Source organism: Scyliorhinus torazame, chromosome 2, assembly GCF_047496885.1.
Source record: "Scyliorhinus torazame isolate Kashiwa2021f chromosome 2, sScyTor2.1, whole genome shotgun sequence".
Lineage (NCBI taxonomy): Eukaryota > Metazoa > Chordata > Chondrichthyes > Carcharhiniformes > Scyliorhinidae > Scyliorhinus > Scyliorhinus torazame.
The window spans coordinates 405,349,459-405,421,387 of record NC_092708.1 but is presented as its reverse complement, the minus strand read 5'-3'; positions in this window follow the sequence as shown (position 1 = coordinate 405,421,387).

Here is a 71,929-nt window from a genome sequence, read left to right as displayed (position 1 = left end):
CTCTCTCTCTAACCCAGGGATTACTGGACAGTGATCAGGAGCAGGAACCCTGGCAGATTTCCCCCCTCTCTCTCTCTCTCTCTCCAACCCAGGGACCACTGGACAGTGATCAGGAGCAGGAACACTGGCTGATTTCCCCTCTCTCTAACCCAGGGATCACTGGGCAGTGACCAGGAGCAGGAACCCTGGCTGATTTCCCCTCTCTCTCTAAACCATGGATCACTGGACAGTGATCAGGAGCGGGAGCCCTGGCTGATTTCCCCTCTCGCTCTCTCTCACCCAGGGCTCACTGGACAGTGATCAGGAGCAGGAACCCTGGCTGATTTCCCCTCTCTCTCTAACCCAGGGACCACTGGACAGTGATTAGGAGCAGGAACCCTGGCTGATTTCCCCTCTCTCTCTCTCACCCAGGGATCACTGGACAGTGATCAGGAGCAGGAACCCAGGCTGATTTCCCCTCTCTCTCTCTCTAACCCAGGGATCACTGGACAGTGATCAGGAGCAGGAACCCTGGCTGATTTCCTCTCTCTCTCTCTAACCCAGGGATCACTGGACAGTGATCAGGAGCAGGAACCCTGGCTGGTTTCCCCTCTCTCTCTCTCTCTCTAACCCAGGGATCACTGGACAGTGATCAGGAGCAGGAACCCTGGCTGATTTCCCCTCTCTCTCTAACCCAGGGATCACTGGGCAGTGACCAGGAGCAGGAACCCTGGCTGATTTCCCCTCTCTCTCTAACCCAAGGATCACTGCGCAGTGATCAGGAGCAGGAACCCTGGCTGATTTCCCCTCTCTCTAAGCCAGGGATCACTGGACAGTGATTAGAAGCAGGAACACAGGCTGATTTCCCCTCTCTCTCTAACCCAGAGATCACTGCGCAGCGATCAGGAGCAGGAACCCTGGCTGATTTCCCCTCTCTCTAACCCAGGGCTCACTGGACAGTGATCAGGAGCAGGAACCCTAGCTGATTTCCCCTCTCTCAAACCCAGGGGTCACTGGACAGCGATCAGGAGCAGGAAGCCTGGGTGATTTCCCCTCTCTCTCTAACCCAGGGGTCACTGGGCAGTGATCAGGAGCAGGAACCCTGGCTGATTTCCCCTCTCTCTCTAACCCAGGGATCACTGGACAGTGATCAGGAGCAGGAACCCTGGCTGAGTTCCCCTCTCTCTCTCTAACCCAGGGGTCACTGGACAGTGATCAGGAGCAGGAACCCTGGCTGATTTCCCCTCTCTCTCTATCCCAGGGATCACTGGACAGTGAATAGGAGCAGGAATCCTGGCTGATTTCCCCGCTCTCTCTAACCCAGGGATCACTGGACAGTGATCAGGAGCAGGAACCCTGGCTGATTTCCCCTCTCTCTAATGCAGGGATCACTGGACAGTGATTTGGAGCAGGAACCCTGGCTGATTTCCCCTCTCTCTTTAACCCAGAGATCACTGGACAGTGATCAGGTGCAGGAATCCTGTCTGATTTTCCCTCTCTCTCTAACCCAGGGATCACTGGACAGTGATCAGGAGCAGGAACACTGGCTGATTTCCTCCCTCTATCTAACCGGGGGATCACTGGACAGTGATCAGTGCAGGAACCCTGGCTGATTTCCCCCCTCTCTCTCTAACCCAGAGATCACTGGACAAATATCAGGAGCAGGAACACTGGCTGATTTCCTCTCTCTCTCTAACCCAGTGATCATTGGCAGTGATCAGGAGCAGGAACCCTGGGTGATTTCCCCCCCCTCCCCCCCTCTCTAACCCAGGGATCACTGGACAGTGATCAGAAGCAGGAGCCCTGGCTGATTTCCCCTCTCTCTCTCTAACCCAGGGATCACTGGGCAGTGACCAGGAGCAGGAACCCTGGCTGATTTCCCCTCTCTCTCTAACCCAAGGATCACTGCGCAGTGATCAGGAGCAGGAACCCTGGCTGATTTCCCCTCTCTCTAAGCCAGGGATCACTGGACAGTGATTAGAAGCAGGAACACAGGCTGATTTCCCCTCTCTCTCTAACCCAGAGATCACTGGGCAGCGATCAGGAGCAGGAACCCTGGCTGATTTCCCCTCTCTCTAACCCAGGGCTCACTCGACAGTGATCAGGAGCAGGAACCCTGGCTGATTTCCCCTCTCTCTAACCCAGGGGTCACTGGACAGTGATTAGGAGCAGGAACCCTGGCTGATTTCCCCTCTCTCTCTCTCACACAGGTATCACTGGACAGTGATCAGGAGCAGGAACCCTGGCTGATTTCCCCTCTCTCTCTCTAACCCAGGGATCACTGGGCAGTGATCAGGAGCTGGAACCCTGGCTGATTTCCCCTCTCTCTCTAACCCAGGGATCACTGGACAGTGATCAGGAGTCGGAACCCTGGCTGATTTCCCCTCTCTCTCTCTAACCCAGGGATCACTGGGCAGTGATCAGGAGCAGGAACCCTGGCTGATTTCCTCTCTCTCTCTCTAACCCAGGGATTACTGGACAGTGATCAGGAGCAGGAACCCTGGCAGATTTCCCCCCTCTCTCTCTCTCTCTCTAACCAAGGGACCACTGGACAGCGATCAGGAGCAGGAACACTGGCTGATTTCCCCTCTCTCTCTAACCCAGGGATCACTGGACAGTGACCAGGAGCAGGAACCCTGGCTGATTTCCCCTCTCTCACTAACCCAGGGACCACTGCGCAGTGATCAGGAGCAGGAACACTGGCTGATTTCCCCTCTCTCTAAGCCAGGGATCACTGGACAGCGATTAGAAGCAGGAACACAGGCTGATTTCCTCTCTCTCTCTCTAACCCATGGATCACTGGACAGTGATCAGGAGCAGGAACCCTGGCTGATTTCCCCTCTCTCAAACCCAGGGGTCACTGGGCAGTGATCAGGAGCAGGAACCCTGGCTGATTTCCCCTCTCTCTCTAACCCAGGGATCACTGGACAGTGATCAGGAGCAGGAACCCTGGCTGAGTTCCCCTCTCTCTCTCTAACCCAGGGGTCACTGGACAGTGATCAGGAGGAGGAACCCTGGCTGATTTCCCCTCTCTCTCTATCCCAGGGATCACTGGACAGTGAATAGGAGCAGGAATCCTGGCTGATTTCCCCGCTCTCTCTAACCCAGGGATCACTGGACAGTGATCAGGAGCAGGAACCCTGGCTGATTTCCCCTCTCTCTAATGCAGGGATCACTGGACAGTGATTTGGAGCAGGAACCCTGGCTGATTTCCCCTCTCTCTTTAACCCAGAGATCACTGGACAGTGATCAGGTGCAGGAATCCTGCCTGATTTTCCCTCTCTCTCTAACCCAGGGATCACTGGACAGTGATCAGGAGCAGGAACACTGGCTGATTTCCTCCCTCTATCTAACCGGGGGATCACTGGACAGTGATCAGTGCAGGAACCCTGGCTGATTTCCCCCCTCTCTCTCTAACCCAGAGATCACTGGACAATTTTCAGGAGCAGGAACACTGGCTGATTTCCTCTCTCTCTCTAACCCAGGGATCATTGGCAGTGATCAGGAGCAGGAACCCTGGGTGATTTCGCCCCCCCCCCCCCCCCTCTCTCTAACCCAGGGATCACTGGACAGTGATCAGAAGCAGGAGCCCTGGCTGATTTCCCCTCTCTCTCTCTGACCCAGGGATCACTGGGCAGTGATCAGGAGCAGGAACCCTGGCTGATTTCCTCTCTCTCTCTCTAACCCAGGGATTACTGGACAGTGATCAGGAGCAGGAACCCTGGCAGATTTCCCCCCTCTCTCTCTCTCTCTCTCCAACCCAGGGACCACTGGACAGTGATCAGGAGCAGGAACACTGGCTGATTTCCCCTCTCTCTCTAACCCAGGGATCACTGGGCAGTGACCAGGAGCAGGAACCCTGGCTGATTTCCCCTCTCTCTCTAACCCATGGATCACTGGACAGTGATCAGGAGCGGGAGCCCTGGCTGATTTCCCCTCTCGCTCTCTCTCACCCAGGGCTCACTGGACAGTGATCAGGAGCAGGAACCCTGGCTGATTTCCCCTCTCTCTCTAACCCAGGGACCACTGGACAGTGATTAGGAGCAGGAACCCTGGCTGATTTCCCCTCTCTCTCTCTCACCCAGGGATCACTGGACAGTGATCAGGAGCAGGAACCCAGGCTGATTTCCCCTCTCTCTCTCTAACCCAGGGATCACTGGACAGTGATCAGGAGCAGGAACCCTGGCTGATTTCCTCTCTCTCTCTCTAACCCAGGGATCACTGGACAGTGATCAGGAGCAGGAACCCTGGCTGGTTTCCCCTCTCTCTCTCTCTCTCTAACCCAGGGATCACTGGACAGTGATCAGGAGCAGGAACCCTGGCTGATTTCCCCTCTCTCTCTAACCCAGGGATCACTGGGCAGTGATCAGGAGCAGGAACCCTGGCTGATTTCCTCTCTCTCTCTCTAACCCAGGGATTACTGGACAGTGATCAGGAGCAGGAACCCTGGCAGATTTCCCCCCTCTCTCTCTCTCTCTCTCCAACCCAGGGACCACTGGACAGTGATCAGGAGCAGGAACACTGGCTGATTTCCCCTCTCTCTCTAACCCAGGGATCACTGGGCAGTGACCAGGAGCAGGAACCCTGGCTGATTTCCCCTCTCTCTCTAACCCATGGATCACTGGACAGTGATCAGGAGCGGGAGCCCTGGCTGATTTCCCCTCTCGCTCTCTCTCACCCAGGGCTCACTGGACAGTGATCAGGAGCAGGAACCCTGGCTGATTTCCCCTCTCTCTCTAACCCAGGGACCACTGGACAGTGATTAGGAGCAGGAACCCTGGCTGATTTCCCCTCTCTCTCTCTCACCCAGGGATCACTGGACAGTGATCAGGAGCAGGAACCCAGGCTGATTTCCCCTCTCTCTCTCTAACCCAGGGATCACTGGACAGTGATCAGGAGCAGGAACCCTGGCTGATTTCCTCTCTCTCTCTCTAACCCAGGGATCACTGGACAGTGATCAGGAGCAGGAACCCTGGCTGGTTTCCCCTCTCTCTCTCTCTCTCTAACCCAGGGATCACTGGACAGTGATCAGGAGCAGGAACCCTGGCTGATTTCCCCTCTCTCTCTAACCCAGGGATCACTGGGCAGTGACCAGGAGCAGGAACCCTGGCTGATTTCCCCTCTCTCTCTAACCCAAGGATCACTGCGCAGTGATCAGGAGCAGGAACCCTGGCTGATTTCCCCTCTCTCTAAGCCAGGGATCACTGGACAGTGATTAGAAGCAGGAACACAGGCTGATTTCCCCTCTCTCTCTAACCCAGAGATCACTGCGCAGCGATCAGGAGCAGGAACCCTGGCTGATTTCCCCTCTCTCTAACCCAGGGCTCACTGGACAGTGATCAGGAGCAGGAACCCTAGCTGATTTCCCCTCTCTCAAACCCAGGGGTCACTGGACAGCGATCAGGAGCAGGAAGCCTGGGTGATTTCCCCTCTCTCTCTAACCCAGGGGTCACTGGGCAGTGATCAGGAGCAGGAACCCTGGCTGATTTCCCCTCTCTCTCTAACCCAGGGATCACTGGACAGTGATCAGGAGCAGGAACCCTGGCTGAGTTCCCCTCTCTCTCTCTAACCCAGGGGTCACTGGACAGTGATCAGGAGCAGGAACCCTGGCTGATTTCCCCTCTCTCTCTATCCCAGGGATCACTGGACAGTGAATAGGAGCAGGAATCCTGGCTGATTTCCCCGCTCTCTCTAACCCAGGGATCACTGGACAGTGATCAGGAGCAGGAACCCTGGCTGATTTCCCCTCTCTCTAATGCAGGGATCACTGGACAGTGATTTGGAGCAGGAACCCTGGCTGATTTCCCCTCTCTCTTTAACCCAGAGATCACTGGACAGTGATCAGGTGCAGGAATCCTGTCTGATTTTCCCTCTCTCTCTAACCCAGGGATCACTGGACAGTGATCAGGAGCAGGAACACTGGCTGATTTCCTCCCTCTATCTAACCGGGGGATCACTGGACAGTGATCAGTGCAGGAACCCTGGCTGATTTCCCCCCTCTCTCTCTAACCCAGAGATCACTGGACAAATATCAGGAGCAGGAACACTGGCTGATTTCCTCTCTCTCTCTAACCCAGGGATCATTGGCAGTGATCAGGAGCAGGAACCCTGGGTGATTCCCCCCGCCCCCCCCCCCCTCTCTAACCCAGGGATCACTGGACAGTGATCAGAAGCAGGAGCCCTGGCTGATTTCCCCTCTCTCTCTCTAACCCAGGGATCACTGGGCAGTGACCAGGAGCAGGAACCCTGGCTGATTTCCCCTCTCTCTCTAACCCAAGGATCACTGCGCAGTGATCAGGAGCAGGAACCCTGGCTGATTTCCCCTCTCTCTAAGCCAGGGATCACTGGACAGTGATTAGAAGCAGGAACACAGGCTGATTTCCCCTCTCTCTCTAACCCAGAGATCACTGGGCAGCGATCAGGAGCAGGAACCCTGGCTGATTTCCCCTCTCTCTAACCCAGGGCTCACTCGACAGTGATCAGGAGCAGGAACCCTGGCTGATTTCCCCTCTCTCTAACCCAGGGGTCACTGGACAGTGATTAGGAGCAGGAACCCTGGCTGATTTCCCCTCTCTCTCTCTCACACAGGTATCACTGGACAGTGATCAGGAGCAGGAACCCTGGCTGATTTCCCCTCTCTCTCTCTAACCCAGGGATCACTGGGCAGTGATCAGGAGCTGGAACCCTGGCTGATTTCCCCTCTCTCTCTAACCCAGGGATCACTGGACAGTGATCAGGAGTCGGAACCCTGGCTGATTTCCCCTCTCTCTCTCTAACCCAGGGATCACTGGGCAGTGATCAGGAGCAGGAACCCTGGCTGATTTCCTCTCTCTCTCTCTAACCCAGGGATTACTGGACAGTGATCAGGAGCAGGAACCCTGGCAGATTTCCCCCCTCTCTCTCTCTCTCTCTAACCCAGGGACAACTGGACAGCGATCAGGAGCAGGAACACTGGCTGATTTCCCCTCTCTCTCTAACCCAGGGATCACTGGACAGTGACCAGGAGCAGGAACCCTGGCTGATTTCCCCTCTCTCACTAACCCAGGGACCACTGCGCAGTGATCAGGAGCAGGAACACTGGCTGATTTCCCCTCTCTCTAAGCCAGGGATCACTGGACAGCGATTAGAAGCAGGAACACAGGCTGATTTCCTCTCTCTCTCTCTAACCCAGGGATCACTGGACAGTGATCAGGAGCAGGAACCCTGGCTGATTTCCCCTCTCTCAAACCCAGGGGTCACTGGACAGCGATCAGGAGCAGGAAGCCTGGGTGATTTCCCCTCTCTCTCTAACCCAGGGGTCACTGGGCAGTGATCAGGAGCAGGAACCCTGGCTGATTTCCCCTCTCTCTCTAACCCAGGGATCACTGGACAGTGATCAGGAGCAGGAACCCTGGCTGAGTTCCCCTCTCTCTCTCTAACCCAGGGGTCACTGGACAGTGATCAGGAGGAGGAACCCTGGCTGATTTCCCCTCTCTCTCTATCCCAGGGATCACTGGACAGTGAATAGGAGCAGGAATCCTGGCTGATTTCCCCGCTCTCTCTAACCCAGGGATCACTGGACAGTGATCAGGAGCAGGAACCCTGGCTGATTTCCCCTCTCTCTTTAACCCAGAGATCACTGGACAGTGATCAGGTGCAGGAATCCTGTCTGATTTTCCCTCTCTCTCTAACCCAGGGATCACTGGACAGTGATCAGGAGCAGGAACACTGGCTGATTTCCTCCCTCTATCTAACCGGGGGATCACTGGACAGTGATCAGTGCAGGAACCCTGGCTGATTTCCCCCCTCTCTCTCTAACCCAGAGATCACTGGACAATTTTCAGGAGCAGGAACACTGGCTGATTTCCTCTCTCTCTCTAACCCAGGGATCATTGGCAGTGATCAGGAGCAGGAACCCTGGGTGATTTCGCCCCCCGCCCCCCCCCCCCCCCCTCTCTAACCCAGGGGTCACTGGACAGTGATCAGGAGCAGGAACCCTGGCTGATTTCCCCTCTCTCACTAACCCAGGGACCACTGCGCAGTGATCAGGAGCAGGAACCCTGGCTGATTTCCCCCCTCTCTCTCTAACCCAGGGATCACTGGACATTGATCAGGAGCAGGGACCCTGGCTGATTTCCCCTCTCTCTCTCTCTAACCCAGGGCTCACTGGGCAGTGATCAGGAGCAGGGACCCTGTCTGATTTTCCCTCGCTCTCTCTAACCCAGGGATCACTGGACAGTGATCAGGTGCAGGAATCCTGTCTGATTTTCCCTCTCTCTCTAACCCAGGGATCACTGGACAGTGATCAGGAGCAGGAACCCTGGCTGATTTCCTCCCTCTATCTAACCGGGGATCACTGGACAGTGATCAGGTGCAGGAACCCTGGCTGATTTCCCCGCTCTCTCTAACCCAGGGATCACTGGACAGTGATCAGGTGCAGGAATCCTGGCTGATTTCCTCTCTCTCTCTAACCCAGGGATCATTGGCAGTGATCAGAAGCAGGAGCCCTGGCTGATTTCCCCTCTCTCTCTCTGACCCAGGGATCACTGGACAGTGATCAGGAGCAGGAACCCTGGCTGATTTCCCCTCCTTCTCTAACCCAGGGATCACTGGGCAGTGATCAGGAGCAGGAACCCTGGATGATTTCCCCTCTCTCTCTAACACAGAGATCACTGGACACTGATCAGGAGCAGGAACCCTGGCTGATTTCCCCTCTCTCTCTCTAACCCAGGGATCACTGGACATTGATCAGGAGCAGGGACCCTGGCTGATTTCCCCTCTCTCTCTCTCTAACCTAGGGCTCACTGGGCAGTGATCAGGAGCAGGGACCCTGTCTGATTTTCCCTCGCTCTCTCTAACCCAGGGATCACTGGGCAGTGATCAGAAACCCTGGCTGATTTCCTCGCTCTCTCTAACCCAGGGATCACTGGGCAGTGATCAGGAGCAGGAACCCTGGCTGATTTCCCCTCTCTCTCTAACCCAGGGATCACTGGACAGTGATCAGGGGTAGGAACCCTGGCTGATTTTCCCTCTCTCTCTCTAACCCAGGGATCACTGGGCAGTGATCAGGAGCAGGAACCCTGGCTGATTTCCTCTCTCTCTCTCTAACCCAGGGATTACTGGACAGTGATCAGGAGCAGGAACCCTGGCAGATTTCCCCCCTCTCTCTCTCTCTCTCCAACCCAGGGACCACTGGACAGTGATCAGGAGCAGGAACACTGGCTGATTTCCCTTCTCTCTCTAACCCAGGGATCACTGGGCAGTGACCAGGAGCAGGAACCCTGGCTGATTTCCCCTCTCTCTCTAACCCATGGATCACTGGACAGTGATCAGGAGCGGGAGCCCTGGCTGATTTCCCCTCTCGCTCTCTCTCACCCAGGGCTCACTGGACAGTGATCAGGAGCAGGAACCCTGGCTGATTTCCCCTCTCTCTCTAACCCAGGGACCACTGGACAGTGATTAGGAGCAGGAACCCTGGCTGATTTCCCCTCTCTCTCTCTCACCCAGGGATCACTGGACAGTGATCAGGAGCAGGAACCCAGGCTGATTTCCCCTCTCTCTCTCTAACCCAGGGATCACTGGACAGTGATCAGGAGCAGGAACCCTGGCTGATTTCCTCTCTCTCTCTCTAACCCGGGGATCACTGGACAGTGATCAGGAGCAGGAACCCTGGCTGGTTTCCCCTCTCTCTCTCTCTCTCTAACCCAGGGATCACTGGACAGTGATCAGGAGCAGGAACCCTGGCTGATTTCCCCTCTCTCTCTAACCCAGGGATCACTGGGCAGTGACCAGGAGCAGGAACCCTGGCTGATTTCCCCTCTCTCTTTAACCCAAGGATCACTGCGCAGTGTTCAGGAGCAGGAACCCTGGCTGATTTCCCCTCTCTCTAAGCCAGGGATCACTGGACAGTGATTAGAAGCAGGAACACAGGCTGATTTCCCCTCTCTCTCTAACCCAGGGATCACTGGGCAGCGATCAGGAGCAGGAACCCTGGCTGATTTCCCCTCTCTCTAACCCAGGGCTCACTGGTCAGTGATCAGGAGCAGGAACCCTGGCTGATTTCCCCTCTCTCTAACCCAGGGGTCACTGGACAGTGATTAGGAGCAGGAACCCTGGCTGATTTCCCCTCTCTCTCTCTCACACAGGTATCACTGGACAGTGATCAGGAGCAGGAACCCTGGCTGATTTCCCCTCTCTCTCTCTAACCCAGGGATCACTGGGCAGTGATCAGGAGCAGGAACCCTGGCTGATTTCCCCTCTCTCTCTAACCCAGGGATCACTGGACAGTGATCAGGAGTCGGAACCCTGGCTGATTTCCCCTCTCTCTCTCTAACCCAGGGATCACTGGGCAGTGATCAGGAGCAGGAACCCTGGCTGATTTCCTCTCTCTCTCTCTAACCCAGGGATTACTGGACAGTGATCAGGAGCAGGAACCCTGGCAGATTTCCCCCCTCTCTCTCTCTCTCTCTAACCCAGGGACCACTGGACAGCGATCAGGAGCAGGAACACTGGCTGATTTCCCCTCTCTCTCTAACCCAGGGATCACTGGACAGTGACCAGGAGCAGGAACCCTGGCTGATTTCCCCTCTCTCACTAACCCAGGCACCACTGCGCAGTGATCAGGAGCAGGAACACTGGCTGATTTCCCCTCTCTCTAAGCCAGGGATCACTGGACAGCGATTAGAAGCAGGAACACAGGCTGATTTCCTCTCTCTCTCTCTAACCCAGGGATCACTGGACAGTGATCAGGAGCAGGAACCCTGGCTGATTTCCCCTCTCTCAAACCCAGGGGTCACTGGACAGCGATCAGGAGCAGGAAGCCTGGGTGATTTCCCCTCTCTCTCTAACCCAGGGGTCACTGGGCAGTGATCAGGAGCAGGAACCCTGGCTGATTTCCCCTCTCTCTCTAACCCAGGGATCACTGGACAGTGATCAGGAGCAGGAACCCTGGCTGAGTTCCCCTCTCTCTCTCTAACCCAGGGGTCACTGGACAGTGATCAGGAGCAGGAACCCTGGCTGATTTCCCCTCTCTCTCTATCCCAGGGATCACTGGACAGTGAATAGGAGCAGGAATCCTGGCTGATTTCCCCGCTCTCTCTAACCCAGGGATCACTGGACAGTGATCAGGAGCAGGAACCCTGGCTGATTTCCCCTCTCTCTAATGCAGGGATCACTGGACAGTGATTTGGAGCAGGAACCCTGGCTGATTTCCCCTCTCTCTTTAACCCAGAGATCACTGGACAGTGATCAGGTGCAGGAATCCTGTCTGATTTTCCCTCTCTCTCTAACCCAGGGATCACTGGACAGTGATCAGGAGCAGGAACACTGGCTGATTTCCTCCCTCTATCTAACCGGGGGATCACTGGACAGTGATCAGTGCAGGAACCCTGGCTGATTTCCCCCCTCTCTCTCTAACCCAGAGATCACTGGACAAATATCAGGAGCAGGAACACTGGCTGATTTCCTCTCTCTCTCTAACCCAGGGATCATTGGCAGTGATCAGGAGCAGGAACCCTGGGTGATTTCCCCCCCCCCCCCCTCTCTAACCCAGGGATCACTGGACAGTGATCAGAAGCAGGAGCCCTGGCTGATTTCCCCTCTCTCTCTCTAACCCAGGGATCACTGGGCAGTGACCAGGAGCAGGAACCCTGGCTGATTTCCCCTCTCTCTCTAACCCAAGGATCACTGCGCAGTGATCAGGAGCAGGAACCCTGGCTGATTTCCCCTCTCTCTAAGCCAGGGATCACTGGACAGTGATTAGAAGCAGGAACACAGGCTGATTTCCCCTCTCTCTCTAACCCAGAGATCACTGGGCAGCGATCAGGAGCAGGAACCCTGGCTGATTTCCCCTCTCTCTAACCCAGGGCTCACTGGACAGTGATCAGGAGCAGGAACCCTGGCTGATTTCCCCTCTCTCTAACCCAGGGGTCACTGGACAGTGATTAGGAGCAGGAACCCTGGCTGATTTCCCCTCTCTCTCTCTCACACAGGTATCACTGGACAGTGATCAGGAGCAGGAACCCTGGCTGATTTCCCCTCTCTCTCTCTAACCCAGGGATCACTGGGCAGTGATCAGGAGCTGGAACCCTGGCTGATTTCCCCTCTCTCTCTAACCCAGGGATCACTGGACAGTGACCAGGAGTCGGAACCCTGGCTGATTTCCCCTCTCTCTCTCTAACCCAGGGATCACTGGGCAGTGATCAGGAGCAGGAACCCTGGCTGATTTCCTCTCTCTCTCTCTAACCCAGGGATTACTGGACAGTGATCAGGAGCAGGAACCCTGGCAGATTTCCCCCCTCTCTCTCTCTCTCTCTAACCCAGGGACCACTGGACAGCGATCAGGAGCAGGAACACTGGCTGATTTCCCCTCTCTCTCTAACCCAGGGATCACTGGACAGTGACCAGGAGCAGGAACCCTGGCTGATTTCCCCTCTCTCACTAACCCAGGGACCACTGCGCAGTGATCAGGAGCAGGAACACTGGCTGATTTCCCCTCTCTCTAAGCCAGGGATCACTGGACAGCGATTAGAAGCAGGAACACAGGCTGATTTCCTCTCTCTCTCTCTAACCCAGGGATCACTGGACAGTGATCAGGAGCAGGAACCCTGGCTGATTTCCCCTCTCTCAAACCCAGGGGTCACTGGACAGCGATCAGGAGCAGGAAGCCTGGGTGATTTCCACTCTCTCTCTAACCCAGGGGTCACTGGGCAGTGATCAGGAGCAGGAACCCTGGCTGATTTCCCCTCTCTCTCTAACCCAGGGATCACTGGACAGTGATCAGGAGCAGGAACCCTGGCTGAGTTCCCCTCTCTCTCTCTAACCCAGGGGTCGCTGGACAGTGATCAGGAGCAGGAACCCTGGCTGATTTCCCCTCTCTCTCTATCCCAGGGATCACTGGACAGTGAATAGGAGCAGGAATCCTGGCTGATTTCCCCGCTCTCTCTAACCCAGGGATCACTGGACAGTGATCAGGAGCAGGAACCCTGGCTGATTTCCCCTCTCTCTAATGCAGGGATCACTGGACAGTGATTTGGAGCAGGAACCCTGGCTGATTTCCCCTCTCTCTTTAACCCAGAGATCACTGGACAGTGATCAGGTGCAGGAATCCTGTCTGATTTTCCCTCTCTCTCTAACCCAGGGATCACTGGACAGTGATCAGGAGCAGGAACACTGGCTGATTTCCTCTCTCTCTCTCTAACCCAGGGATCACTGGGCAGTGATCAGGAGCAGGGACCCTGGCTGATTTCCTCTCTCTCTCTCTAACCCAGGGATTACTGGACAGTGATCAGGAGCAGGAACCCTGGCAGATTTCCCCCCTCTCTCTCTCTCTCTCTAACCCAGGGACCACTGGACAGTGATCAGGAGCAGGAACACTGGCTGATTTCCCCTCTCTCTCTAACCAAGGGATCACTGGGCAGTGACCAGGAGCAGGAACCCTGGCTGATTTCCCCTCTCTCTCTAACCCATGGATCACTGGACAGTGATCAGGAGCGGGTGTCCTGGCTGATTTCCCCTCTCGCTCTCTCTAACCCAGGGCTCACTGGACAGTGATCAGGAGCAGGAACCCTGGCTGATTTCCCCTCTCTCTCTAACCCAGGGAACAATGGACAGTGATTAGGAGCAGGAACCCTGGCTGATTTCCCCTCTCTCTCTCTCACCCAGGGATCACTGGACAAAGATCAGGAGCAGGAACCCAGGCTGATTTCCCCTCTCTCTCTCTAACCCAGGGATCACTGGACAGTGATCAGGAGCAGGAACCCTGGCTGATTTCCTCTCTCTCTCTCTAACCCAGGGATCACTGGACAGTGATCAGGAGCAGGAACCCTGGCTGGTTTCCCCTCTCTCTCTCTCTCTCTAACCCAGGGATCACTGGACAGTGATCAGGAGCAGGAACCCTGGCTGATTTCCCCTCTCTCTCTAACCCAGGGATCACTGGGCAGTGATCAGGAGCAGGAACCCTGGCTGATTTCCCCTCTCTCTAAGCCAGGGATCACTGGACAGTGATTAGAAGCAGGAACACAGGCTGATTTCCCCTCTCTCTCTAACCCAGAGATCACTGGGCAGCGATCAGGAGCAGGAACCCTGGCTGATTTCCCCTCTCTCTAACCCAGGGCTCACTGGACAGTGATCAGGAGCAGGAACCCTGGCTGATTTCCCCTCTCTCTAACCCAGGGGTCACTGGACAGTGATTAGGAGCAGGAACCCTGGCTGATTTCCCCTCTCTCTCTCTCACCCAGGGATCACTGGGCAGTGATCAGGAGCAGGAACCCTGGCTGATTTCCCCTCTCTCTCTAACCCAGGGATCACTGGACAGTGATCAGGGGTCGGAACCCTGGCTGATTTCCCCTCTCTCTCTCTAACCCAGGGATCACTGGGCAGTGATCAGGAGCAGGAACCCTGGCTGATTTCCTCTCTCTCTCTCTAACCCAGGGATTACTGGACAGTGATCAGGAGCAGGAACCCTGGCAGATTTCCCCCCTCTCTCTCTAACCCAGGGACCACTGGACAGCGATCAGGAGCAGGAACACTGGCTGATTTCCCGTCTCTCTCTAACCCATGGATCACTGGGCAGTGACCAGGAGCAGGAACCCTGGCTGATTTCCCCTCTCTCACTAACCCAGGGACCACTGCGCAGTGATCAGGGGCAGGAACCCTGGCTGATTTCCCCTCTCTCTAAGCCAGGGATCACTGGACAGCGATTAGAAGCAGGAACACAGGCTGATTTCCTCTCTCTCTCTCTAACCCAGGGATCACTGGACAGTGATCAGGAGCAGGAACCCTGGCTGATTTCCCCTCTCTCAAACCCAGGGGTCACTGGACAGCGATCAGGAGCAGGAAGCCAGGGTGATTTCCCCTCTCTCTCTAACCCGGGGGTCACTGGGCAGTGATCAGGAGCAGGAACCCTGGCTGATTTCCCCTCTCTCTCTCTAACCCAGGGGTCACTGGACAGTGATCAGGAGCAGGAACCCTGGCTGATTTCCCCTCTCTCTCTATCTCAGGGATCACTGGACAGTGAATAGGAGCAGGAATCCTGGCTGATTTCCCCGCTCTCTCTAACCCAGGGATCACTGGACAGTGATCAGGAGCAGGAACCCTGGCTGATTTCCCCTCTCTCTAATGCAGGGATCACTGGACAGTGATTTGGAGCAGGAACCCTGGCTGATTTCCCCTCTCTCTTTAACCCAGAGATCACTGGACAGTGATCAGGTGCAGGAATCCTGTCTGATTTTCCCTCTCTCTCTATCCCAGGGATCACTGGACAGTGATCAGGAGCAGGAACACTGGCTGAGTTCCTCCCTCTATCTAACCGGGGGATCACTGGACAGTGATCAGGTGCAGGAACCCTGGCTGATTTCCCCCCTCTCTCTCTAACCCAGAGATCACTGGACAAATATCAGGAGCAGGAACCCTGGCTGATTTCCTCTCTCTCTCTAACCCAGGGATCATTGGCAGTGATCAGGAGCAGGAACCCTGGCTGATTCCCCCCCCCTCTCTAACCCAGGGATCACTGGACAGTGATCAGAAGCAGGAGCCCTGGCTGATTTCCCCTCTCTCTCTCTGACCCAGGGATCACTGGACAGTGATCAGGAGCAGGAGCCCTGGCTGATTTCCCCTCCTTCTCTAACCCAGGGATCACTGGGCAGTGATCAGGAGCAGGAACCCTGGATGATTTCCCCTCTCTCTCTAACCCAGAGATCACTGGACACTGATCAGGAGCAGGAACCCTGGCTGATTTCCCCTCTCTCTCTCTAACCCAGGGATCACTGGACATTGATCAGGAGCAGGGGACCTGGCTGATTTCCCCTCTCTCTCTCTCTAACCCAGGGCTCACTGGGCAGTGATCAGGAGCAGGGACCCTGTCTGATTTTCCCTCGCTCTCTCTAACCCAGGGATCACTGGGCAGTGATCAGAAACCCTGGCTGATTTCCTCGCTCTCTCTAACCCAGTGATCACTGGGCAGTGATCAGGAGCAGGAACACTGGCTGATTTCCCCTCTCTCTCTAAACCAGGGATGACTGGACAGTGATCAGGGGTAGGAACCCTGGCTGATTTCCCCTCTCTCTCTCTAACCCAGGGATCACTGGGCAGTGATCAGGAGCAGGAACCCTGGCTGATTTCCTCTCTCTCTCTCTAACCCAGGGATTACTGGACAGTGATCAGGAGCAGGAACCCTGGCAGATTTCCCCCCCCTCTCTCTCTCTCTCTCTAACCCAGGGACCACTGGACAGTGATCAGGAGCAGGAACACTGGCTGATTTCCCCTCTCTCTCTAACCCAGGGATCACTGGGCAGTGATCAGGAGCAGGAACCCTGGCTGATTTCCCCTCTCTCTCTAACCCAGGGATCACTGCGCAGTGATCAGGAGCAGGAACCCTGGCTGATTTCCCCTCTCTCTAAGCCAGGGATCACTGGACAGTGATTAGAAGCAGGAACACAGGCTGATTTCCCCTCTCTCTCTAACCCAGAGATCACTGGGCAGCGATCAGGAGCAGGAACCCTGGCTGATTTCCCCTCTCTCTAACCCAGGGCTCACTGGACAGTGATCAGGAGCAGGAACCCTGGCTGATTTCCCCTCTCTCTAACCCAGGGGTCACTGGACAGTGATTAGGAGCAGGAACCCTGGCTGATTTCCCCTCTCTCTCTCTCACCCAGGGATCACTGGACAGTGATCAGGAGCAGGAACCCTGGCTGATTTCCCCTCTCTCTCTCTAACCCAGGGATCACTGGGCAGTGATCAGGAGCAGGAACCCTGGCTGATTTCCCCTCTCTCTCTCTCTCTCTCTAACCCAGGGACCACTGGACAGCGATCAGGAGCAGGAACACTGGCTGATTTCCCCTCTCTCTCTAGCCCAGGGATCACTGGGCAGTGACCAGGAGCAGGAACCCTGGCTGATTTCCCCTCTCTCTAAGCCAGGGATCACTCGACAGCGATTAGAAGCAGGAACACAGGCTGATTTCCTCTCTCTCTCTCTAACCCAGGGATCACTGGACAGTGATCAGGAGCAGGATCCCTGGCTGATTTCCCCTCTCTCAAACCCAGGGGTCACTGGACAGCGATCAGGAGCAGGAAGCCTGGGTGATTTCCCCTCTCTCTCTAACCCAGGGGTCACTGGGAAGTGATCAGGAGCAGGAACCCTGGCTGATTTCCCCTCTCTCTCTCTAACCCAGGGGTCACTGGACAGTGATCAGGAGCAGGAACCCTGGCTGATTTCCCCTCTCTCTCTATCCCAGGGATCACTGGACAGTGAATAGGAGCAGGAATCCTGGCTGATTTCCCCGCTCTCTCTAACCCAGGGATCACTGGACAGTGATCAGGAGCAGGAACCCTGGCTGATTTCCTCCCTCTATCTAACCGGGGGATCACTGGACAGTGATCAGGAGCAGGAACCCTGGCTGATTTCCCCTCTCTCAAACCCAGGGGTCACTGGACAGCGATCAGGAGCAGAAAGCCTGGGTGATTTCCCCTCTCTCTCTAACCCAGGGGTCACTGGGCAGTGATCAGGAGCAGGAACCCTGGCTGATTTCCCCTCTCTCTCTCTAACCCAGGGGTCACTGGACAGTGATCAGGAGCAGGAACCCTGGCTGATTTCCCCTCTCTCTCTATCCCAGGGATCACTGGACAGTGAATAGGAGCAGGAATCCTGGCTGATTTCCCCGCTCTCTCTAACCCAGGGATCACTGGACAGTGATCAGGAGCAGGAACCCTGGCTGATTTCCCCTCTCTCTAATGCAGGGATCACTGGACAGTGATTTGGAGCAGGAACCCTGGCTGATTTCCCCTCTCTCTTTAACCCAGAGATCACTGGACAGTGATCAGGTGCAGGAATCCTGTCTGATTTTCCCTCTCTCTCTAACCCAGGGATCACTGGACAGTGATCAGGAGCAGGAACCCTGGCTGATTTCCTCCCTCTATCTAACCGGGGGATCACTGGACAGTGATCAGGTGCAGGAACCCTGGCTGATTTCCCCCCTCACTCTCTAACCCAGAGATCACTGGACAAATATCAGGAGCAGGAACCCTGGCTGATTTCCTCTCTCTCTCTAACCCAGGGATCACTGGACAGTGATCAGGAGCAGGAACCCTGGCTGATTTCCCCCCCCTCTCTGACCCAGGGATCACTGGACAGTGATCAGAAGCAGGAGCCCTGGCTGATTTCCCCTCTCTCTCTCTGACCCAGGGATCACTGGACAGTGATCAGGAGCAGGAACCCTGGCTGATTTCCCCTCTCTCTCTAACCCAGGGATCACTGCGCAGTGATCAGGAGCAGGAACCCTGGATGATTTCCCCTCTCTCTCTAACCCAGAGATCACTGGACACTGATCAGGAGCAGGAACCCTGGCTGATTTCCCCTCTCTCTCTAAACAGGGATCACTGGACAGTGATCAGGGGTAGGAACCCTGGCTGATTTCCCCTCTCTCTCTCTAACCCAGGGATCACTGGGCAGTGATCAGGAGCAGGAACCCTGGCTGATTTCCCCTCTCTCTCTAACCCAGGGATCACTGCGCAGTGATCAGGAGCAGGAACCCTGGCTGATTTCCCCTCTCTCTAAGCCAGGGATCACTGGACAGTGATTAGAAGCAGGAACACAGGCTGATTTCCCCTCTCTCTCTAACCCAGAGATCACTGGGCAGCGCTCAGGAGCAGGAACCCTGGCTGATTTTCCCTCTCTCTAACCCAGGGCTCACTGGACAGTGATCAGGAGCAGGAACCCTGGCTGATTTCCCCTCTCTCTAACCCAGGGGTCACTGGACAGTGATTAGGAGCAGGAACCCTGGCTGATTTCCCCTCTCTCTCTCTCACCCAGGGATCACTGGACAGTGATCAGGAGCAGGAACCCTGGCTGATTTCCCCCCTCTCTCTCTCTAACCCAGGGATCACTGGACAGTGATCAGGAGCAGGAACCCTGGCTGATTTCCCCTCTCTCTAACCCAGGGGTCACTGGACAGTGATTAGGAGCAGGAACCCTGGCTGATTTCCCCTCTCTCTCTCTCACCCAGGGATCACTGGACAGTGATCAGGAGCAGGAACGCTGGCTGATTTCCCCCCTCTCTCTCTCTAACCCAGGGATCACTGGACAGTGATCAGGAGCAGGAACCCTGGCTGATTTCCCCTCTCTCTCTCTAACCCAGGGATCACTGGGGAGTGATCAGGAGCAGGAACCCTGGCTGATTTCCCCTCTCTCTCTCTCTAACCCAGGGACCACTGGACAGCGATCAGGAGCAGGAACACTGGCTGATTTCCCCTCTCTCTCTAACCCAGGGATCACTGGGCAGTGACCAGGAGCAGGAACCCTGGCTGATTTCCCCTCTCTCACTAACCCAGGGACCACTGCGCAGTGATCAGGAGCAGGAACCCTGGCTGATTTCCCCTCTCTCTAAGCCAGGGATCACTCGACAGCGATTAGAAGCAGGAACACAGGCTGATTTCCTCTCTCTCTCTCTAACCCAGGGATCACTGGACAGTGATCAGGAGCAGGAACCCTGGCTGATTTCCCCTCTCTCAAAGCCAGGGGTCACTGGACAGCGATCAGGAGCAGGAAGCCTGGGTGATTTCCCCTCTCTCTCTAACCCAGGGGTCACTGGGAAATGATCAGGAGCAGGAACCCTGGCTGATTTCCCCTCTCTCTCTCTAACCCAGGGCTCACTGGGAAGTGATCAGGAGCAGGAACCCTGGCTGATTTCCCCTCTCTCTCTCTAACCCAGGGGTCACTGGACAGTGATCAGGAGCAGGAAACCTGGCTGATTTCCCCGCTCTCTCTAACCCAGGGATCACTGGACAGTGATCAGGAGCAGGAACACTGGCTGATTTCCCCTCTCTCTAATGCAGGGATCACTGGACAGTGATTTGGAGCAGGAACCCTGGCTGATTTCCCCTCTCTCTTTAACCCAGAGAACACTGGACAGTGATCAGGTGCAGGAATCCTGTCTGATTTTCCCTCTCTCTCTAACCCAGGGATCACTGGACAGTGATCAGGAGCAGGAACCCTGGCTGATTTCCTCCCTCTATCTAACCGGGGGATCACTGGACAGTGATCAGGTGCAGGAACCCTGGCTGATTTCCCCCCTCTCTCTCTAACCCAGAGATCACTGGACAAATATCAGGAGCAGGAACCCTGGCTGATTTCCTCTCTCTCTCTAACCCAGGGATCATTGGCAGTGATCAGGAGCAGGAACCCTGGCTGATTTCCCCCCCCCCTCTCTGACCCAGGGATCACTGGACAGTGATCAGGAGCAGGAACCCTGGCTGATTTCCCCCCCTCCTCTCTGACCCAGGGGTCACTGGGCAGTGATCAGAAGCAGGAGCCCTGGCTGATTTCCCCTCTCTCTCTCTGACCCAGGGATCACTGGACAGTGATCAGGAGCAGGAGCCCTGGCTGATTTCCCCTCCTTCTCTAACCCAGGGATCACTGGGCAGTGATCAGGAGCAGGAACCCTGGATGATTTCCCCTCTCTCTCTAACCCAGAGATCACTGGACACTGATCAGGAGCAGGAACCCTGGCTGATTTCCCCTCTCTCTCTCTCTAACCCAGGGATCACTGGACATTGATCAGGAGCAGGAACCCTGGCTGATTTCCCCCCCCCCTCTCTGACCCAGGGATCACTGGACAGTGATCAGGAGCAGGAACCCTGGCTGATTTCCCCTCTCTCTCTAACCCAGGGATCACTGGACAGTGATCAGGAGCAGGAACACTGGCTGATTTCCTCCCTCTATCTAACCGGGGGATCACTGGACAGTGATCAGTGCAGGAACCCTGGCTGATTTCCCCCCTCTCTCTCTAACCCAGAGATCACTGGACAATTTTCAGGAGCAGGAACACTGGCTGATTTCCTCTCTCTCTCTAACCCAGGGATCATTGGCAGTGATCAGGAGCAGGAACCCTGGGTGATTTCGCCCCCCGCCCCCCCCCCCCCCCCGCCCCCTCTCTAACCCAGGGATCACTGGACAGTGATCAGAAGCAGGAGCCCTGGCTGATTTCCCCTCTCTCTCTCTGACCCAGGGATCACTGGACAGTGATCAGGAGCAGGAGCCCTGGGTGATTTCCCCTCCTTCTCTAACCCAGGGATCACTGGGCAGTGATCAGGAGCAGGAACCCTGGCTGATTTCCCCTCTCTCACTAACCCAGGGACCACTGCGCAGTGATCAGGAGCAGGAACCCTGGCTGATTTCCCCCCTCTCTCTCTAACCCAGGGATCACTGGACATTGATCAGGAGCAGGGACCCTGGCTGATTTCCCCTCTCTCTCTCTCTAACCCAGGGCTCACTGGGCAGTGATCAGGAGCAGGGACCCTGTCTGATTTTCCCTCGCTCTCTCTAACCCAGGGATCACTGGACAGTGATCAGGTGCAGGAATCCTGTCTGATTTTCCCTCTCTCTCTAACCCAGGGATCACTGGACAGTGATCAGGAGCAGGAACCCTGGCTGATTTCCTCCCTCTATCTAACCGGGGATCACTGGACAGTGATCAGGTGCAGGAACCCTGGCTGATTTCCCCGCTCTCTCTAACCCAGGGATCACTGGACAGTGATCAGGTGCAGGAATCCTGGCTGATTTCCTCTCTCTCTCTAACCCAGGGATCATTGGCAGTGATCAGAAGCAGGAGCCCTGGCTGATTTCCCCTCTCTCTCTCTGACCCAGGGATCACTGGACAGTGATCAGGAGCAGGAGCCCTGGCTGATTTCCCCTCCTTCTCTAACCCAGGGATCACTGGGCAGTGATCAGGAGCAGGAACCCTGGATGATTTCCCCTCTCTCTCTAACACAGAGATCACTGGACACTGATCAGGAGCAGGAACCCTGGCTGATTTCCACTCTCTCTCTCTAACCCAGGGATCACTGGACATTGATCAGGAGCAGGGACCCTGGCTGATTTCCCCTCTCTCTCTCTCTAACCTAGGGCTCACTGGGCAGTGATCAGGAGCAGGGACCCTGTCTGATTTTCCCTCGCTCTCTCTAACCCAGGGATCACTGGGCAGTGATCAGAAACCCTGGCTGATTTCCTCGCTCTCTCTAACCCAGGGATCACTGGGCAGTGATCAGGAGCAGGAACCCTGGCTGATTTCCCCTCTCTCTCTAACCCAGGGATCACTGGACAGTGATCAGGGGTAGGAACCCTGGCTGATTTTCCCTCTCTCTCTCTAACCCAGGGATCACTGGGCAGTGATCAGGAGCAGGAACCCTGGCTGATTTCCTCTCTCTCTCTCTAACCCAGGGATTACTGGACAGTGATCAGGAGCAGGAACCCTGGCAGATTTCCCCCCTCTCTCTCTCTCTCTCTCCAACCCAGGGACCACTGGACAGTGATCAGGAGCAGGAACACTGGCTGATTTCCCTTCTCTCTCTAACCCAGGGATCACTGGGCAGTGACCAGGAGCAGGAACCCTGGCTGATTTCCCCTCTCTCTAACCCAGGGCTCACTGGACAGTGATCAGGAGCAGGAACCCTGGCTGATTTCCCCTCTCTCTAACCCAGGGGTCACTGGACAGTGATTAGGAGCAGGAACCCTGGCTGATTTCCCCTCTCTCTCTAACCCAGGGATCACTGGACAGTGATCAGGAGTCGGAACCCTGGCTGATTTCCCCTCTCTCTCTCTAACCCAGGGATCACTGGGCAGTGATCAGGAGCAGGAACCCTGGCTGATTTCCTCTCTCTCTCTCTAACCCAGGGATTACTGGACAGTGATCAGGAGCAGGAACCCTGGCAGATTTCCCCTCTCTCTCTAACCCAGGGATCACTGGACAGTGATCAGGAGTCGGAACCCTGGCTGATTTCCCCTCTCTCTCTCTAACCCAGGGATCACTGGGCAGTGATCAGGAGCAGGAACCCTGGCTGATTTCCTCTCTCTCTCTCTAACCCAGGGATTACTGGACAGTGATCAGGAGCAGGAACCCTGGCAGATTTCCCCCCTCTCTCTCTCTCTCTCTAACCCAGGGACCACTGGACAGCGATCAGGAGCAGGAACACTGGCTGATTTCCCCTCTCTCTCTAACCCAGGGATCACTGGACAGTGACCAGGAGCAGGAACCCTGGCTGATTTCCCCTCTCTCACTAACCCAGGGACCACTGCGCAGTGATCAGGAGCAGGAACACTGGCTGATTTCCCCTCTCTCTAAGCCAGGGATCACTGGACAGCGATTAGAAGCAGGAACACAGGCTGATTTCCTCTCTCTCTCTCTAACCCAGGGATCACTGGACAGTGATCAGGAGCAGGAACCCTGGCTGATTTCCCCTCTCTCAAACCCAGGGGTCACTGGACAGCGATCAGGAGCAGGAAGCCTGGGTGATTTCCCCTCTCTCTCTAACCCAGGGGTCACTGGGCAGTGATCAGGAGCAGGAACCCTGGCTGATTTCCCCTCTCTCTCTAACCCAGGGATCACTGGACAGTGATCAGGAGCAGGAACCCTGGCTGAGTTCCCCTCTCTCTCTCTAACCCAGGGGTCACTGGACAGTGATCAGGAGCAGGAACCCTGGCTGATTTCCCCTCTCTCTCTATCCCAGGGATCACTGGACAGTGAATAGGAGCAGGAATCCTGGCAGATTTCCCCGCTCTCTCTAACCCAGGGATCACTGGACAGTGATCAGGAGCAGGAACCCTGGCTGATTTCCCCTCTCTCTAATGCAGGGATCACTGGACAGTGATTTGGAGCAGGAACCCTGGCTGATTTCCCCTCTCTCTTTAACCCAGAGATCACTGGACAGTGATCAGGTGCAGGAATCCTGTCTGATTTTCCTTCTCTCTCTAACCCAGGGATCACTGGACAGTGATCAGGAGCAGGAACACTGGCTGATTTCCTCCCTCTATCTAACCGGGGGATCACTGGACAGTGATCAGTGCAGGAACCCTGGCTGATTTCCCCCCTCTCTCTCTAACCCAGAGATCACTGGACAAATATCAGGAGCAGGAACACTGGCTGATTTCCTCTCTCTCTCTAACCCAGGGATCATTGGCAGTGATCAGGAGCAGGAACCCTGGGTGATTTCCCCCCCCCCCCCCCTCTCTAACCCAGGGATCACTGGACAGTGATCAGAAGCAGGAGCCCTGGCTGATTTCCCCTCTCTCTCTCTAACCCAGGGATCACTGGGCAGTGACCAGGAGCAGGAACCCTGGCTGATTTCCCCTCTCTCTCTAACCCAAGGATCACTGCGCAGTGATCAGGAGCAGGAACCCTGGCTGATTTCCCCTCTCTCTAAGCCAGGGATCACTGGACAGTGATTAGAAGCAGGAACACAGGCTGATTTCCCCTCTCTCTCTAACCCAGAGATCACTGGGCAGCGATCAGGAGCAGGAACCCTGGCTGATTTCCCCTCTCTCTAACCCAGGGCTCACTGGACAGTGATCAGGAGCAGGAACCCTGGCTGATTTCCCCTCTCTCTAACCCAGGGGTCACTAGACAGTGATTAGGAGCAGGAACCCTGGCTGATTTCCCCTCTCTCTCTAACCCAGGGATCACTGGGCAGTGACCAGGAGCAGGAACCCTGGCTGATTTCCCCTCTCTCACTAACCCAGGGACCACTGCGCAGTGATCAGGAGCAGGAACCCTGGCTGATTTCCCCTCTCTCTAAGCCAGGGATCACTCGACAGCGATTAGAAGCAGGAACACAGGCTGATTTCCTCTCTCTCTCTCTAACCCAGGGATCACTGGACAGTGATCAGGAGCAGGAACCCTGGCTGATTTCCCCTCTCTCAAAGCCAGGGGTCACTGGACAGCGATCAGGAGCAGGAAGCCTGGGTGATTTCCCCTCTCTCTCTAACCCAGGGGTCACTGGGAAGTGATCAGGAGCAGGAACCCTGGCTGATTTCCCCTCTCTCTCTCTAACCCAGGGGTCACTGGGAAGTGATCAGGAGCAGGAACCCTGGCTGATTTCCCCTCTCTCTCTCTAACCCAGGGGTCACTGGACAGTGATCAGGAGCAGGAAACCTGGCTGATTTCCCCGCTCTCTCTAACCCAGGGATCACTGGACAGTGATCAGGAGCAGGAACACTGGCTGATTTCCCCTCTCTCTAATGCAGGGATCACTGGACAGTGATTTGGAGCAGGAACCCTGGCTGATTTCCCCCCTCTCTCTCTAACCCAGGGATCACTGGACATTGATCAGGAGCAGGGACCCTGGCTGATTTCCCCTCTCTCTCTCTCTAACCCAGGGCTCACTGGGCAGTGATCAGGAGCAGGGACCCTGTCTGATTTTCCCTCGCTCTCTCTAACCCAGGGATCACTGGACAGTGATCAGGTGCAGGAATCCTGTCTGATTTTCCCTCTCTCTCTAACCCAGGGATCACTGGACAGTGATCAGGAGCAGGAACCCTGGCTGATTTCCTCCCTCTATCTAACCGGGGATCACTGGACAGTGATTAGGTGCAGGAACCCTGGCTGATTTCCCCGCTCTCTCTAACCCAGGGATCACTGGACAGTGATCAGGTGCAGGAATCCTGGCTGATTTCCTCTCTCTCTCTAACCCAGGGATCATTGGCAGTGATCAGAAGCAGGAGCCCTGGCTGATTTCCCCTCTCTCTCTCTGACCCAGGGATCACTGGACAGTGATCAGGAGCAGGAGCCCTGGCTGATTTCCCCTCCTTCTCTAACCCAGGGATCACTGGGCAGTGATCAGGAGCAGGAACCCTGGATGATTTCCCCTCTCTCTCTAACACAGAGATCACTGGACACTGATCAGGAGCAGGAACCCTGGCTGATTTCCACTCTCTCTCTCTAACCCAGGGATCACTGGACATTGATCAGGAGCAGGGACCCTGGCTGATTTCCCCTCTCTCTCTCTCTAACCTAGGGCTCACTGGGCAGTGATCAGGAGCAGGGACCCTGTCTGATTTTCCCTCGCTCTCTCTAACCCAGGGATCACTGGGCAGTGATCAGAAACCCTGGCTGATTTCCTCGCTCTCTCTAACCCAGGGATCACTGGGCAGTGATCAGGAGCAGGAACCCTGGCTGATTTCCCCTCTCTCTCTAACCCAGGGATCACTGGACAGTGATCAGGGGTAGGAACCCTGGCTGATTTTCCCTCTCTCTCTCTAACCCAGGGATCACTGGGCAGTGATCAGGAGCAGGAACCCTGGCTGATTTCCTCTCTCTCTCTCTAACCCAGGGATTACTGGACAGTGATCAGGAGCAGGAACCCTGGCAGATTTCCCCCCTCTCTCTCTCTCTCTCCAACCCAGGGACCACTGGACAGTGATCAGGAGCAGGAACACTGGCTGATTTCCCTTCTCTCTCTAACCCAGGGATCACTGGGCAGTGACCAGGAGCAGGAACCCTGGCTGATTTCCCCTCTCTCTCTAACCCATGGATCACTGGACAGTGATCAGGAGCGGGAGCCCTGGCTGATTTCCCCTCTCGCTCTCTCTCACCCAGGGCTCACTGGACAGTGATCAGGAGCAGGAACCCTGGCTGATTTCCCCTCTCTCTCTAACCCAGGGACCACTGGACAGTGATTAGGAGCAGGAACCCTGGCTGATTTCCCCTCTCTCTCTCTAACCCAGGGATCACTGGACAGTGATCAGGAGCAGGAACCCTGGCTGATTTCCTCTCTCTCTCTAAAACCCAGGGATCACTGGACAGTGATCAGGAGCAGGAACCCTGGCTGGTTTCCCCTCTCTCTCTCTCTCTCTAACCCAGGGATCACTGGACAGTGATCAGGAGCAGGAACCCTGGCTGATTTCCCCTCTCTCTCTAACCCAGGGTTCACTGGGCAGTGACCAGGAGCAGGAACCCTGGCTGATTTCCCCTCTCTCTCTAACCCAAGGATCACTGCGCAGTGATCAGGAGCAGGAACCCTGGCTGATTTCCCCTCTCTCTAAGCCAGGGATCACTGGACAGTGATTAGAAGCAGGAACACAGGCTGATTTCCCCTCTCTCTCTAACCCAGAGATCACTGGGCAGCGATCAGGAGCAGGAACCCTGGCTGATTTCCCCTCTCTCTAACCCAGGGCTCACTGGACAGTGATCAGGAGCAGGAACCCTGGCTGATTTCCCCTCTCTCTAACCCAGGGGTCACTGGACAGTGATTAGGAGCAGGAACCCTGGCTGATTTCCCCTCTCTCTCTCTCACACAGGTATCACTGGACAGTGATCAGGAGCAGGAACCCTGGCTGATTTCCCCTCTCTCTCTCTAACCCAGGGATCACTGGGCAGTGATCAGGAGCAGGAACCCTGGCTGATTTCCCCTCTCTCTCTAACCCAGGGATCACTGGACAGTGATCAGGAGTCGGAACCCTGGCTGATTTCCCCTCTCTCTCTCTAACCCAGGGATCACTGGGCAGTGATCAGGAGCAGGAACCCTGGCTGATTTCCTCTCTCTCTCTCTAACCCAGGGATTACTGGACAGTGATCAGGAGCAGGAACCCTGGCAGATTTCCCCCCTCTCTCTCTCTCTCTCTAACCCAGGGACCACTGGACAGCGATCAGGAGCAGGAACACTGGCTAATTTCCCCTCTCTCTCTAACCCAGGGATCACTGGACAGTGACCAGGAGCAGGAACCCTGGCTGATTTCCCCTCTCTCACTAACCCAGGGACCACTGCGCAGTGATCAGGAGCAGGAACACTGGCTGATTTCCCCTCTCTCTAAGCCAGGGATCACTGGACAGCGATTAGAAGCAGGAACACAGGCTGATTTCCTCTCTCTCTCTCTAACCCAGGGATCACTGGACAGTGATCAGGAGCAGGAACCCTGGCTGATTTCCCCTCTCTCAAACCCAGGGGTCACTGGACAGCGATCAGGAGCAGGAAGCCTGGGTGATTTCCCCTCTCTCTCTAACCCAGGGGTCACTGGGCAGTGATCAGGAGCAGGAACCCTGGCTGATTTCCCCTCTCTCTCTAACCCAGGGATCACTGGACAGTGATCAGGAGCAGGAACCCTGGCTGAGTTCCCCTCTCTCTCTCTAACCCAGGGGTCACTGGACAGTGATCAGGAGCAGGAACCCTGGCTGATTTCCCCTCTCTCTCTATCCCAGGGATCACTGGACAGTGAATAGGAGCAGGAATCCTGGCTGATTTCCCCGCTCTCTCTAACCCAGGGATCACTGGACAGTGATCAGGAGCAGGAACCCTGGCTGATTTCCCCTCTCTCTAATGCAGGGATCACTGGACAGTGATTTGGAGCAGGAACCCTGGCTGATTTCCCCTCTCTCTTTAACCCAGAGATCACTGGACAGTGATCAGGTGCAGGAATCCTGTCTGATTTTCCTTCTCTCTCTAACCCAGGGATCACTGGACAGTGATCAGGAGCAGGAACACTGGCTGATTTCCTCCCTCTATCTAACCGGGGGATCACTGGACAGTGATCAGTGCAGGAACCCTGGCTGATTTCCCCCCTCTCTCTCTAACCCAGAGATCACTGGACAAATATCAGGAGCAGGAACACTGGCTGATTTCCTCTCTCTCTCTAACCCAGGGATCATTGGCAGTGATCAGGAGCAGGAACCCTGGGTGATTTCCCCCCCCCCCCCCCTCTCTAACCCAGGGATCACTGGACAGTGATCAGAAGCAGGAGCCCTGGCTGATTTCCCCTCTCTCTCTCTAACCCAGGGATCACTGGGCAGTGACCAGGAGCAGGAACCCTGGCTGATTTCTCCTCTCTCTCTAACCCAAGGATCACTGCGCAGTGATCAGGAGCAGGAACCCTGGCTGATTTCCCCTCTCTCTAAGCCAGGGATCACTGGACAGTGATTAGAAGCAGGAACACAGGCTGATTTCCCCTCTCTCTCTAACCCAGAGATCACTGGGCAGCGATCAGGAGCAGGAACCCTGGCTGATTTCCCCTCTCTCTAACCCAGGGCTCACTGGACAGTGATCAGGAGCAGGAACCCTGGCTGATTTCCCCTCTCTCTAACCCAGGGGTCACTAGACAGTGATTAGGAGCAGGAACCCTGGCTGATTTCCCCTCTCTCTCTAACCCAGGGATCACTGGGCAGTGACCAGGAGCAGGAACCCTGGCTGATTTCCCCTCTCTCACTAACCCAGGGACCACTGCGCAGTGATCAGGAACAGGAACCCTGGCTGATTTCCCCTCTCTCTAAGCCAGGGATCACTCGACAGCGATTAGAAGCAGGAACACAGGCTGATTTCCTCTCTCTCTCTCTAACCCAGGGATCACTGGACAGTGATCAGGAGCAGGAACCCTGGCTGATTTCCCCTCTCTCAAAGCCAGGGGTCACTGGACAGCGATCAGGAGCAGGAAGCCTGGGTGATTTCCCCTCTCTCTCTAACCCAGGGGTCACTGGGAAGTGATCAGGAGCAGGAACCCTGGCTGATTTCCCCTCTCTCTCTCTAACCCAGGGGTCACTGGGAAGTGATCAGGAGCAGGAACCCTGGCTGATTTCCCCTCTCTCTCTCTAACCCAGGGGTCACTGGACAGTGATCAGGAGCAGGAAACCTGGCTGATTTCCCCGCTCTCTCTAACCCAGGGATCACTGGACAGTGATCAGGAGCAGGAACACTGGCTGATTTCCCCTCTCTCTAATGCAGGGATCACTGGACAGTGATTTGGAGCAGGAACCCTGGCTGATTTCCCCTCTCTCTTTAACCCAGAGAACACTGGACAGTGATCAGGTGCAGGAATCCTGTCTGATTTTCCCTCTCTCTCTAACCCAGGGATCACTGGACAGTGATCAGGAGCAGGAACCCTGGCTGATTTCCTCCCTCTATCTAACCGGGGGATCACTGGACAGTGATCAGGTGCAGGAACCCTGGCTGATTTCCCCCCTCTCTCTCTAACCCAGAGATCACTGGACAAATATCAGGAGCAGGAACCCTGGCTGATTTCCTCTCTCTCTCTAACCCAGGGATCATTGGCAGTGATCAGGAGCAGGAACCCTGGCTGATTTCCCCCCCCCCTCTCTGACCCAGGGATCACTGGACAGTGATCAGGAGCAGGAACCCTGGCTGATTTCCCCCCCTCCTCTCTGACCCAGGGGTCACTGGGCAGTGATCAGAAGCAGGAGCCCTGGCTGATTTCCCCTCTCTCTCTCTGACCCAGGGATCACTGGACAGTGATCAGGAGCAGGAGCCCTGGCTGATTTCCCCTCCTTCTCTAACCCAGGGATCACTGGGCAGTGATCAGGAGCAGGAACCCTGGATGATTTCCCCTCTCTCTCTAACCCAGAGATCACTGGACACTGATCAGGAGCAGGAACCCTGGCTGATTTCCCCTCTCTCTCTCTCTAACCCAGGGATCACTGGACATTGATCAGGAGCAGGAACCCTGGCTGATTTCCCCCCCCCCTCTCTGACCCAGGGATCACTGGACAGTGATCAGGAGCAGGAACCCTGGCTGATTTCCCCTCTCTCTTTAACCCAGAGATCACTGGACAGTGATCAGGTGCAGGAATCCTGTCTGATTTTCCCTCTCTCTCTAACCCAGGGATCACTGGACAGTGATCAGGAGCAGGAACACTGGCTGATTTCCTCCCTCTATCTAACCGGGGGATCACTGGACAGTGATCAGTGCAGGAACCCTGGCTGATTTCCCCCCTCTCTCTCTAACCCAGAGATCACTGGACAATTTTCAGGAGCAGGAACACTGGCTGATTTCCTCTCTCTCTCTAACCCAGGGATCATTGGCAGTGATCAGGAGCAGGAACCCTGGGTGATTTCGCCCCCCGCCCCCCCCCCCCCCCGCCCCCTCTCTAACCCAGGGATCACTGGACAGTGATCAGAAGCAGGAGCCCTGGCTGATTTCCCCTCTCTCTCTCTGACCCAGGCATCACTGGACAGTGATCAGGAGCAGGAGCCCTGGGTGATTTCCCCTCCTTCTCTAACCCAGGGATCACTGGGCAGTGATCAGGAGCAGGAACCCTGGCTGATTTCCCCTCTCTCACTAACCCAGGGACCACTGCGCAGTGATCAGGAGCAGGAACCCTGGCTGATTTCCCCCCTCTCTCTCTAACCCAGGGATCACTGGACATTGATCAGGAGCAGGGACCCTGGCTGATTTCCCCTCTCTCTCTCTCTAACCCAGGGCTCACTGGGCAGTGATCAGGAGCAGGGACCCTGTCTGATTTTCCCTCGCTCTCTCTAACCCAGGGATCACTGGACAGTGATCAGGTGCAGGAATCCTGTCTGATTTTCCCTCTCTCTCTAACCCAGGGATCACTGGACAGTGATCAGGAGCAGGAACCCTGGCTGATTTCCTCCCTCTATCTAACCGGGGATCACTGGACAGTGATCAGGTGCAGGAACCCTGGCTGATTTCCCCGCTCTCTCTAACCCAGGGATCACTGGACAGTGATCAGGTGCAGGAATCCTGGCTGATTTCCTCTCTCTCTCTAACCCAGGGATCATTGGCAGTGATCAGAAGCAGGAGCCCTGGCTGATTTCCCCTCTCTCTCTCTGACCCAGGGATCACTGGACAGTGATCAGGAGCAGGAGCCCTGGCTGATTTCCCCTCCTTCTCTAACCCAGGGATCACTGGGCAGTGATCAGGAGCAGGAACCCTGGATGATTTCCCCTCTCTCTCTAACACAGAGATCACTGGACACTGATCAGGAGCAGGAACCCTGGCTGATTTCCACTCTCTCTCTCTAACCCAGGGATCACTGGACATTGATCAGGAGCAGGGACCCTGGCTGATTTCCCCTCTCTCTCTCTCTAACCTAGGGCTCACTGGGCAGTGATCAGGAGCAGGGACCCTGTCTGATTTTCCCTCGCTCTCTCTAACCCAGGGATCACTGGGCAGTGATCAGAAACCCTGGCTGATTTCCTCGCTCTCTCTAACCCAGGGATCACTGGGCAGTGATCAGGAGCAGGAACCCTGGCTGATTTCCCCTCTCTCTCTAACCCAGGGATCACTGGACAGTGATCAGGGGTAGGAACCCTGGCTGATTTTCCCTCTCTCTCTCTAACCCAGGGATCACTGGGCAGTGATCAGGAGCAGGAACCCTGGCTGATTTCCTCTCTCTCTCTCTAACCCAGGGATTACTGGACAGTGATCAGGAGCAGGAACCCTGGCAGATTTCCCCCCTCTCTCTCTCTCTCTCCAACCCAGGGACCACTGGACAGTGATCAGGAGCAGGAACACTGGCTGATTTCCCTTCTCTCTCTAACCCAGGGATCACTGGGCAGTGACCAGGAGCAGGAACCCTGGCTGATTTCCCCTCTCTCTCTAACCCATGGATCACTGGACAGTGATCAGGAGCGGGAGCCCTGGCTGATTTCCCCTCTCGCTCTCTCTCACCCAGGGCTCACTGGACAGTGATCAGGAGCAGGAACCCTGGCTGATTTCCCCTCTCTCTCTAACCCAGGGACCACTGGACAGTGATTAGGAGCAGGAACCCTGGCTGATTTCCCCTCTCTCTCTCTAACCCAGGGATCACTGGACAGTGATCAGGAGCAGGAACCCTGGCTGATTTCCTCTCTCTCTCTAAAACCCAGGGATCACTGGACAGTGATCAGGAGCAGGAACCCTGGCTGGTTTCCCCTCTCTCTCTCTCTCTCTAACCCAGGGATCACTGGACAGTGATCAGGAGCAGGAACCCTGGCTGATTTCCCCTCTCTCTCTAACCCAGGGATCACTGGGCAGTGACCAGGAGCAGGAACCCTGGCTGATTTCCCCTCTCTCTCTAACCCAAGGATCACTGCGCAGTGATCAGGAGCAGGAACCCTGGCTGATTTCCCCTCTCTCTAAGCCAGGGATCACTGGACAGTGATTAGAAGCAGGAACACAGGCTGATTTCCCCTCTCTCTCTAACCCAGAGATCACTGGGCAGCGATCAGGAGCAGGAACCTTGGCTGATTTCCCCTCTCTCTAACCCAGGGCTCACTGGACAGTGATCAGGAGCAGGAACCCTGGCTGATTTCCCCTCTCTCTAACCCAGGGGTCACTGGACAGTGATTAGGAGCAGGAACCCTGGCTGATTTCCCCTCTCTCTCTCTCACACAGGTATCACTGGACAGTGATCAGGAGCAGGAACCCTGGCTGATTTCCCCTCTCTCTCTCTAACCCAGGGATCACTGGGCAGTGATCAGGAGCAGGAACCCTGGCTGATTTCCCCTCTCTCTCTAACCCAGGGATCACTGGACAGTGATCAGGAGTCGGAACCCTGGCTGATTTCCCCTCTCTCTCTCTAACCCAGGGATCACTGGGCAGTGATCAGGAGCAGGAACCCTGGCTGATTTCCTCTCTCTCTCTCTAACCCAGGGATTACTGGACAGTGATCAGGAGCAGGAACCCTGGCAGATTTCCCCCCTCTCTCTCTCTCTCTCTAACCCAGGGACCACTGGACAGCGATCAGGAGCAGGAACACTGGCTGATTTCCCCTCTCTCTCTAACCCAGGGATCACTGGACAGTGACCAGGAGCAGGAACCCTGGCTGATTTCCCCTCTCTCACTAACCCAGGGACCACTGCGCAGTGATCAGGAGCAGGAACACTGGCTGATTTCCCCTCTCTCTAAGCCAGGGATCACTGGACAGCGATTAGAAGCAGGAACACAGGCTGATTTCCTCTCTCTCTCTCTAACCCAGGGATCACTGGACAGTGATCAGGAGCAGGAACCCTGGCTGATTTCCCCTCTCTCAAACCCAGGGGTCACTGGACAGCGATCAGGAGCAGGAAGCCTGGGTGATTTCCCCTCTCTCTCTAACCCAGGGGTCACTGGGCAGTGATCAGGAGCAGGAACCCTGGCTGATTTCCCCTCTCTCTCTAACCCAGGGATCACTCGACAGTGATCAGGAGCAGGAACCCTGGCTGAGTTCCCCTCTCTCTCTCTAACCCAGGGGTCACTGGACAGTGATCAGGAGCAGGAACCCTGGCTGATTTCCCCTCTCTCTCTATCCCAGGGATCACTGGACAGTGAATAGGAGCAGGAATCCTGGCTGATTTCCCCGCTCTCTCTAACCCAGGGATCACTGGACAGTGATCAGGAGCAGGAACCCTGGCTGATTTCCCCTCTCTCTAATGCAGGGATCACTGGACAGTGATTTGGAGCAGGAACCCTGGCTGATTTCCCCTCTCTCTTTAACCCAGAGATCACTGGACAGTGATCAGGTGCAGGAATCCTGTCTGATTTTCCTTCTCTCTCTAACCCAGGGATCACTGGACAGTGATCAGGAGCAGGAACACTGGCTGATTTCCTCCCTCTATCTAACCGGGGGATCACTGGACAGTGATCAGTGCAGGAACCCTGGCTGATTTCCCCCCTCTCTCTCTAACCCAGAGATCACTGGACAAATATCAGGAGCAGGAACACTGGCTGATTTCCTCTCTCTCTCTAACCCAGGGATCATTGGCAGTGATCAGGAGCAGGAACCCTGGGTGATTTCCCCCCCCCCCCCCCTCTCTAACCCAGGGATCACTGGACAGTGATCAGAAGCAGGAGCCCTGGCTGATTTCCCCTCTCTCTCTCTAACCCAGGGATCACTGGGCAGTGACCAGGAGCAGGAACCCTGGCTGATTTCCCCTCTCTCTCTAACCCAAGGATCACTGCGCAGTGATCAGGAGCAGGAACCCTGGCTGATTTCCCCTCTCTCTAAGCCAGGGATCACTGGACAGTGATTAGAAGCAGGAACACAGGCTGATTTCCCCTCTCTCTCTAACCCAGAGATCACTGGGCAGCGATCAGGAGCAGGAACCCTGGCTGATTTCCCCTCTCTCTAACCCAGGGCTCACTGGACAGTGATCAGGAGCAGGAACCCTGGCTGATTTCCCCTCTCTCTAATGCAGGGATCACTGGACAGTGATTTGGAGCAGGAACCCTGGCTGATTTCCCCTCTCTCTTTAACCCAGAGAACACTGGACAGTGATCAGGTGCAGGAATCCTGTCTGATTTTCCCTCTCTCTCTAACCCAGGGATCACTGGACAGTGATCAGGAGCAGGAACCCTGGCTGATTTCCTCCCTCTATCTAACCGGGGGATCACTGGACAGTGATCAGGTGCAGGAACCCTGGCTGATTTCCCCCCTCTCTCTCTAACCCAGAGATCACTGGACAAATATCAGGAGCAGGAACCCTGGCTGATTTCCTCTCTCTCTCTAACCCAGGGATCATTGGCAGTGATCAGGAGCAGGAACCCTGGCTGATTTCCCCCCCCCCTCTCTGACCCAGGGATCACTGGACAGTGATCAGGAGCAGGAACCCTGGCTGATTTCCCCCCCTCCTCTCTGACCCAGGGGTCACTGGGCAGTGATCAGAAGCAGGAGCCCTGGCTGATTTCCCCTCTCTCTCTCTGACCCAGGGATCACTGGACAGTGATCAGGAGCAGGAGCCCTGGCTGATTTCCCCTCCTTCTCTAACCCAGGGATCACTGGGCAGTGATCAGGAGCAGGAACCCTGGATGATTTCCCCTCTCTCTCTAACCCAGAGATCACTGGACACTGATCAGGAGCAGGAACCCTGGCTGATTTCCCCTCTCTCTCTCTCTAACCCAGGGATCACTGGACATTGATCAGGAGCAGGAACCCTGGCTGATTTCCCCCCCCCCTCTCTGACCCAGGGATCACTGGACAGTGATCAGGAGCAGGAACCCTGGCTGATTTCCCCTCTCTCTTTAACCCAGAGATCACTGGACAGTGATCAGGTGCAGGAATCCTGTCTGATTTTCCCTCTCTCTCTAACCCAGGGATCACTGGACAGTGATCAGGAGCAGGAACACTGGCTGATTTCCTCCCTCTATCTAACCGGGGGATCACTGGACAGTGATCAGTGCAGGAACCCTGGCTGATTTCCCCCCTCTCTCTCTAACCCAGAGATCACTGGACAATTTTCAGGAGCAGGAACACTGGCTGATTTCCTCTCTCTCTCTAACCCAGGGATCATTGGCAGTGATCAGGAGCAGGAACCCTGGGTGATTTCGCCCCCCGCCCCCCCCCCCCCCCCCGCCCCCTCTCTAACCCAGGGATCACTGGACAGTGATCAGAAGCAGGAGCCCTGGCTGATTTCCCCTCTCTCTCTCTGACCCAGGGATCACTGGACAGTGATCAGGAGCAGGAGCCCTGGGTGATTTCCCCTCCTTCTCTAACCCAGGGATCACTGGGCAGTGATCAGGAGCAGGAACCCTGGCTGATTTCCCCTCTCTCACTAACCCAGGGACCACTGCGCAGTGATCAGGAGCAGGAACCCTGGCTGATTTCCCCCCTCTCTCTCTAACCCAGGGATCACTGGACATTGATCAGGAGCAGGGACCCTGGCTGATTTCCCCTCTCTCTCTCTCTAACCCAGGGCTCACTGGACAGTGATCAGGTGCAGGAACCCTGGCTGATTTCCCCGCTCTCTCTAACCCAGGGATCACTGGACAGTGATCAGGTGCAGGAATCCTGGCTGATTTCCTCTCTCTCTCTAACCCAGGGATCATTGGCAGTGATCAGAAGCAGGAGCCCTGGCTGATTTCCCCTCTCTCTCTCTGACCCAGGGATCACTGGACAGTGATCAGGAGCAGGAGCCCTGGCTGATTTCCCCTCCTTCTCTAACCCAGGGATCACTGGGCAGTGATCAGGAGCAGGAACCCTGGATGATTTCCCCTCTCTCTCTAACACAGAGATCACTGGACACTGATCAGGAGCAGGAACCCTGGCTGATTTCCACTCTCTCTCTCTAACCCAGGGATCACTGGACATTGATCAGGAGCAGGGACCCTGGCTGATTTCCCCTCTCTCTCTCTCTAACCTAGGGCTCACTGGGCAGTGATCAGGAGCAGGGACCCTGTCTGATTTTCCCTCGCTCTCTCTAACCCAGGGATCACTGGGCAGTGATCAGAAACCCTGGCTGATTTCCTCGCTCTCTCTAACCCAGGGATCACTGGGCAGTGATCAGGAGCAGGAACCCTGGCTGATTTCCCCTCTCTCTCTAACCCAGGGATCACTGGACAGTGATCAGGGGTAGGAACCCTGGCTGATTTTCCCTCTCTCTCTCTAACCCAGGGATCACTGGGCAGTGATCAGGAGCAGGAACCCTGGCTGATTTCCTCTCTCTCTCTCTAACCCAGGGATTACTGGACAGTGATCAGGAGCAGGAACCCTGGCAGATTTCCCCCCTCTCTCTCTCTCTCTCCAACCCAGGGACCACTGGACAGTGATCAGGAGCAGGAACACTGGCTGATTTCCCTTCTCTCTCTAACCCAGGGATCACTGGGCAGTGACCAGGAGCAGGAACCCTGGCTGATTTCCCCTCTCTCTCTAACCCATGGATCACTGGACAGTGATCAGGAGCGGGAGCCCTGGCTGATTTCCCCTCTCGCTCTCTCTCACCCAGGGCTCACTGGACAGTGATCAGGAGCAGGAACCCTGGCTGATTTCCCCTCTCTCTCTAACCCAGGGACCACTGGACAGTGATTAGGAGCAGGAACCCTGGCTGATTTCCCCTCTCTCTCTCTAACCCAGGGATCACTGGACAGTGATCAGGAGCAGGAACCCTGGCTGATTTCCTCTCTCTCTCTAAAACCCAGGGATCACTGGACAGTGATCAGGAGCAGGAACCCTGGCTGGTTTCCCCTCTCTCTCTCTCTCTCTAACCCAGGGATCACTGGACAGTGATCAGGAGCAGGAACCCTGGCTGATTTCCCCTCTCTCTCTAACCCAGGGATCACTGGGCAGTGACCAGGAGCAGGAACCCTGGCTGATTTCCCCTCTCTCTCTAACCCAAGGATCACTGCGCAGTGATCAGGAGCAGGAACCCTGGCTGATTTCCCCTCTCTCTAAGCCAGGGATCACTGGACAGTGATTAGAAGCAGGAACACAGGCTGATTTCCCCTCTCTCTCTAACCCAGAGATCACTGGGCAGCGATCAGGAGCAGGAACCTTGGCTGATTTCCCCTCTCTCTAACCCAGGGCTCACTGGACAGTGATCAGGAGCAGGAACCCTGGCTGATTTCCCCTCTCTCTAACCCAGGGGTCACTGGACAGTGATTAGGAGCAGGAACCCTGGCTGATTTCCCCTCTCTCTCTCTCACACAGGTATCACTGGACAGTGATCAGGAGCAGGAACCCTGGCTGATTTCCCCTCTCTCTCTCTAACCCAGGGATCACTGGGCAGTGATCAGGAGCAGGAACCCTGGCTGATTTCCCCTCTCTCTCTAACCCAGGGATCACTGGACAGTGATCAGGAGTCGGAACCCTGGCTGATTTCCCCTCTCTCTCTCTAACCCAGGGATCACTGGGCAGTGATCAGGAGCAGGAACCCTGGCTGATTTCCTCTCTCTCTCTCTAACCCAGGGATTACTGGACAGTGATCAGGAGCAGGAACCCTGGCAGATTTCCCCCCTCTCTCTCTCTCTCTCTAACCCAGGGACCACTGGACAGCGATCAGGAGCAGGAACACTGGCTGATTTCCCCTCTCTCTCTAACCCAGGGATCACTGGACAGTGACCAGGAGCAGGAACCCTGGCTGATTTCCCCTCTCTCACTAACCCAGGGACCACTGCGCAGTGATCAGGAGCAGGAACACTGGCTGATTTCCCCTCTCTCTAAGCCAGGGATCACTGGACAGCGATTAGAAGCAGGAACACAGGCTGATTTCCTCTCTCTCTCTCTAACCCAGGGATCACTGGACAGTGATCAGGAGCAGGAACCCTGGCTGATTTCCCCTCTCTCAAACCCAGGGGTCACTGGACAGCGATCAGGAGCAGGAAGCCTGGGTGATTTCCCCTCTCTCTCTAACCCAGGGGTCACTGGGCAGTGATCAGGAGCAGGAACCCTGGCTGATTTCCCCTCTCTCTCTAACCCAGGGATCACTCGACAGTGATCAGGAGCAGGAACCCTGGCTGAGTTCCCCTCTCTCTCTCTAACCCAGGGGTCACTGGACAGTGATCAGGAGCAGGAACCCTGGCTGATTTCCCCTCTCTCTCTATCCCAGGGATCACTGGACAGTGAATAGGAGCAGGAATCCTGGCTGATTTCCCCGCTCTCTCTAACCCAGGGATCACTGGACAGTGATCAGGAGCAGGAACCCTGGCTGATTTCCCCTCTCTCTAATGCAGGGATCACTGGACAGTGATTTGGAGCAGGAACCCTGGCTGATTTCCCCTCTCTCTTTAACCCAGAGATCACTGGACAGTGATCAGGTGCAGGAATCCTGTCTGATTTTCCTTCTCTCTCTAACCCAGGGATCACTGGACAGTGATCAGGAGCAGGAACACTGGCTGATTTCCTCCCTCTATCTAACCGGGGGATCACTGGACAGTGATCAGTGCAGGAACCCTGGCTGATTTCCCCCCTCTCTCTCTAACCCAGAGATCACTGGACAAATATCAGGAGCAGGAACACTGGCTGATTTCCTCTCTCTCTCTAACCCAGGGATCATTGGCAGTGATCAGGAGCAGGAACCCTGGGTGATTTCCCCCCCCCCCCCCCCTCTCTAACCCAGGGATCACTGGACAGTGATCAGAAGCAGGAGCCCTGGCTGATTTCCCCTCTCTCTCTCTAACCCAGGGATCACTGGGCAGTGACCAGGAGCAGGAACCCTGGCTGATTTCCCCTCTCTCTCTAACCCAAGGATCACTGCGCAGTGATCAGGAGCAGGAACCCTGGCTGATTTCCCCTCTCTCTAAGCCAGGGATCACTGGACAGTGATTAGAAGCAGGAACACAGGCTGATTTCCCCTCTCTCTCTAACCCAGAGATCACTGGGCAGCGATCAGGAGCAGGAACCCTGGCTGATTTCCCCTCTCTCTAACCCAGGGCTCACTGGACAGTGATCAGGAGCAGGAACCCTGGCTGATTTCCCCTCTCTCTAATGCAGGGATCACTGGACAGTGATTTGGAGCAGGAACCCTGGCTGATTTCCCCTCTCTCTTTAACCCAGAGAACACTGGACAGTGATCAGGTGCAGGAATCCTGTCTGATTTTCCCTCTCTCTCTAACCCAGGGATCACTGGACAGTGATCAGGAGCAGGAACCCTGGCTGATTTCCTCCCTCTATCTAACCGGGGGATCACTGGACAGTGATCAGGTGCAGGAACCCTGGCTGATTTCCCCCCTCTCTCTCTAACCCAGAGATCACTGGACAAATATCAGGAGCAGGAACCCTGGCTGATTTCCTCTCTCTCTCTAACCCAGGGATCATTGGCAGTGATCAGGAGCAGGAACCCTGGCTGATTTCCCCCCCCCCCTCTCTGACCCAGGGATCACTGGACAGTGATCAGGAGCAGGAACCCTGGCTGATTTCCCCCCCTCCTCTCTGACCCAGGGGTCACTGGGCAGTGATCAGAAGCAGGAGCCCTGGCTGATTTCCCCTCTCTCTCTCTGACCCAGGGATCACTGGACAGTGATCAGGAGCAGGAGCCCTGGCTGATTTCCCCTCCTTCTCTAACCCAGGGATCACTGGGCAGTGATCAGGAGCAGGAACCCTGGATGATTTCCCCTCTCTCTCTAACCCAGAGATCACTGGACACTGATCAGGAGCAGGAACCCTGGCTGATTTCCCCTCTCTCTCTCTCTAACCCAGGGATCACTGGACATTGATCAGGAGCAGGAACCCTGGCTGATTTCCCCCCCCCCCTCTCTGACCCAGGGATCACTGGACAGTGATCAGGAGCAGGAACCCTGGCTGATTTCCCCTCTCTCTTTAACCCAGAGATCACTGGACAGTGATCAGGTGCAGGAATCCTGTCTGATTTTCCCTCTCTCTCTAACCCAGGGATCACTGGACAGTGATCAGGAGCAGGAACACTGGCTGATTTCCTCCCTCTATCTAACCGGGGGATCACTGGACAGTGATCAGTGCAGGAACCCTGGCTGATTTCCCCCCTCTCTCTCTAACCCAGAGATCACTGGACAATTTTCAGGAGCAGGAACACTGGCTGATTTCCTCTCTCTCTCTAACCCAGGGATCATTGGCAGTGATCAGGAGCAGGAACCCTGGGTGATTTCGCCCCCCGCCCCCCCCCCCCCCCGCCCCCTCTCTAACCCAGGGATCACTGGACAGTGATCAGAAGCAGGAGCCCTGGCTGATTTCCCCTCTCTCTCTGACCCAGGGATCACTGGACAGTGATCAGGAGCAGGAGCCCTGGGTGATTTCCCCTCCTTCTCTAACCCAGGGATCACTGGGCAGTGATCAGGAGCAGGAACCCTGGCTGATTTCCCCTCTCTCACTAACCCAGGGACCACTGCGCAGTGATCAGGAGCAGGAACCCTGGCTGATTTCCCCCCTCTCTCTCTAACCCAGGGATCACTGGACATTGATCAGGAGCAGGGACCCTGGCTGATTTCCCCTCTCTCTCTCTCTAACCCAGGGCTCACTGGGCAGTGATCAGGAGCAGGGACCCTGTCTGATTTTCCCTCGCTCTCTCTAACCCAGGGATCACTGGACAGTGATCAGGTGCAGGAATCCTGTCTGATTTTCCCTCTCTCTCTAACCCAGGGATCACTGGACAGTGATCAGGAGCAGGAACCCTGGCTGATTTCCTCCCTCTATCTAACCGGGGATCACTGGACAGTGATCAGGTGCAGGAACCCTGGCTGATTTCCCCGCTCTCTCTAACCCAGGGATCACTGGACAGTGATCAGGTGCAGGAATCCTGGCTGATTTCCTCTCTCTCTCTAACCCAGGGATCATTGGCAGTGATCAGAAGCAGGAGCCCTGGCTGATTTCCCCTCTCTCTCTCTGACCCAGGGATCACTGGACAGTGATCAGGAGCAGGAGCCCTGGCTGATTTCCCCTCCTTCTCTAACCCAGGGATCACTGGGCAGTGATCAGGAGCAGGAACCCTGGATGATTTCCCCTCTCTCTCTAACACAGAGATCACTGGACACTGATCAGGAGCAGGAACCCTGGCTGATTTCCACTCTCTCTCTCTAACCCAGGGATCACTGGACATTGATCAGGAGCAGGGACCCTGGCTGATTTCCCCTCTCTCTCTCTCTAACCTAGGGCTCACTGGGCAGTGATCAGGAGCAGGGACCCTGTCTGATTTTCCCTCGCTCTCTCTAACCCAGGGATCACTGGGCAGTGATCAGAAACCCTGGCTGATTTCCTCGCTCTCTCTAACCCAGGGATCACTGGGCAGTGATCAGGAGCAGGAACCCTGGCTGATTTCCCCTCTCTCTCTAACCCAGGGATCACTGGACAGTGATCAGGGGTAGGAACCCTGGCTGATTTTCCCTCTCTCTCTCTAACCCAGGGATCACTGGGCAGTGATCAGGAGCAGGAACCCTGGCTGATTTCCTCTCTCTCTCTCTAACCCAGGGATTACTGGACAGTGATCAGGAGCAGGAACCCTGGCAGATTTCCCCCCTCTCTCTCTCTCTCTCCAACCCAGGGACCACTGGACAGTGATCAGGAGCAGGAACACTGGCTGATTTCCCTTCTCTCTCTAACCCAGGGATCACTGGGCAGTGACCAGGAGCAGGAACCCTGGCTGATTTCCCCTCTCTCTCTAACCCATGGATCACTGGACAGTGATCAGGAGCGGGAGCCCTGGCTGATTTCCCCTCTCGCTCTCTCTCACCCAGGGCTCACTGGACAGTGATCAGGAGCAGGAACCCTGGCTGATTTCCCCTCTCTCTCTAACCCAGGGACCACTGGACAGTGATTAGGAGCAGGAACCCTGGCTGATTTCCCCTCTCTCTCTCTAACCCAGGGATCATTGGCAGTGATCAGGAGCAGGAACCCTGGGTGATTTCGCCCCCCGCCCCCCCCCCCCCCCCGCCCCCTCTCTAACCCAGGGATCACTGGACAGTGATCAGAAGCAGGAGCCCTGGCTGATTTCCCCTCTCTCTCTCTGACCCAGGGATCACTGGACAGTGATCAGGAGCAGGAGCCCTGGGTGATTTCCCCTCCTTCTCTAACCCAGGGATCACTGGGCAGTGATCAGGAGCAGGAACCCTGGCTGATTTCCCCTCTCTCACTAACCCAGGGACCACTGCGCAGTGATCAGGAGCAGGAACCCTGGCTGATTTCCCCCCTCTCTCTCTAACCCAGGGATCACTGGACATTGATCAGGAGCAGGGACCCTGGCTGATTTCCCCTCTCTCTCTCTCTAACCCAGGGCTCACTGGGCAGTGATCAGGAGCAGGGACCCTGTCTGATTTTCCCTCGCTCTCTCTAACCCAGGGATCACTGGACAGTGATCAGGTGCAGGAATCCTGTCTGATTTTCCCTCTCTCTCTAACCCAGGGATCACTGGACAGTGATCAGGAGCAGGAACCCTGGCTGATTTCCTCCCTCTATCTAACCGGGGATCACTGGACAGTGATCAGGTGCAGGAACCCTGGCTGATTTCCCCGCTCTCTCTAACCCAGGGATCACTGGACAGTGATCAGGTGCAGGAATCCTGGCTGATTTCCTCTCTCTCTCTAACCCAGGGATCATTGGCAGTGATCAGAAGCAGGAGCCCTGGCTGATTTCCCCTCTCTCTCTCTGACCCAGGGATCACTGGACAGTGATCAGGAGCAGGAGCCCTGGCTGATTTCCCCTCCTTCTCTAACCCAGGGATCACTGGGCAGTGATCAGGAGCAGGAACCCTGGATGATTTCCCCTCTCTCTCTAACACAGAGATCACTGGACACTGATCAGGAGCAGGAACCCTGGCTGATTTCCACTCTCTCTCTCTAACCCAGGGATCACTGGACATTGATCAGGAGCAGGGACCCTGGCTGATTTCCCCTCTCTCTCTCTCTAACCTAGGGCTCACTGGGCAGTGATCAGGAGCAGGGACCCTGTCTGATTTTCCCTCGCTCTCTCTCACCCAGGGATCACTGGGCAGTGATCAGAAACCCTGGCTGATTTCCTCGCTCTCTCTAACCCAGGGATCACTGGGCAGTGATCAGGAGCAGGAACCCTGGCTGATTTCCCCTCTCTCTCTAACCCAGGGATCACTGGACAGTGATCAGGGGTAGGAACCCTGGCTGATTTTCCCTCTCTCTCTCTAACCCAGGGATCACTGGGCAGTGATCAGGAGCAGGAACCCTGGCTGATTTCCTCTCTCTCTCTCTAACCCAGGGATTACTGGACAGTGATCAGGAGCAGGAACCCTGGCAGATTTCCCCCCTCTCTCTCTCTCTCTCCAACCCAGGGACCACTGGACAGTGATCAGGAGCAGGAACACTGGCTGATTTCCCTTCTCTCTCTAACCCAGGGATCACTGGGCAGTGACCAGGAGCAGGAACCCTGGCTGATTTCCCCTCTCTCTCTAACCCATGGATCACTGGACAGTGATCAGGAGCGGGAGCCCTGGCTGATTTCCCCTCTCGCTCTCTCTCACCCAGGGCTCACTGGACAGTGATCAGGAGCAGGAACCCTGGCTGATTTCCCCTCTCTCTCTAACCCAGGGACCACTGGACAGTGATTAGGAGCAGGAACCCTGGCTGATTTCCCCTCTCTCTCTCTAACCCAGGGATCACTGGACAGTGATCAGGAGCAGGAACCCTGGCTGATTTCCTCTCTCTCTCCAAAACCCAGGGATCACTGGACAGTGATCAGGAGCAGGAACCCTGGCTGGTTTCCCCTCTCTCTCTCTCTCTCTAACCCAGGGATCACTGGACAGTGATCAGGAGCAGGAACCCTGGCTGATTTCCCCTCTCTCTCTAACCCAGGGATCACTGGGCAGTGACCAGGAGCAGGAACCCTGGCTGATTTCCCCTCTCTCTCTAACCCAAGGATCACTGCGCAGTGATCAGGAGCAGGAACCCTGGCTGATTTCCCCTCTCTCTAAGCCAGGGATCACTGGACAGTGATTAGAAGCAGGAACACAGGCTGATTTCCCCTCTCTCTCTAACCCAGAGATCACTGGGCAGCGATCAGGAGCAGGAACCTTGGCTGATTTCCCCTCTCTCTAACCCAGGGCTCACTGGACAGTGATCAGGAGCAGGAACCCTGGCTGATTTCCCCTCTCTCTAACCCAGGGGTCACTGGACAGTGATTAGGAGCAGGAACCCTGGCTGATTTCCCCTCTCTCTCTCTCACACAGGTATCACTGGACAGTGATCAGGAGCAGGAACCCTGGCTGATTTCCCCTCTCTCTCTCTAACCCAGGGATCACTGGGCAGTGATCAGGAGCAGGAACCCTGGCTGATTTCCCCTCTCTCTCTAACCCAGGGATCACTGGACAGTGATCAGGAGTCGGAACCCTGGCTGATTTCCCCTCTCTCTCTCTAACCCAGGGATCACTGGGCAGTGATCAGGAGCAGGAACCCTGGCTGATTTCCTCTCTCTCTCTCTAACCCAGGGATTACTGGACAGTGATCAGGAGCAGGAACCCTGGCAGATTTCCCCCCTCTCTCTCTCTCTCTCTAACCCAGGGACCACTGGACAGCGATCAGGAGCAGGAACACTGGCTGATTTCCCCTCTCTCTCTAACCCAGGGATCACTGGACAGTGACCAGGAGCAGGAACCCTGGCTGATTTCCCCTCTCTCACTAACCCAGGGACCACTGCGCAGTGATCAGGAGCAGGAACACTGGCTGATTTCCCCTCTCTCTAAGCCAGGGATCACTGGACAGCGATTAGAAGCAGGAACACTGGCTGATTTCCTCTCTCTCTCTCTAACCCAGGGATCACTGGACAGTGATCAGGAGCAGGAACCCTGGCTGATTTCCCCTCTCTCAAACCCAGGGGTCACTGGACAGCGATCAGGAGCAGGAAGCCTGGGTGATTTCCCCTCTCTCTCTAACCCAGGGGTCACTGGGCAGTGATCAGGAGCAGGAACCCTGGCTGATTTCCCCTCTCTCTCTAACCCAGGGATCACTGGACAGTGATCAGGAGCAGGAACCCTGGCTGAGTTCCCCTCTCTCTCTCTAACCCAGGGGTCACTGGACAGTGATCAGGAGCAGGAACCCTGGCTGATTTCCCCTCTCTCTCTATCCCAGTGATCACTGGACAGTGAATAGGAGCAGGAATCCTGGCTGATTTCCCCGCTCTCTCTAACCCAGGGATCACTGGACAGTGATCAGGAGCAGGAACCCTGGCTGATTTCCCCTCTCTCTAATGCAGGGATCACTGGACAGTGATTTGGAGCAGGAACCCTGGCTGATTTCCCCTCTCTCTTTAACCCAGAGATCACTGGACAGTGATCAGGTGCAGGAATCCTGTCTGATTTTCCTTCTCTCTCTAACCCAGGGATCACTGGACAGTGATCAGGAGCAGGAACACTGGCTGATTTCCTCCCTCTATCTAACCGGGGGATCACTGGACAGTGATCAGTGCAGGAACCCTGGCTGATTTCCCCCCTCTCTCTCTAACCCAGAGATCACTGGACAAATATCAGGAGCAGGAACACTGGCTGATTTCCTCTCTCTCTCTAACCCAGGGATCATTGGCAGTGATCAGGAGCAGGAACCCTGGGTGATTTCCCCCCCCCCCCCCCTCTCTAACCCAGGGATCACTGGACAGTGATCAGAAGCAGGAGCCCTGGCTGATTTCCCCTCTCTCTCTCTAACCCAGGGATCACTGGGCAGTGACCAGGAGCAGGAACCCTGTCTGATTTCCCCTCTCTCTCTAACCCAAGGATCACTGCGCAGTGATCAGGAGCAGGAACCCTGGCTGATTTCCCCTCTCTCTAAGCCAGGGATCACTGGACAGTGATTAGAAGCAGGAACACAGGCTGATTTCCCCTCTCTCTCTAACCCAGAGATCACTGGGCAGCGATCAGGAGCAGGAACCCTGGCTGATTTCCCCTCTCTCTAACCCAGGGCTCACTGGACAGTGATCAGGAGCAGGAACCCTGGCTGATTTCCCCTCTCTCTAACCCAGGGGTCACTAGACAGTGATTAGGAGCAGGAACCCTGGCTGATTTCCCCTCTCTCTCTAACCCAGGGATCACTGGGCAGTGACCAGGAGCAGGAACCCTGGCTGATTTCCCCTCTCTCACTAACCCAGGGACCACTGCGCAGTGATCAGGAGCAGGAACCCTGGCTGATTTCCCCTCTCTCTAAGCCAGGGATCACTCGACAGCGATTAGAAGCAGGAACACAGGCTGATTTCCTCTCTCTCTCTCTAACCCAGGGATCACTGGACAGTGATCAGGAGCGGGAGCCCTGGCTGATTTCCCCTCTCGCTCTCTCTCACCCAGGGCTCACTGGACAGTGATCAGGAGCAGGAACCCTGGCTGATTTCCCCTCTCTCTCTAACCCAGGGACCACTGGACAGTGATTAGGAGCAGGAACCCTGGCTGATTTCCCCTCTCTCTCTCTAACCCAGGGATCATTGGCAGTGATCAGGAGCAGGAACCCTGGGTGATTTCGCCCCCCGCCCCCCCCCCCCCCCGCCCCCTCTCTAACCCAGGGATCACTGGACAGTGATCAGAAGCAGGAGCCCTGGCTGATTTCCCCTCTCTCTCTCTGACCCAGGGATCACTGGACAGTGATCAGGAGCAGGAGCCCTGGGTGATTTCCCCTCCTTCTCTAACCCAGGGATCACTGGGCAGTGATCAGGAGCAGGAACCCTGGCTGATTTCCCCTCTCTCACTAACCCAGGGACCACTGCGCAGTGATCAGGAGCAGGAACCCTGGCTGATTTCCCCCCTCTCTCTCTAACCCAGGGATCACTGGACATTGATCAGGAGCAGGGACCCTGGCTGATTTCCCCTCTCTCTCTCTCTAACCCAGGGCTCACTGGGCAGTGATCAGGAGCAGGGACCCTGTCTGATTTTCCCTCGCTCTCTCTAACCCAGGGATCACTGGACAGTGATCAGGTGCAGGAATCCTGTCTGATTTTCCCTCTCTCTCTAACCCAGGGATCACTGGACAGTGATCAGGAGCAGGAACCCTGGCTGATTTCCTCCCTCTATCTAACCGGGGATCACTGGACAGTGATCAGGTGCAGGAACCCTGGCTGATTTCCCCGCTCTCTCTAACCCAGGGATCACTGGACAGTGATCAGGTGCAGGAATCCTGGCTGATTTCCTCTCTCTCTCTAACCCAGGGATCATTGGCAGTGATCAGAAGCAGGAGCCCTGGCTGATTTCCCCTCTCTCTCTCTGACCCAGGGATCACTGGACAGTGATCAGGAGCAGGAGCCCTGGCTGATTTCCCCTCCTTCTCTAACCCAGGGATCACTGGGCAGTGATCAGGAGCAGGAACCCTGGATGATTTCCCCTCTCTCTCTAACACAGAGATCACTGGACACTGATCAGGAGCAGGAACCCTGGCTGATTTCCACTCTCTCTCTCTAACCCAGGGATCACTGGACATTGATCAGGAGCAGGGACCCTGGCTGATTTCCCCTCTCTCTCTCTCTAACCTAGGGCTCACTGGGCAGTGATCAGGAGCAGGGACCCTGTCTGATTTTCCCTCGCTCTCTCTCACCCAGGGATCACTGGGCAGTGATCAGAAACCCTGGCTGATTTCCTCGCTCTCTCTAACCCAGGGATCACTGGGCAGTGATCAGGAGCAGGAACCCTGGCTGATTTCCCCTCTCTCTCTAACCCAGGGATCACTGGACAGTGATCAGGGGTAGGAACCCTGGCTGATTTTCCCTCTCTCTCTCTAACCCAGGGATCACTGGGCAGTGATCAGGAGCAGGAACCCTGGCTGATTTCCTCTCTCTCTCTCTAACCCAGGGATTACTGGACAGTGATCAGGAGCAGGAACCCTGGCAGATTTCCCCCCTCTCTCTCTCTCTCTCCAACCCAGGGACCACTGGACAGTGATCAGGAGCAGGAACACTGGCTGATTTCCCTTCTCTCTCTAACCCAGGGATCACTGGGCAGTGACCAGGAGCAGGAACCCTGGCTGATTTCCCCTCTCTCTCTAACCCATGGATCACTGGACAGTGATCAGGAGCGGGAGCCCTGGCTGATTTCCCCTCTCGCTCTCTCTCACCCAGGGCTCACTGGACAGTGATCAGGAGCAGGAACCCTGGCTGATTTCCCCTCTCTCTCTAACCCAGGGACCACTGGACAGTGATTAGGAGCAGGAACCCTGGCTGATTTCCCCTCTCTCTCTCTAACCCAGGGATCACTGGACAGTGATCAGGAGCAGGAACCCTGGCTGATTTCCTCTCTCTCTCCAAAACCCAGGGATCACTGGACAGTGATCAGGAGCAGGAACCCTGGCTGGTTTCCCCTCTCTCTCTCTCTCTCTAACCCAGGGATCACTGGACAGTGATCAGGAGCAGGAACCCTGGCTGATTTCCCCTCTCTCTCTAACCCAGGGATCACTGGGCAGTGACCAGGAGCAGGAACCCTGGCTGATTTCCCCTCTCTCTCTAACCCAAGGATCACTGCGCAGTGATCAGGAGCAGGAACCCTGGCTGATTTCCCCTCTCTCTAAGCCAGGGATCACTGGACAGTGATTAGAAGCAGGAACACAGGCTGATTTCCCCTCTCTCTCTAACCCAGAGATCACTGGGCAGCGATCAGGAGCAGGAACCTTGGCTGATTTCCCCTCTCTCTAACCCAGGGCTCACTGGACAGTGATCAGGAGCAGGAACCCTGGCTGATTTCCCCTCTCTCTAACCCAGGGGTCACTGGACAGTGATTAGGAGCAGGAACCCTGGCTGATTTCCCCTCTCTCTCTCTCACACAGGTATCACTGGACAGTGATCAGGAGCAGGAACCCTGGCTGATTTCCCCTCTCTCTCTCTAACCCAGGGATCACTGGGCAGTGATCAGGAGCAGGAACCCTGGCTGATTTCCCCTCTCTCTCTAACCCAGGGATCACTGGACAGTGATCAGGAGTCGGAACCCTGGCTGATTTCCCCTCTCTCTCTCTAACCCAGGGATCACTGGGCAGTGATCAGGAGCAGGAACCCTGGCTGATTTCCTCTCTCTCTCTCTAACCCAGGGATTACTGGACAGTGATCAGGAGCAGGAACCCTGGCAGATTTCCCCCCTCTCTCTCTCTCTCTCTAACCCAGGGACCACTGGACAGCGATCAGGAGCAGGAACACTGGCTGATTTCCCCTCTCTCTCTAACCCAGGGATCACTGGACAGTGACCAGGAGCAGGAACCCTGGCTGATTTCCCCTCTCTCACTAACCCAGGGACCACTGCGCAGTGATCAGGAGCAGGAACACTGGCTGATTTCCCCTCTCTCTAAGCCAGGGATCACTGGACAGCGATTAGAAGCAGGAACACTGGCTGATTTCCTCTCTCTCTCTCTAACCCAGGGATCACTGGACAGTGATCAGGAGCAGGAACCCTGGCTGATTTCCCCTCTCTCAAACCCAGGGGTCACTGGACAGCGATCAGGAGCAGGAAGCCTGGGTGATTTCCCCTCTCTCTCTAACCCAGGGGTCACTGGGCAGTGATCAGGAGCAGGAACCCTGGCTGATTTCCCCTCTCTCTCTAACCCAGGGATCACTGGACAGTGATCAGGAGCAGGAACCCTGGCTGAGTTCCCCTCTCTCTCTCTAACCCAGGGGTCACTGGACAGTGATCAGGAGCAGGAACCCTGGCTGATTTCCCCTCTCTCTCTATCCCAGTGATCACTGGACAGTGAATAGGAGCAGGAATCCTGGCTGATTTCCCCGCTCTCTCTAACCCAGGGATCACTGGACAGTGATCAGGAGCAGGAACCCTGGCTGATTTCCCCTCTCTCTAATGCAGGGATCACTGGACAGTGATTTGGAGCAGGAACCCTGGCTGATTTCCCCTCTCTCTTTAACCCAGAGATCACTGGACAGTGATCAGGTGCAGGAATCCTGTCTGATTTTCCTTCTCTCTCTAACCCAGGGATCACTGGACAGTGATCAGGAGCAGGAACACTGGCTGATTTCCTCCCTCTATCTAACCGGGGGATCACTGGACAGTGATCAGTGCAGGAACCCTGGCTGATTTCCCCCCTCTCTCTCTAACCCAGAGATCACTGGACAAATATCAGGAGCAGGAACACTGGCTGATTTCCTCTCTCTCTCTAACCCAGGGATCATTGGCAGTGATCAGGAGCAGGAACCCTGGGTGATTTCCCCCCCCCCCCCCTCTCTAACCCAGGGATCACTGGACAGTGATCAGAAGCAGGAGCCCTGGCTGATTTCCCCTCTCTCTCTCTAACCCAGGGATCACTGGGCAGTGACCAGGAGCAGGAACCCTGTCTGATTTCCCCTCTCTCTCTAACCCAAGGATCACTGCGCAGTGATCAGGAGCAGGAACCCTGGCTGATTTCCCCTCTCTCTAAGCCAGGGATCACTGGACAGTGATTAGAAGCAGGAACACAGGCTGATTTCCCCTCTCTCTCTAACCCAGAGATCACTGGGCAGCGATCAGGAGCAGGAACCCTGGCTGATTTCCCCTCTCTCTAACCCAGGGCTCACTGGACAGTGATCAGGAGCAGGAACCCTGGCTGATTTCCCCTCTCTCTAACCCAGGGGTCACTAGACAGTGATTAGGAGCAGGAACCCTGGCTGATTTCCCCTCTCTCTCTAACCCAGGGATCACTGGGCAGTGACCAGGAGCAGGAACCCTGGCTGATTTCCCCTCTCTCACTAACCCAGGGACCACTGCGCAGTGATCAGGAGCAGGAACCCTGGCTGATTTCCCCTCTCTCTAAGCCAGGGATCACTCGACAGCGATTAGAAGCAGGAACACAGGCTGATTTCCTCTCTCTCTCTCTAACCCAGGGATCACTGGACAGTGATCAGGAGCAGGAACCCTGGCTGATTTCCCCTCTCTCAAAGCCAGGGGTCACTGGACAGCGATCAGGAGCAGGAAGCCTGGGTGATTTCCCCTCTCTCTCTAACCCAGGGGTCACTGGGAAGTGATCAGGAGCAGGAACCCTGGCTGATTTCCCCTCTCTCTCTCTAACCCAGGGGTCACTGGGAAGTGATCAGGAGCAGGAACCCTGGCTGATTTCCCCTCTCTCTCTCTAACCCAGGGGTCACTGGACAGTGATCAGGAGCAGGAAACCTGGCTGATTTCCCCGCTCTCTCTAACCCAGGGATCACTGGACAGTGATCAGGAGCAGGAACACTGGCTGATTTCCCCTCTCTCTAATGCAGGGATCACTGGACAGTGATTTGGAGCAGGAACCCTGGCTGATTTCCCCTCTCTCTTTAACCCAGAGAACACTGGACAGTGATCAGGTGCAGGAATCCTGTCTGATTTTCCCTCTCTCTCTAACCCAGGGATCACTGGACAGTGATTAGGAGCAGGAACCCTGGCTGATTTCCCCTCTCTCTCTCTCACACAGGTATCACTGGACAGTGATCAGGAGCAGGAACCCTGGCTGATTTCCCCTCTCTCTCTCTAACCCAGGGATCACTGGGCAGTGATCAGGAGCTGGAACCCTGGCTGATTTCCCCTCTCTCTCTAACCCAGGGATCACTGGACAGTGACCAGGAGTCGGAACCCTGGATGATTTCCCCTCTCTCTCTCTAACCCAGGGATCACTGGGCAGTGATCAGGAGCAGGAACCCTGGCTGATTTCCTCTCTCTCTCTCTAACCCAGGGATTACTGGACAGTGATCAGGAGCAGGAACCCTGGCAGATTTCCCCCCTCTCTCTCTCTCTCTCTAACCCAGGGACCACTGGACAGCGATCAGGAGCAGGAACACTGGCTGATTTCCCCTCTCTCTCTAACCCAGGGATCACTGGACAGTGACCAGGAGCAGGAACCCTGGCTGATTTCCCCTCTCTCACTAACCCAGGGACCACTGCGCAGTGATCAGGAGCAGGAACACTGGCTGATTTCCCCTCTCTCTAAGCCAGGGATCACTGGACAGCGATTAGAAGCAGGAACACAGGCTGATTTCCTCTCTCTCTCTCTAACCCAGGGATCACTGGACAGTGATCAGGAGCAGGAACCCTGGCTGATTTCCCCTCTCTCAAACCCAGGGGTCACTGGACAGCGATCAGGAGCAGGAAGCCTGGGTGATTTCCCCTCCTTCTCTAACCCAGGGATCACTGGGCAGTGATCAGGAGCAGGAACCCTGGCTGATTTCCCCTCTCTCTCTCTGACCCAGGGATCACTGGACAGTGATCAGGAGCAGGAGCCCTGGGTGATTTCCCCTCCTTCTCTAACCCAGGGATCACTGGGCAGTGATCAGGAGCAGGAACCCTGGCTGATTTCCCCTCTCTCACTAACCCAGGGACCACTGCGCAGTGATCAGGAGCAGGAACCCTGGCTGATTTCCCCCCTCTCTCTCTAACCCAGGGATCACTGGACATTGATCAGGAGCAGGGACCCTGGCTGATTTCCCCTCTCTCTCTCTCTAACCCAGGGCTCACTGGGCAGTGATCAGGAGCAGGGACCCTGTCTGATTTTCCCTCGCTCTCTCTAACCCAGGGATCACTGGACAGTGATCAGGTGCAGGAATCCTGTCTGATTTTCCCTCTCTCTCTAACCCAGGGATCACTGGACAGTGATCAGGAGCAGGAACCCTGGCTGATTTCCTCCCTCTATCTAACCGGGGATCACTGGACAGTGATCAGGTGCAGGAACCCTGGCTGATTTCCCCGCTCTCTCTAACCCAGGGATCACTGGACAGTGATCAGGTGCAGGAATCCTGGCTGATTTCCTCTCTCTCTCTAACCCAGGGATCATTGGCAATGATCAGAAGCAGGAGCCCTGGCTGATTTCCCCTCTCTCTCTCTGACCCAGGGATCACTGGACAGTGATCAGGAGCAGGAGCCCTGGCTGATTTCCCCTCCTTCTCTAACCCAGGGATCACTGGGCAGTGATCAGGAGCAGGAACCCTGGATGATTTCCCCTCTCTCTCTAACACAGAGATCACTGGACACTGATCAGGAGCAGGAACCCTGGCTGATTTCCACTCTCTCTCTCTAACCCAGGGATCACTGGACATTGATCAGGAGCAGGGACCCTGGCTGATTTCCCCTCTCTCTCTCTCTAACCTAGGGCTCACTGGGCAGTGATCAGGAGCAGGGACCCTGTCTGATTTTCCCTCGCTCTCTCTAACCCAGGGATCACTGGGCAGTGATCAGAAACCCTGGCTGATTTCCTCGCTCTCTCTAACCCAGGGATCACTGGGCAGTGATCAGGAGCAGGAACCCTGGCTGATTTCCCCTCTCTCTCTAACCCAGGGATCACTGGACAGTGATCAGGGGTAGGAACCCTGGCTGATTTTCCCTCTCTCTCTCTAACCCAGGGATCACTGGGCAGTGATCAGGAGCAGGAACCCTGGCTGATTTCCTCTCTCTCTCTCTAACCCAGGGATTACTGGACAGTGATCAGGAGCAGGAACCCTGGCAGATTTCCCCCCTCTCTCTCTCTCTCTCCAACCCAGGGACCACTGGACAGTGATCAGGAGCAGGAACACTGGCTGATTTCCCTTCTCTCTCTAACCCAGGGATCACTGGGCAGTGACCAGGAGCAGGAACCCTGGCTGATTTCCCCTCTCTCTCTAACCCATGGATCACTGGACAGTGATCAGGAGCGGGAGCCCTGGCTGATTTCCCCTCTCGCTCTCTCTCACCCAGGGCTCACTGGACAGTGATCAGGAGCAGGAACCCTGGCTGATTTCCCCTCTCTCTCTAACCCAGGGACCACTGGACAGTGATTAGGAGCAGGAACCCTGGCTGATTTCCCCTCTCTCTCTCTAACCCAGGGATCACTGGACAGTGATCAGGAGCAGGAACCCTGGCTGATTTCCTCTCTCTCTCTAAAACCCAGGGATCACTGGACAGTGATCAGGAGCAGGAACCCTGGCTGGTTTCCCCTCTCTCTCTCTCTCTCTAACCCAGGGATCACTGGACAGTGATCAGGAGCAGGAACCCTGGCTGATTTCCCCTCTCTCTCTAACCCAGGGATCACTGGGCAGTGACCAGGAGCAGGAACCCTGGCTGATTTCCCCTCTCTCTCTAACCCAAGGATCACTGCGCAGTGATCAGGAGCAGGAACCCTGGCTGATTTCCCCTCTCTCTAAGCCAGGGATCACTGGACAGTGATTAGAAGCAGGAACACAGGCTGATTTCCCCTCTCTCTCTAACCCAGAGATCACTGGGCAGCGATCAGGAGCAGGAACCCTGGCTGATTTCCCCTCTCTCTAACCCAGGGCTCACTGGACAGTGATCAGGAGCAGGAACCCTGGCTGATTTCCCCTCTCTCTAACCCAGGGGTCACTGGACAGTGATTAGGAGCAGGAACCCTGGCTGATTTCCCCTCTCTCTCTCTCACACAGGTATCACTGGACAGTGATCAGGAGCAGGAACCCTGGCTGATTTCCCCTCTCTCTCTCTAACCCAGGGATCACTGGGCAGTGATCAGGAGCAGGAACCCTGGCTGATTTCCCCTCTCTCTCTAACCCAGGGATCACTGGACAGTGATCAGGAGTCGGAACCCTGGCTGATTTCCCCTCTCTCTCTCTAACCCAGGGATCACTGGGCAGTGATCAGGAGCAGGAACCCTGGCTGATTTCCTCTCTCTCTCTCTAACCCAGGGATTACTGGACAGTGATCAGGAGCAGGAACCCTGGCAGATTTCCCCCCTCTCTCTCTCTCTCTCTAACCCAGGGACCACTGGACAGCGATCAGGAGCAGGAACACTGGCTGATTTCCCCTCTCTCTCTAACCCAGGGATCACTGGACAGTGACCAGGAGCAGGAACCCTGGCTGATTTCCCCTCTCTCACTAACCCAGGGACCACTGCGCAGTGATCAGGAGCAGGAACACTGGCTGATTTCCCCTCTCTCTAAGCCAGGGATCACTGGACAGCGATTAGAAGCAGGAACACAGGCTGATTTCCTCTCTCTCTCTCTAACCCAGGGATCACTGGACAGTGATCAGGAGCAGGAACCCTGGCTGATTTCCCCTCTCTCAAACCCAGGGGTCACTGGACAGCGATCAGGAGCAGGAAGCCTGGGTGATTTCCCCTCTCTCTCTAACCCAGGGGTCACTGGGCAGTGATCAGGAGCAGGAACCCTGGCTGATTTCCCCTCTCTCTCTAACCCAGGGATCACTGGACAGTGATCAGGAGCAGGAACCCTGGCTGAGTTCCCCTCTCTCTCTCTAACCCAGGGGTCACTGGACAGTGATCAGGAGCAGGAACCCTGGCTGATTTCCCCTCTCTCTCTATCCCAGGGATCACTGGACAGTGAATAGGAGCAGGAATCCTGGCTGATTTCCCCGCTCTCTCTAACCCAGGGATCACTGGACAGTGATCAGGAGCAGGAACCCTGGCTGATTTCCCCTCTCTCTAATGCAGGGATCACTGGACAGTGATTTGGAGCAGGAACCCTGGCTGATTTCCCCTCTCTCTTTAACCCAGAGATCACTGGACAGTGATCAGGTGCAGGAATCCTGTCTGATTTTCCTTCTCTCTCTAACCCAGGGATCACTGGACAGTGATCAGGAGCAGGAACACTGGCTGATTTCCTCCCTCTATCTAACCGGGGGATCACTGGACAGTGATCAGTGCAGGAACCCTGGCTGATTTCCCCCCTCTCTCTCTAACCCAGAGATCACTGGACAAATATCAGGAGCAGGAACACTGGCTGATTTCCTCTCTCTCTCTAACCCAGGGATCATTGGCAGTGATCAGGAGCAGGAACCCTGGGTGATTTCCCCCCCCCCCCCCTCTCTAACCCAGGGATCACTGGACAGTGATCAGAAGCAGGAGCCCTGGCTGATTTCCCCTCTCTCTCTCTAACCCAGGGATCACTGGGCAGTGACCAGGAGCAGGAACCGTGGCTGATTTCCCCTCTCTCTCTAACCCAAGGATCACTGCGCAGTGATCAGGAGCAGGAACCCTGGCTGATTTCCCCTCTCTCTAAGCCAGGGATCACTGGACAGTGAATAGAAGCAGGAACACAGGCTGATTTCCCCTCTCTCTCTCTCTAACCCAGAGATCACTGGGCAGCGATCAGGAGCAGGAACCCTGGCTGATTTCCCCTCTCTCTAACCCAGGGCTCACTGGACAGTGATCAGGAGCAGGAACCCTGGCTGATTTCCCCTCTCTCTAACCCAGGGGTCACTGGACAGTGATTAGGAGCAGGAACCCTGGCTGATTTCCCCTCTCTCTCTCTCACACAGGTATCACTGGACAGTGATCAGGAGCAGGAACCCTGGCTGATTTCCCCTCTCTCTCTCTAACCCAGGGATCACTGGGCAGTGATCAGGAGCTGGAACCCTGGCTGATTTCCCCTCTCTCTCTAACCCAGGGATCACTGGACAGTGACCAGGAGTCGGAACCCTGGATGATTTCCCCTCTCTCTCTCTAACCCAGGGATCACTGGGCAGTGATCAGGAGCAGGAACCCTGGCTGATTTCCTCTCTCTCTCTCTAACCCAGGGATTACTGGACAGTGATCAGGAGCAGGAACCCTGGCAGATTTCCCCCCTCTCTCTCTCTCTCTCTAACCCAGGGACCACTGGACAGTGATCAGGAGCAGGAACACTGGCTGATTTCCCCTCTCTCTCTAACCCAGGGATCACTGGACAGTGACCAGGAGCAGGAACCCTGGCTGATTTCCCCTCTCTCACTAACCCAGGGACCACTGCGCAGTGATCAGGAGCAGGAACACTGGCTGATTTCCCCTCTCTCTAAGCCAGGGATCACTGGACAGCGATTAGAAGCAGGAACACAGGCTGATTTCCTCTCTCTCTCTCTAACCCAGGGATCACTGGACAGTGATCAGGAGCAGGAACCCTGGCTGATTTCCCCTCTCTCAAACCCAGGGGTCACTGGACAGCGATCAGGAGCAGGAAGCCTGGGTGATTTCCACTCTCTCTCTAACCCAGGGGTCACTGGGCAGTGATCAGGAGCAGGAACCCTGGCTGATTTCCCCTCTCTCTCTAACCCAGGGATCACTGGACAGTGATCAGGAGCAGGAACCCTGGCTGAGTTCCCCTCTCTCTCTCTAACCCAGGGGTCACTGGACAGTGATCAGGAGCAGGAACCCTGGCTGATTTCCCCTCTCTCTCTATCCCAGGGATCACTGGACAGTGAATAGGAGCAGGAATCCTGGCTGATTTTCCCCGCTCTCTCTAACCCAGGGATCACTGGACAGTGATCAGGAGCAGGAACCCTGGCTGATTTCCCCTCTCTCTAATGCAGGGATCACTGGACAGTGATTTGGAGCAGGAACCCTGGCTGATTTCCCCTCTCTCTTTAACCCAGAGATCACTGGACAGTGATCAGGTGCAGGAATCCTGTCTGATTTTCCCTCTCTCTCTAACCCAGGGATCACTGGACAGTGATCAGGAGCAGGAACACTGGCTGATTTCCTCTCTCTCTCTCTAACCCAGGGATCACTGGGCAGTGATCAGGAGCAGGGACCCTGGCTGATTTCCTCTCTCTCTCTCTAACCCAGGGATTACTGGACAGTGATCAGGAGCAGGAACCCTGGCAGATTTCCCCCCTCTCTCTCTCTCTCTCTAACCCAGGGACCACTGGACAGTGATCAGGAGCAGGAACACTGGCTGATTTCCCCTCTCTCTCTAACCAAGGGATCACTGGGCAGTGACCAGGAGCAGGAACCCTGGCTGATTTCCCCTCTCTCTCTAACCCATGGATCACTGGACAGTGATCAGGAGCGGGTGTCCTGGCTGATTTCCCCTCTCGCTCTCTCTAACCCAGGGCTCACTGGACAGTGATCAGGAGCAGGAACCCTGGCTGATTTCCCCTCTCTCTCTAACCCAGGGAACACTGGACAGTGATTAGGAGCAGGAACACTGGCTGATTTCCCCTCTCTCTCTCTCACCCAGGGATCACTGGACAAAGATCAGGAGCAGGAACCCAGGCTGATTTCCCCTCTCTCTCTCTAACCCAGGGATCACTGGACAGTGATCAGGAGCAGGAACCCTGGCTGATTTCCTCTCTCTCTCTCTAACCCAGGGATCACTGGACAGTGATCAGGAGCAGGAACCCTGGCTGGTTTCCCCTCTCTCTCTCTCTCTCTAACCCAGGGATCACTGGACAGTGATCAGGAGCAGGAACCCTGGCTGATTTCCCCTCTCTCTCTAACCCAGGGATCACTGGGCAGTGATCAGGAGCAGGAACCCTGGCTGATTTCCCCTCTCTCTAAGCCAGGGATCACTGGACAGTGATTAGAAGCAGGAACACAGGCTGATTTCCCCTCTCTCTCTAACCCAGAGATCACTGGGCAGCGATCAGGAGCAGGAACCCTGGCTGATTTCCCCTCTCTCTAACCCAGGGCTCACTGGACAGTGATCAGGAGCAGGAACCCTGGCTGATTTCCCCTCTCTCTAACCCAGGGGTCACTGGACAGTGATTAGGAGCAGGAACCCTGGCTGATTTCCCCTCTCTCTCTCTCACCCAGGGATCACTGGGCAGTGATCAGGAGCAGGAACCCTGGCTGATTTCCCCTCTCTCTCTAACCCAGGGATCACTGGACAGTGATCAGGGGTCGGAACCCTGGCTGATTTCCCCTCTCTCTCTCTAACCCAGGGATCACTGGGCAGTGATCAGGAGCAGGAACCCTGGCAGATTTCCCCCCTCTCTCTCTCTCTCTCTCTAACCCAGGGACCACTGGACAGCGATCAGGAGCAGGAACACTGGCTGATTTCCCGTCTCTCTCTAACCCATGGATCACTGGGCAGTGACCAGGAGCAGGAACCCTGGCTGATTTCCCCTCTCTCACTAACCCAGGGACCACTGCGCAGTGATCAGGGGCAGGAACCCTGGCTGATTTCCCCTCTCTCTAAGCCAGGGATCACTGGACAGCGATTAGAAGCAGGAACACAGGCTGATTTCCTCTCTCTCTCTCTAACCCAGGGATCACTGGACAGTGATCAGGAGCAGGAACCCTGGCTGATTTCCCCTCTCTCAAACCCAGGGGTCACTGGACAGCGATCAGGAGCAGGAAGCCAGGGTGATTTCCCCTCTCTCTCTAACCCGGGGGTCACTGGGCAGTGATCAGGAGCAGGAACCCTGGCTGATTTCCCCTCTCTCTCTCTAACCCAGGGGTCACTGGACAGTGATCAGGAGCAGGAACCCTGGCTGATTTCCCCTCTCTCTCTATCTCAGGGATCACTGGACAGTGAATAGGAGCAGGAATCCTGGCTGATTTCCCCGCTCTCTCTAACCCAGGGATCACTGGACAGTGATAGGGAGCAGGAACCCTGGCTGATTTCCCCTCTCTCTAATGCAGGGATCACTGGACAGTGATTTGGAGCAGGAACCCTGGCTGATTTCCCCTCTCTCTTTAACCCAGAGATCACTGGACAGTGATCAGGTGCAGGAATCCTGTCTGATTTTCCCTCTCTCTCTATCCCAGGGATCACTGGACAGTGATCAGGAGCAGGAACACTGGCTGAGTTCCTCCCTCTATCTAACCGGGGGATCACTGGACAGTGATCAGGTGCAGGAACCCTGGCTGATTTCCCCCCTCTCTCTCTAACCCAGAGATCACTGGACAAATATCAGGAGCAGGAACCCTGGCTGATTTCCTCTCTCTCTCTAACCCAGGGATCATTGGCAGTGATCAGGAGCAGGAACCCTGGCTGATTCCCCCCCCCTCTCTAACCCAGGGATCACTGGACAGTGATCAGAAACAGGAGCCCTGGCTGATTTCCCCTCTCTCTCTCTGACCCAGGGATCACTGGACAGTGATCAGGAGCAGGAGCCCTGGCTGATTTCCCCTCCTTCTCTAACCCAGGGATCACTGGGCAGTGATCAGGAGCAGGAACCCTGGATGATTTCCCCTCTCTCTCTAACCCAGAGATCACTGGACACTGATCAGGAGCAGGAACCCTGGCTGATTTCCCCTCTCTCTCTCTAACCCAGGGATCACTGGACATTGATCAGGAGCAGGGGACCTGGCTGATTTCCCCCCTCTCTCTCTCTAACCCAGGGCTCACTGGGCAGTGATCAGGAGCAGGGACCCTGTCTGATTTTCCCTCGCTCTCTCTAACCCAGGGATCACTGGGCAGTGATCAGAAACCCTGGCTGATTTCCTCGCTCTCTCTAACCCAGTGATCACTGGGCAGTGATCAGGAGCAGGAACACTGGCTGATTTCCCCTCTCTCTCTAAACCAGGGATCACTGGACAGTGATCAGGGGTAGGAACCCTGGCTGATTTCCCCTCTCTCTCTCTAACCCAGGGATCACTGGGCAGTGATCAGGAGCAGGAACCCTGGCTGATTTCCTCTCTCTCTCTCTAACCCAGGGATTACTGGACAGTGATCAGGAGCAGGAACCCTGGCAGATTTCCCCCCCCTCTCTCTCTCTCTCTCTAACCCAGGGACCACTGGACAGTGATCAGGAGCAGGAACACTGGCTGATTTCCCCTCTCTCTCTAACCCAGGGATCACTGGGCAGTGATCAGGAGCAGGAACCCTGGCTGATTTCCCCTCTCTCTCTAACCCAGGGATCACTGCGCAGTGATCAGGAGCAGGAACCCTGGCTGATTTCCCCTCTCTCTAAGCCAGGGATCACTGGACAGTGATTAGAAGCAGGAACACAGGCTGATTTCCACTCTCTCTCTAACCCAGAGATCACTGGGCAGCGATCAGGAGCAGGAACCCTGGCTGATTTCCCCTCTCTCTAACCCAGGGCTCACTGGACAGTGATCAGGAGCAGGAACCCTGGCTGATTTCCCCTCTCTCTAACCCAGGGGTCACTGGACAGTGATTAGGAGCAGGAACCCTGGCTGATTTCCCCTCTCTCTCTCTCACCCAGGGATCACTGGACAGTGATCAGGAGCAGGAACCCTGGCTGATTTCCCCTCTCTCTCTCTAACCCAGGGATCACTGGGCAGTGATCAGGAGCAGGAACCCTGGCTGATTTCCCCTCTCTCTCTCTCTCTCTCTAACCCAGGGACCACTGGACAGCGATCAGGAGCAGGAACACTGGCTGATTTCCCCTCTCTCTCTAGCCCAGGGATCACTGGGCAGTGACCAGGAGCAGGAACACTGGCTGATTTCCTCTCTCTCTCTAACCCAGGGATCATTGGCAGTGATCAGGAGCAGGAACCCTGGGTGATTTCCCCCCCCCCCCCCTCTCTAACCCAGGGATCACTGGACAGTGATCAGAAGCAGGAGCCCTGGCTGATTTCCCCTCTCTCTCTCTAACCCAGGGATCACTGGGCAGTGACCAGGAGCAGGAACCCTGGCTGATTTCCCCTCTCTCTCTAACCCAAGGATCACTGCGCAGTGATCAGGAGCAGGAACCCTGGCTGATTTCCCCTCTCTCTAAGCCAGGGATCACTGGACAGTGATTAGAAGCAGGAACACAGGCTGATTTCCCCTCTCTCTCTAACCCAGAGATCACTGGGCAGCGATCAGGAGCAGGAACCCTGGCTGATTTCCCCTCTCTCTAACCCAGGGCTCACTGGACAGTGATCAGGAGCAGGAACCCTGGCTGATTTCCCCTCTCTCTAACCCAGGGGTCACTGGACAGTGATTAGGAGCAGGAACCCTGGCTGATTTCCCCTCTCTCTCTCTCACACAGGTATCACTGGACAGTGATCAGGAGCAGGAACCCTGGCTGATTTCCCCTCTCTCTCTCTAACCCAGGGATCACTGGGCAGTGATCAGGAGCTGGAACCCTGGCTGATTTCCCCTCTCTCTCTAACCCAGGGATCACTGGACAGTGACCAGGAGTCGGAACCCTGGATGATTTCCCCTCTCTCTCTCTAACCCAGGGATCACTGGGCAGTGATCAGGAGCAGGAACCCTGGCTGATTTCCTCTCTCTCTCTCTAACCCAGGGATTACTGGACAGTGATCAGGAGCAGGAACCCTGGCAGATTTCCCCCCTCTCTCTCTCTCTCTCTAACCCAGGGACCACTGGACAGCGATCAGGAGCAGGAACACTGGCTGATTTCCCGTCTCTCTCTAACCCAGGGATCACTGGACAGTGACCAGGAGCAGGAACCCTGGCTGATTTCCCCTCTCTCACTAACCCAGGGACCACTGCGCAGTGATCAGGAGCAGGAACACTGGCTGATTTCCCCTCTCTCTAAGCCAGGGATCACTGGACAGCGATTAGAAGCAGGAACACAGGCTGATTTCCTCTCTCTCTCTCTAACCCAGGGATCACTGGACAGTGATCAGGAGCAGGAACCCTGGCTGATTTCCCCTCTCTCAAACCCAGGGGTCACTGGACAGCGATCAGGAGCAGGAAGCCTGGGTGATTTCCACTCTCTCTCTAACCCAGGGGTCACTGGGCAGTGATCAGGAGCAGGAACCCTGGCTGATTTCCCCTCTCTCTCTAACCCAGGGATCACTGGACAGTGATCAGGAGCAGGAACCCTGGCTGAGTTCCCCTCTCTCTCTCTAACCCAGGGGTCACTGGACAGTGATCAGGAGCAGGAACCCTGGCTGATTTCCCCTCTCTCTCTATCCCAGGGATCACTGGACAGTGAATAGGAGCAGGAATCCTGGCTGATTTTCCCCGCTCTCTCTAACCCAGGGATCACTGGACAGTGATCAGGAGCAGGAACCCTGGCTGATTTCCCCTCTCTCTAATGCAGGGATCACTGGACAGTGATTTGGAGCAGGAACCCTGGCTGATTTCCCCTCTCTCTTTAACCCAGAGATCACTGGACAGTGATCAGGTGCAGGAATCCTGTCTGATTTTCCCTCTCTCTCTAACCCAGGGATCACTGGACAGTGATCAGGAGCAGGAACACTGGCTGATTTCCTCTCTCTCTCTCTAACCCAGGGATCACTGGGCAGTGATCAGGAGCAGGGACCCTGGCTGATTTCCTCTCTCTCTCTCTAACCCAGGGATTACTGGACAGTGATCAGGAGCAGGAACCCTGGCAGATTTCCCCCCTCTCTCTCTCTCTCTCTAACCCAGGGACCACTGGACAGTGATCAGGAGCAGGAACACTGGCTGATTTCCCCTCTCTCTCTAACCAAGGGATCACTGGGCAGTGACCAGGAGCAGGAACCCTGGCTGATTTCCCCTCTCTCTCTAACCCATGGATCACTGGACAGTGATCAGGAGCGGGTGTCCTGGCTGATTTCCCCTCTCGCTCTCTCTAACCCAGGGCTCACTGGACAGTGATCAGGAGCAGGAACCCTGGCTGATTTCCCCTCTCTCTCTAACCCAGGGAACACTGGACAGTGATTAGGAGCAGGAACACTGGCTGATTTCCCCTCTCTCTCTCTCACCCAGGGATCACTGGACAAAGATCAGGAGCAGGAACCCAGGCTGATTTCCCCTCTCTCTCTCTAACCCAGGGATCACTGGACAGTGATCAGGAGCAGGAACCCTGGCTGATTTCCTCTCTCTCTCTCTAACCCAGGGATCACTGGACAGTGATCAGGAGCAGGAACCCTGGCTGGTTTCCCCTCTCTCTCTCTCTCTCTAACCCAGGGATCACTGGACAGTGATCAGGAGCAGGAACCCTGGCTGATTTCCCCTCTCTCTCTAACCCAGGGATCACTGGGCAGTGATCAGGAGCAGGAACCCTGGCTGATTTCCCCTCTCTCTAAGCCAGGGATCACTGGACAGTGATTAGAAGCAGGAACACAGGCTGATTTCCCCTCTCTCTCTAACCCAGAGATCACTGGGCAGCGATCAGGAGCAGGAACCCTGGCTGATTTCCCCTCTCTCTAACCCAGGGCTCACTGGACAGTGATCAGGAGCAGGAACCCTGGCTGATTTCCCCTCTCTCTAACCCAGGGGTCACTGGACAGTGATTAGGAGCAGGAACCCTGGCTGATTTCCCCTCTCTCTCTCTCACCCAGGGATCACTGGGCAGTGATCAGGAGCAGGAACCCTGGCTGATTTCCCCTCTCTCTCTAACCCAGGGATCACTGGACAGTGATCAGGGGTCGGAACCCTGGCTGATTTCCCCTCTCTCTCTCTAACCCAGGGATCACTGGGCAGTGATCAGGAGCAGGAACCCTGGCTGATTTCCTCTCTCTCTCTCTAACCCAGGGATTACTGGACAGTGATCAGGAGCAGGAACCCTGGCAGATTTCCCCCCTCTCTCTCTCTCTCTCTAACCCAGGGACCACTGGACAGCGATCAGGAGCAGGAACACTGGCTGATTTCCCGTCTCTCTCTAACCCATGGATCACTGGGCAGTGACCAGGAGCAGGAACCCTGGCTGATTTCCCCTCTCTCACTAACCCAGGGACCACTGCGCAGTGATCAGGGGCAGGAACCCTGGCTGATTTCCCCTCTCTCTAAGCCAGGGATCACTGGACAGCGATTAGAAGCAGGAACACAGGCTGATTTCCTCTCTCTCTCTCTAACCCAGGGATCACTGGACAGTGATCAGGAGCAGGAACCCTGGCTGATTTCCCCTCTCTCAAACCCAGGGGTCACTGGACAGCGATCAGGAGCAGGAAGCCAGGGTGATTTCCCCTCTCTCTCTAACCCGGGGGTCACTGGGCAGTGATCAGGAGCAGGAACCCTGGCTGATTTCCCCTCTCTCTCTCTAACCCAGGGGTCACTGGACAGTGATCAGGAGCAGGAACCCTGGCTGATTTCCCCTCTCTCTCTATCTCAGGGATCACTGGACAGTGAATAGGAGCAGGAATCCTGGCTGATTTCCCCGCTCTCTCTAACCCAGGGATCACTGGACAGTGATAGGGAGCAGGAACCCTGGCTGATTTCCCCTCTCTCTAATGCAGGGATCACTGGACAGTGATTTGGAGCAGGAACCCTGGCTGATTTCCCCTCTCTCTTTAACCCAGAGATCACTGGACAGTGATCAGGTGCAGGAATCCTGTCTGATTTTCCCTCTCTCTCTATCCCAGGGATCACTGGACAGTGATCAGGAGCAGGAACACTGGCTGAGTTCCTCCCTCTATCTAACCGGGGGATCACTGGACAGTGATCAGGTGCAGGAACCCTGGCTGATTTCCCCCCTCTCTCTCTAACCCAGAGATCACTGGACAAATATCAGGAGCAGGAACCCTGGCTGATTTCCTCTCTCTCTCTAACCCAGGGATCTTTGGCAGTGATCAGGAGCAGGAACCCTGGCTGATTCCCCCCCCCTCTCTAACCCAGGGATCACTGGACAGTGATCAGAAACAGGAGCCCTGGCTGATTTCCCCTCTCTCTCTCTGACCCAGGGATCACTGGACAGTGATCAGGAGCAGGAGCCCTGGCTGATTTCCCCTCCTTCTCTAACCCAGGGATCACTGGGCAGTGATCAGGAGCAGGAACCCTGGATGATTTCCCCTCTCTCTCTAACCCAGAGATCACTGGACACTGATCAGGAGCAGGAACCCTGGCTGATTTCCCCTCTCTCTCTCTAACCCAGGGATCACTGGACATTGATCAGGAGCAGGGGACCTGGCTGATTTCCCCCCTCTCTCTCTCTAACCCAGGGCTCACTGGGCAGTGATCAGGAGCAGGGACCCTGTCTGATTTTCCCTCGCTCTCTCTAACCCAGGGATCACTGGGCAGTGATCAGAAACCCTGGCTGATTTCCTCGCTCTCTCTAACCCAGTGATCACTGGGCAGTGATCAGGAGCAGGAACACTGGCTGATTTCCCCTCTCTCTCTAAACCAGGGATCACTGGACAGTGATCAGGGGTAGGAACCCTGGCTGATTTCCCCTCTCTCTCTCTAACCCAGGGATCACTGGGCAGTGATCAGGAGCAGGAACCCTGGCTGATTTCCTCTCTCTCTCTCTAACCCAGGGATTACTGGACAGTGATCAGGAGCAGGAACCCTGGCAGATTTCCCCCCCCTCTCTCTCTCTCTCTCTAACCCAGGGACCACTGGACAGTGATCAGGAGCAGGAACACTGGCTGATTTCCCCTCTCTCTCTAACCCAGGGATCACTGGGCAGTGATCAGGAGCAGGAACCCTGGCTGATTTCCCCTCTCTCTCTAACCCAGGGATCACTGCGCAGTGATCAGGAGCAGGAACCCTGGCTGATTTCCCCTCTCTCTAAGCCAGGGATCACTGGACAGTGATTAGAAGCAGGAACACAGGCTGATTTCCACTCTCTCTCTAACCCAGAGATCACTGGGCAGCGATCAGGAGCAGGAACCCTGGCTGATTTCCCCTCTCTCTAACCCAGGGCTCACTGGACAGTGATCAGGAGCAGGAACCCTGGCTGATTTCCCCTCTCTCTAACCCAGGGGTCACTGGACAGTGATTAGGAGCAGGAACCCTGGCTGATTTCCCCTCTCTCTCTCTCACCCAGGGATCACTGGACAGTGATCAGGAGCAGGAACCCTGGCTGATTTCCCCTCTCTCTCTCTAACCCAGGGATCACTGGGCAGTGATCAGGAGCAGGAACCCTGGCTGATTTCCCCTCTCTCTCTCTCTCTCTCTAACCCAGGGACCACTGGACAGCGATCAGGAGCAGGAACACTGGCTGATTTCCCCTCTCTCTCTAGCCCAGGGATCACTGGGCAGTGACCAGGAGCAGGAACACTGGCTGATTTCCCCTCTCTCTAAGCCAGGGATCACTCGACAGCGATTAGAAGCAGGAACACAGGCTGATTTCCTCTCTCTCTCTCTAACCCAGGGATCACTGGACAGTGATCAGGAGCAGGATCCCTGGCTGATTTCCCCTCTCTCAAACCCAGGGGTCACTGGACAGCGATCAGGAGCAGGAAGCCTGGGTGATTTCCCCTCTCTCTCTAACCCAGGGGTCACTGGGAAGTGATCAGGAGCAGGAACCCTGGCTGATTTCCCCTCTCTCTCTCTAACCCAGGGGTCACTGGACAGTGATCAGGAGCAGGAACCCTGGCTGATTTCCCCTCTCTCTCTATCCCAGGGATCACTGGACAGTGAATAGGAGCAGGAATCCTGGCTGATTTCCCCGCTCTCTCTAACCCAGGGATCACTGGACAGTGATCAGGAGCAGGAACCCTGGCTGATTTCCTCCCTCTATCTAACCGGGGGATCACTGGACAGTGATCAGGAGCAGGAACCCTGGCTGATTTCCCCTCTCTCAAACCCAGGGGTCACTGGACAGCGATCAGGAGCAGGAAGCCTGGGTGATTTCCCCTCTCTCTCTAACCCAGGGGTCACTGGGCAGTGATCAGGAGCATGAACCCTGGCTGATTTCCCCTCTCTCTCTCTAACCCAGGGGTCACTGGACAGTGATCAGGAGCAGGAACCCTGGCTGATTTCCCCTCTCTCTCTATCCCAGGGATCACTGGACAGTGAATAGGAGCAGGAATCCTGGCTGATTTCCCCGCTCTCTCTAACCCAGGGATCACTGGACAGTGATCAGGAGCAGGAACCCTGGCTGATTTCCCCTCTCTCTAATGCAGGGATCACTGGACAGTGATTTGGAGCAGGAACCCTGGCTGATTTCCCCTCTCTCTTTAACCCAGAGATCACTGGACAGTGATCAGGTGCAGGAATCCTATCTGATTTTCCCTCTCTCTCTAACCCAGGGATCACTGGACAGTGATCAGGAGCAGGAACCCTGGCTGATTTCCTCCCTCTATCTAACCGGGGGATCACTGGACAGTGATCAGGTGCAGGAACCCTGGCTGATTTCCCCCCTCTCTCTCTAACCCAGAGATCACTGGACAAATATCAGGAGCAGGAACCCTGGCTGATTTCCTCTCTCTCTCTAACCCAGGGATCATTGGCAGTGATCAGGAGCAGGAACCCTGGCTGATTTCCCCCCCCTCTCTGACCCAGGGATCACTGGACAGTGATCAGGAGCAGGAGCCCTGGCTGATTTGCCCTCCTTCTCTAACCCAGGGATCACTGGGCAGTGATCAGGAGCAGGAACCCTGGATGATTTCCCCTCTCTCTCTAACCCAGAGATCACTGGACACTGATCAGGAGCAGGAACCCTGGCTGATTTCCCCTCTCTCTCTAAACAGGGATCACTGGACAGTGATCAGGGGTAGGAACCCTGGCTGATTTCCCCTCTCTCTCTCTAACCCAGGGATCACTGGACAGTGATCAGGAGCAGGAACCCTGGCAGATTTCCCCTCTCTCTCTCTCTCTCTAACCCAGGGACCACTGGACAGTGATCAGGAGCAGGAACACTGGCCGATTTCCCCTCTCTCTCTAACCCAGGGATCACTGGGCAGTGATCAGGAGCAGGAACCCTGGCTGATTTCCCCTCTCTCTCTAACCCAGGGATCACTGCGCAGTGATCAGGAGCAGGAACCCTGGCTGATTTCCCCTCTCTCTAAGCCAGGGATCACTGGACAGTGATTAGAAGCAGGAACACAGGCTGATTTCCCCTCTCTCTCTAACCCAGAGATCACTGGGCAGCGCTCAGGAGCAGGAACCCTGGCTGATTTTCCCTCTCTCTAACCCAGGGCTCACTGGACAGTGATCAGGAGCAGGAACCCTGGCTGATTTCCCCTCTCTCTAACCCAGGGGTCACTGGACAGTGATTAGGAGCAGGAACCCTGGCTGATTTCCCCTCTCTCTCTCTCACCCAGGGATCACTGGACAGTGATCAGGAGCAGGAACCCTGGCTGATTTCCCCCCTCTCTCTCTCTAACCCAGGGATCACTGGACAGTGATCAGGAGCAGGAACCCTGGCTGATTTCCCCTCTCTCTAACCCAGGGGTCACTGGACAGTGATTAGGAGCAGGAACCCTGGCTGATTTCCCCTCTCTCTCTCTCACCCAGGGATCACTGGACAGTGATCAGGAGCAGGAACGCTGGCTGATTTCCCCCCTCTCTCTCTCTAACCCAGGGATCACTGGACAGTGATCAGGAGCAGGAACCCTGGCTGATTTCCCCTCTCTCTCTCTAACCCAGGGATCACTGGGCAGTGATCAGGAGCAGGAACCCTGGCTGATTTCCCCTCTCTCCCTCTCTAACCCAGGGACCACTGGACAGCGATCAGGAGCAGGAACACTGGCTGATTTCCCCTCTCTCTCTAACCCAGGGATCACTGGGCAGTGACCAGGAGCAGGAACCCTGGCTGATTTCCCCTCTCTCACTAACCCAGGGACCACTGCGCAGTGATCAGGAGCAGGAACCCTGGCTGATTTCCCCTCTCTCTAAGCCAGGGATCACTCGACAGCGATTAGAAGCAGGAACACAGGCTGATTTCCTCTCTCTCTCTCTAACCCAGGGATCAATGGACAGTGATCAGGAGCAGGAACCCTGGCTGATTTCCCCTCTCTCCCTCTCTAACCCAGGGACCACTGGACAGCGATCAGGAGCAGGAACACTGGCTGATTTCCCCTCTCTCTCTAACCCAGGGATCACTGGGCAGTGACCAGGAGCAGGAACCCTGGCTGATTTCCCCTCTCTCTAACCCAGGGATCATTGGCAGTGATCAGGAGCAGGAACCCTGGCTGATTTCCGCCCCCCCTCTCTGACCCAGGGATCACTGGACAGTGATCAGGAGCAGGAACCCTGGCTGATTTCCCCCCCCCCTCTCTGACCCAGGGGTCACTGGGCAGTGATCAGAAGCAGGAGCCCTGGCTGATTTCCCCTCTCTCTCTCTGACCCAGGGATCACTGGACAGTGATCAGGAGCAGGAGCCCTGGCTGATTTCCCCTCCTTCTCTAACCCAGGGATCACTGGGCAGTGACCAGGAGCAGGAACCCTGGCTGATTTCCCCTCTCTCTCTAACCCATGGATCACTGGACAGTGATCAGAAGCGGGAGCCCTGGCTGATTTCCCCTCTCGCTCTCTCTAACCCAGGGCTCACTGGACAGTGATCAGGAGCAGGAACCCTGGCTGATTTCCCCTCTCTCTCTAACCCAGGGAACACTGGACAGTGATCAGGAGCAGGAACCCTGGCTGATTTCCTCTCTCTCTAACCCAGGGATCACTGGACAGTGATCAGGAGCAGGAACCCTGGCTGATTTCCCCTCTCTCTCTAACCCAGGGAACACTGGACAGTGATTAGGAGCTGGAACCCTGGCTGATTTCCCCTCTCTCTCTCTCACCCAGGGATCACTGGACAGTGATCAGGAGCAGGAACCCTGGCTGCTTCCCCCTCTCTCTCTCTAACCCAGGGATCACTGGACAGTGATCAGGAGCAGGAACCCTGGCTGATTTCCTCTCTCTCTCTCTAACCCAGGGATCACTGGACAGTGATCAGGAGCAGGAACCCTGGCTGGTTTCCCCTCTCTCTCTCTCTCTCTCAGCCAGGGATCACTGGACAGTGATTAGAAGCAGGAACACGGGCTGATTTCCCCTCTCTCTCTAACCCAGAGATCACTGGGCAGCGATCAGGAGCAGGAACCTTGCCTGATTTCCCCTCTCTCTAACCCAGGGCTCACTGGACAGTGATCAGGAGCAGGAACTCTGGCTGATTTACCCTCTCTCTAACCCAGGGGTCACTGGACAGTGATTAGGAGCAGGAACCCTGGCTGATTTCCCCTCTCTCTCTCTAACCCAGGGATCACTGGGCAGTGATCAGGAGCAGGAACCCTGGCAGATTTCCCCCCTCTCTCTCTCTCTAACCCAGGGACCACTGGACAGTGATCAGGAGCAGGAACACTGGCTGATTTCCCCTCTCTCTCTCACCCAGGGATCACTGGGCAGTGACCAGGAGCAGGAACCCTGGCTGATTTCCCCTCTCTCTCTAACCCATGGATCATTGGACAGTGATCAGGAGCGGGAGCCCTGGCTGATTTCCCCTCTCGCTCTAACCCAGGGAACACTGGACAGTGATTAGGAGCAGGAACCCTGGCTGATTTCCCCCCTCTCTCTCTAACCCAGGGATCACTGGACAGTGATCAGGAGCAGGAACCCTGGCTGATTTCCTCTCTCTCTCTCTAACCCAGGGATCACTGGACAGTGATCAGGAGCAGGAACCCAGGCTGGTTTCCCCTCTCTCTCTCTCTCTCTCTAACACAGGGATCACTGGACAGTGATCAGGAGCAGGAACCCTGGCTGATTTCCCCTCTCTCTCTCTAACCCAGGGATCACTGGGCAGTGACCAGGAGCAGGAACCCTGGCTGATTTCCCCTCTCTCTCTAACCCAGGGATCACTGCGCAGTGATCAGGAGCAGGAACCCTGGCTGATTTCCACTCTCTCTAAGCCAGGGATCACTGGACAGTGATTAGAAGCAGGAACCCTGGCTGATTTCCCCTCTCTCTAACCCAGGGCTCACTGGACAGTGATCAGGAGCAGGAACCCTGGCTGATTTCCCCTCTCTCTAACCCAGGGGTCACTGGACAGTGATTAGGAGCAGGAACCCTGGCTGATTTCCCCTCTCTCTCTCTCACCCAGGGATCACTGGACAGTGATCAGGAGCAGGAACCCTGGCTGATTTCCTCGCTCTCTCTCTAACCCAGGGATCACTGGACAGTGATCAGGAGCATGAACCCTGGCTGGTTTCCCCTCTCTCTCTCTCTCTCTAACCCAGGGATCACGG